Below are 61,075 nucleotides of genomic sequence, written 5' to 3' on the forward strand. Positions count from 1 at the left end.
TGTCTAATAGTATTTCAAACTGAATTATTTTTAATAAAAGAATAGCAGTATAGAAGAGTTTATGGGCTACAGCTCATATCAGACCGATCCCATATGGGTCAGACGGCCCATTTGGGTAGCTATGCATGAGATGGCAAAACCCAAGAAATAAACGCATGTCAAATTTTACCGTGAAAACTGAAAAGAAATAAAAGATGTTTGATATTTTAGTTAAAATAGCATCAGAATCGGTTCAGGATCCGTTTAATTTATTGTTTTTTTTAAACAAAGAATAAAAGGAAACAAAATCATGAACATTTAAAGATATAAATGATAACAGAAATAAGCTAGAAGTGGAGAGCACGAGGTGAGGGAATATATAATCCCTCTTCAAATATCACTTTTGCGTACTTTAAAACATTAGAGCAGCCAATGGAATAAAATATTTAATGGAAGCAATCGAAACACATGAAGACCTGATGGGCTCGAGGAGTGGGGGAGGCACGCGTACACGATTTTATTTTCCTTTTTTTTTAATTAAAAGAACAGAAATTGACGACTTGAGATTTTAAGCGAGATTAAACAGAAGATTGTTAATGTCACCCGGCTATAAAGTCTTTGGCGATTTTATTTTCCTTTTGAAGGGAAAATTATAAATTCTTCACACAAGACAAGAGCATGAATTCTAGCAGCACCCATACAATGAATGGCGCAAGTCAGTGTAACCCCCCCAAAAAAAAAATTTCAAGAGGAAACAAGAAGGACAATGTACGGCAGGCAATGCGGTCTATCTGACATCTCTACAAACACTTGGGCATCAAAATGAATCTCCAAGGTGAAGAATGTAACCAAAATTCTAAAACTGAAATAATGATTTTTTTTTTTTGATAAAAAGGCAAAATGTATTAATATAAAGAAACAAAAGTAAAGAGTGAATACAACCATGAATTAAACAGGACAGTTGTCGGTTAAAACATGAGGATTAATAATTAATAAGTTCATTTGAAAAACAATTTAAAGAAAACACTTTCTAAACCCATTATCATTAGGCCATTCACAGTAAATCTTGTCATTTGCGTATTTTGGTCGTTCTTGTATACATGTCATAGTCGCTATTTTCTTTATAAAGCGACTTTAAACTTTATAAACTTCTTCGGTGTTATCAAGTTGATCGCCCTTAGCTGCAAATTGGAATTGCACGCAACTCTAAGATATTTGTGGCCAAGTATTCTATAACACCCCAAATTTTCTTACTAATTACAAAAAGCAAAAATGAGAAAATTCATTTGAAATTATTTAGTGTCTGAATAAATTGGGAAAAATATAAAATATGAATTTTGAAGACTTAGAAATATTTTGGAAAAGTTTATTCCCCAAAAAGTAGCTTTAATAATTTTAAAGTTATTTTCAGAGCAACAATGGGTTAGTTTCTTAGAAAATTCTATGAAAAATACTTAGAGGTTTCTAACTAATCCAGAAATTTTAGGTCATTTATTTTAGGTGATAAAGAAGAGAGATAAAATCCTTGAATTGAGATGAGGATTAATTTCAAGAGTTAAAGGCTATTTTCTTAGAAAATTCAAGAAAAATATCCAGGAGTCGACTTTTGACCTGAAATTTTTAGAGAAATTACTTTATGGGTTAAAGAAGTTAATGGATAGTATAAATCCATATAAAATATTATGGATCAATTTCTAGGTTTATCTTATAATTTCAGAATTATAGAGAAAGGATGAAATTGAAAGAAGCATTAAGTGTAAGGGCAAAATGGACAGTTCGTTTTACTCCCACATCACACACGTGCTACCTCACCATTTAACATCAGATACCACTCTTCCTCCTCATTTTCACTCTACCACTCAAAAGAAAAGGGAGAGAAAGTCGACAGAGACTAAAGGATGTAAAGGAAACTAGAACTGAATGTCGATCCAGTTCGAGTCTTGCTAGTAAACACCGCCCTTAAGAGCTATTCTTCCACCATAGGTAAATGTGAATGCATCACTTCCCAAGATTCAATGAACCCTTCCTGCAACAAACAGGGTAACAGAATAGCAAAAATAAAAATATAACTCAGCAGGAGAGGAATGCAGAGAAGACAGACGCTCGTAAGCTCAAGAGTGGTGCAATGAACACGCTATCTTGAACCCCTTTATATAGACAGTAATGACCTAGAAATTTGAAAATTCTCAAGATCTACAATACTGATTAATTGATCAAGTAAATAAAAAAGGGGCATGATTTAAATTTTATAACAATGGCATATTTGAAAGTAAGCCCATCTTGAAAGAAAGAAAAAAATCATAAAAAAATAATAGAGATAAGAAAAATAATAATTGTAATAATCTTGTTAATGTAATTATAAGTTAGTTAATTTTTTTTATTATTTATTGTGGTCTAGTGATAAAGAAAAGCCGGGGGCTAGTTAGGAGTGGAGGTTGTTGAGCATGCAATTACTTCAAATTTTGGGTTTGCACGGGGAATTTTAATATTTTTTTTACAAATTAAATTACAAAGCTATCCTAAAAAACAAAATCTGAAGATTTAAGTTTAAAAGAGATTTTATTTTCCTGCCACTCCTTATTAGAGCATCGCGTGGGGGTGCATGGGGGTGAAAGATGAAAATGGAGATGAGAGCTCCTAGAAAAAATAACCTAAAATCCCTAACCCCCCCCCGTCTTGTGATTCTATCGCTCCTCCCACCATCCTCCCCTGCCCATGCGTTCACTGGCAGCTTGTGTGCTGTGGGTGTGCCAGTAATGTCAATGTCAGCTTTTCTTCCTCCAAGATCTATCATCCTATCATAAGCCAAGAAGTTTGGTAGACATGTTGTACACATCCTAAGGTTTAAAATGATAGGTAGAACATCTCAATTGGATGTATACACAAGGAGATATGAATTTCCAAAATTGAGGCACGGAATCTAAAAGTTCCCAATTTCACCAAATGAATAGTAACCCAAATAATTATGTTGAAATTTTAAATCCACGGGCTTGTGTCGTGATTTGCTTGAAACATAACACTTGCGAGTGCATACTCTGAGGGGTTAAAGGAAGGATGTTTCATTTTTCACATTATAAAGGCCATGCGCATGCCCAGTTCTTAACCAATGCTCTAGAGATTTCACCATAATCTCATGGGAGCGGCCCTACTTCATATCCACAGAGGTGATTTCATCAAGTGTACCTGCAATGAGCACACTATCCTATGGCATTATGAAATCATTAAGAGTTTTTCCTTAACCTCACTAAGAAATGCATTCTAGCACTTTCTCACATCATAAGAAGGAACTATGAACTTACAATAGTGCTAACAAAACTAACAGATGGATTGTTTTTTCCATTTGAACCTTCTTCACGGGGTCTCCAATCATAGATGTTGGGTTTCCATCATTGTTAATTTCATGTTGGTTCAAGTCCCATTCCCCTTGTTTCAATAATCTGTTTCTTCACCAAGAGTTTTGTAAACGAATCCTCTAGATTCACTTTTGATCTCACAAAATTGATTAAGACTACTCCATCTTTAAGCAGCTACCTTATGATATTATGCCTCAATTGTATGTGTCTACTTTTACCATTGAAGGTTTTTATTTTTCACTGTAGGTATTGCTACTTGGCTATCACAATGCAAAGACACTGATAGTGGTGGTTTTTCTCCTAATAGGATATTAGCAAAGTTTTTTAGCCACTCAGCCTCTATACCAACCAACTCTATAGCAATTATCTCAGAATTCCTCAAGGATCTAGTTAGAATATTTTGTTTGGCTAACCTCCGTGATATTGCACTATCGTTAAGAGTGAATATATAACCACTAGTGGATTTGGTCTCCTTTGAATTTGAGATCCAGTTAGCATCACCATATCCTTCTATACAGTAGGAAATCCACTATAGAGAATCCCATAACTTATAGTACCTTTCAAGTATCTCAATACTTTTACCAAGGCTACTCAGTGTTCTCTACTTGGATAGTGAGTCTACCTACTCAATCTGCACATAGCATATGTTGTGTCTAGCCTGATAAAGTTTGCTAAATGCAACGAACTCCAAAGGATTTGTACACATTTAGATTGAGCAACTAGTTCTCTTTTATTTTTAAATAAATTTACACTAGAATCATAAGTACTCAACAGATCATCATCACATCCAAATTTTCTAAGAATTTTCTCAACATAGTGCTCTTGAGATAGTAAAATGCCATTTTTATTTTTTGTTATTTATCACTCAAAATAACTTTTGCTTCACCTAGATCTTTCATATCAAAATTAGAAGCAAGGAAACGTTTAGTCTCAAACACAATATCGAGACAAGTACCAAAGATTAGCATGTCATCCACATACAAATAGATAATCACACAGTTATTATTCACAAGTTTGGTATAAATACACCTTTCTACTCAATAATAAAGAAACCACCATTAGTTAAGACTTGATCCAATTTTTCATGTCACTATTTAAGTGTTTATTTCAAACCATATAAAGATTTTATAAGTTTAGAAACTTTGTTTTTCTTGCCTAGGAACAATACACTCTTCAGGTTGTACGATGTAAATCTCTTCTTCTAAGTCACCATTTAGAAAAGCCATTTTAACATCCATTTGATGGATAAAGAGTTTATGAATCCAAGCTAAAGCGATGAGAATTCTTATAAAAGAAATTCTTGTCGATAGAGAACAAGTATCAAAATAATCAATGTTTTCTTTTTGTGTAAGACCTTTGGCTACCATCCTCGCTTTATACTTATGGATAGACCTATCAGGAAAATATTTTTTCTTAAAAACCCATTTGCAATCAATTGTTTTTGTTCCTGGAGGCAAGTCAACTAAAACCCAAGTTTTGTTTTGTTTTAAGAAATCAATTTCAGCTAGAATTGTTTTTTTCCAAAAGCATGTGTCTGGAGAAGAGGTTGCTTCATAAAAATTTCTAGGTTCATCTTGTACTAAAAACGTGTAGCAATCATCTCCAAAGGAGGTTTCTTTTATTTGCCTTTTACTTCTCCTTAAACTTTCTACTTCGTTTTTATTTGGATTTTGCTTAGAAGAATTTTCAACAAATTTGGGGATATACTCAACATTCAAAATAAAAATGTGTTCAAAAAATTCTGCATCTCTAATTTCAATAATAATGTTTTGACCCAAAACATCACTTTTTAAAACCATAAAACAATAAGTGGTATTTTGCTTAGCATACCCGATAAATTAACAATCAGCAGTTTTAGAACCTATTTTTCTCTTTTTAGGCCTAGGTAATAAAACTTTTGCAAGACATCCCCACACTTTTAAATAATTAAGACTAGGTACAAAACCTTTCCATAATTCATAAGGAGTTTTATTTGTTTTCCTATGGGGTATTCTATTTGGTAAGAAAAAAGCAGACAAAATGGCATTACCCCAGATGTTATTTGGTGCAGCAAAACTTACATGTAAAGCATTCATCATTTCTTTTAGTATTCTATTTTTTCTTTCCACAACTCCGCTAGATTCTAGCGAATACAAAGTTACTTCATGAATAATTCCTTCTTTGTCACAAAAGTCATTTAATTGTAAAAATTCTCCTCCTCTATCAGATCTAACTCATGTAATCTTTCTATCTAATTGGTTTTCTACTTCAGCTTTATATGAAAGGAATTTTTCAAAAGCCTCATCTTTATTTCTTAACAAATATAATTTTGTATGCCTTGAAAAATCATTGATAAAAGTTATGTAATATCTTTTACCCCTCTAATCTCGGTTTTTTTTTCAAATTACCTAGATTAGTGTGCATTAAGGATGACAACTCGATTCTCTTTGAGTAGGAAAATGTGACTTTTTAGTTTGTTTTGTTTCTGCACACACTTCACACTTATTAAGAACATTATTTTTAATCCCTGATATTAGGCCTAGATGATAAAGCCTTTTTATATGAGATTTACCTATATGTCCTAGTCTAGCATGCTACATATCAAAAGAATCAATATAAAACACAGGCGAGTAAGAAGAAGATGCACTATCATTCATTTCAGCTATGTTCATTACAAACAATCCTTGATTATAATAGCCCTTCTTGACAAGAACATTATTCTTTGTCATTACGATCTTATCATATTCGAATGACTCCTTAACTGTAGGTTTCCTTAACAAAGCTACAAAAACCAAATTAGCTCTAACATTAGGCACGTAAAGAACATTATTCAATACTAAGGGCTTTCTAGACGTGAGTTTCAGGACAACTTTTCCTTTAACCAGAACCATCATGGTTCAGGAATTAGCCATATAGATATGATCTTCTCCTTCTTCAAAGGAGGTGAACATGTCTTTATTCGCACTACTAAATGCTATCATCATGCTTGTTATGGAGATAAAGAGTGTTATCAATCCAAATATTAGCTATGAGGGCAGGGAATATGAAAGTCATACTCTGCATAACGTGATATGAGGATTGATAAGAAGATTAGTGGAAGCCAACAATGAGACCATTGTAATAGCATATGATATTACAAATATCATGAATGATCGTTTCCCCAGATAATTTGGAACTCCTGTATCTTCGTTAATGCCACCAGGTAAGCTAAATGCCGCAGTAAACAGACTAGTAGCAATAAGAGTTTAAACAAGCATGCATGAATCAGTTGTACCCTTCATCCAAGACTTAGCATCTTTTCGCAATACAGTGTGCTTCTTAGTTGAATAACTCACAAGGAGTTTTACCCTTTAAGTTTTTCCTCTTCATATATGATAGCAACACTATCTTCCTCTCCTTGTGTCATGTCAAAGGATTGTTCCTAAATTAATTCATGTAAATAATCTAGTTTATAGGATCATCTAAATCACTTCATAGTTACTAGCTTAAAAAAAGTACTCAAACCATAATAGTTCAAACTCCATTTGGAAAGCTACTCTAAAGACCAATTCAAGTCGGTTAACTGGTGCTAGCTTTACAGCCGAATGTAATATACTATTTCCACCATCTTTATCTTTATAAAACAATATGATATCCTTACTTCCACTCATATCATGGATGAGATTAAAGATTTTGGGATGACGATATAAAACAACAATATGATTATAGTTTGTCTTTTGTTGTCCAATTGCCACATTAAACAGGGCAAGACTTTATAAGCGCAGCTAAAAAGTTGAAGTTCCCAACTTTTGCTGCGTCAAATAGTAGTCTTGATGGTTTGTTTATGAGTTTCTTGACATTTTCCTTTGAGCCTGCATGCTTGAGAATTTCTTGCCACAAGAGATGAACAAGTTCAAAGACAATACTATGCTTTGTACCTGGAATACAATTTGATGAATTGAATGTGCCAAGTTAAAAGTTAGGCAATATACTATGTGTATATCAAGGGAGAGAAGAATATTGATAGATCTCATCTTAAGACCAATTTTTCATTCTTACAAACAAGTAGTTACAACACTAATTGATTTAATTACCTAAACTTGTGGGTTGAATTTGTTGTTCTAGTCTATAATTTCCCCAATCTAGTGTCTGAGCCATCTAATGTAAGCCTGTTGAGGGGAGTTTGAAAAAAGACTAGGATACATTCTGTTGAGACTAGGACCTTGATGCAAAACTTCCCTTGTTTGTTCATCCTTCAGAGAAAAATAACCAAAATGAAATTCAAAAAAGACATTATTATCATCACAAAATTGATAAACTGATAGCAAATTTTTTTGTAATAGAAGGAACATGAAGAAGATTAGTGAGAAAATAATAGCCAGAAGCAGTATTGGTTGTTCCGGAACCTTGGTGCTAAATGGTCATTGGACAGCCACTGCTGACTAGAACTAAATCATTCCCAAAATATGGCTCACTACTAAGATTCAGTTTGGAAAAGTCATTAGTCATGTGATGGGTGGCACCAATGTCAAGATACCAAAGGGAGTCATTGACAGAAGATAATTCAGAGTAATGGGCAGAAAGAGAAGGAGGTAGAGGTGCTGCAAGGCATGATTTTGGTGATCAAAACAGGTTAAGGCAGTATGACTGAATCTGTCACACAACTAGCAAGCCACTTCATCAGAGTCAAGTTGAAACTAGGAAGGTGAGTACCTCCCTCTTCTTCTAAAGGAGCATCAACCACGGCCATGGAAGAATCCATGAAAGGCTTGATTTCGGCCAGGGCCCAAGATACCATGTCCTAAGTTTGGAAAACCACATCCATAGTTGGAGAAGCGTCCACTTTGGCCTCCTCTAGAAAAGGTAGCAAAGGCTCTATGAACAGCATTTGTAGTGACCATAGTAGGAAGAGAAGCTAAGTTTTATTAAGAAAGATGTTCTTCAAACACAAGTAAATGGCTTAAAATAGCTTTAATGGAAAGGAAACTTCTTTGTGTGGAAAGGATAGTGACCACAGTGTCAAAATCTGAGCCCCAGCCAACTAAGAGGTAAGTGACAAAATCATCATCAGTAATGGGCTTCCTTGCTATGGCTAAGGAGTCAACTAACATGGTTGCCCTGCAATAATAATTAGTAATACTCTCACCATTTTTCTTTAGTGTGGTGATTTGTTGGTGGAGATAGACTAGTCTGGCTTGAGTTTGTTGGGAAAAGGAGGTCTCAAGTGCTATCCACAAGGTACGGGAGGTTCGGTGACAAATAAACTGAGGGATGATTTTTTTAGTGAGAGAGGTAAGAAGTATGGAGAGAACCAACTGATCTTGTTGGAACCACATAAGGTAGTCTTTGTTAGGAAGGCCAGAAGGGAGTTTTTGAGGGGTTGGAGGAATGGAACCATTGATGTATCAGAAACATAAAGCCACATATCAAGCTCAAATACAGCATAAAAAATATGAATTTTTTCATTTAGTATGTACTAAACACTTATTGGTATCCTACTGCACTTTTAATACTTAAGTGTATTTGATCATGCTTTATATGCAACATACACTTAACATAAACAATAGATTTGATACAAGTGAGGAATAACTTCTTCCACTCTCCTTCTTCAAAACTTTCATCAACAGCAGAAGAGTATAAATGTTCTGTCAAATCAAATCTTCCTTGTAACGCAGCAAAAACAATAGGAGTGAAACCTTTTTCAACTTCTTATTTTAGGTAAGTATGGATTCTTTTTTAGCATAAAGTCAACAATCTCCAGGTTTCCTGCAATAGTAGCAAAGGTGAAGGTAGTGTTTCCCATTTCATCTTGGAAATCCAAGTCTATGTTGTTCTAACTCATCATGTTCACAAGCTCCTTCACAAAGTGCAAATGGCTTGCTCTTGCTGCTACATGAAGTACTGCTCCCCATCCTACTATGGCAGCACCTAGAAGCATTCTCTTTTGATATAATATGGCCTTAGCTTCTTCCCAATTGCCTTCAGATGCAAACTTGTGAAAATGTACACAGAATTTGAAGTACGTCATTCTCTCCTCTGCTGAAACAAAAGTGTGATTTCATTGTGAAGTTCTAATATTAATATTTTAGGATGTGATTAATTTATGGGAAGCAGCTTAACAGCAAGAATACTATCAAACAAGAAGGTTAAAAATAGAAGATCGTATAGTTTGTTTCATAGCTTATTGCATATTATTTGGTTGCTTCTGCTTAGTGATTATTGAAGCTAGGTTTGCCATTCTCAAAGCTAAATACCCTGTTCTGGTTGGAAAAAGTCTTGATACAACTTAAGGAAGAGAGGAAGACCATTGCATGTGTTTGATTGGCTTTGGTCTACCCTCTTGAAGAATTATATTTTTTATTTTCTGCTAAAATGGCATTAGATGCTTCTAGAACATGGGAGTATGTTTTGATGCTTAATGCTTGAATATTAGAATACATGAAATATATGTGTGAAGTTGGGTTGCTTAAGGTTGAATGCAATGAAGTTCAAACATCTAAAGCTAGAGTTCGACTTAGATATGGCTACATATTAATGGCTAAAAATCTTATGCAGAACTTTCAATCTAAATCTATTATTTTTCCAGGGGAGGTTGCTTCGGCCACCTTGAGGCTAATGTGCAGGAGTGTTCAATGGTTAAAGATATATATATATATATATATATATATATGGGTATATGCTTGGTGTTGAATTTGGAGTAAGGGAAACTATATGTGTGTGTGTGTGTGTAAGATTAGGAAATCTGAAACTTCATTAAAATTGTTGATTGATGACCTTATAGATCAAGTGATTGTTCAAGTTATTTAGACTAAATTAGAGACCTGAAAATGAAGATTTTGGAAGATTAAATATGAATAGGTCTTATAGTTTGTTATGATTATTAAAGAATTTATTTTAGGTCCCAGGAAATTCTTGAAAGTTTTTATGATAGGGTTCTAGAGGATAAATTGAGGAATTGTGGTGGAATGAATTGTAAAGTGTATCTTAAATCTGGAAAATCATCGAGAGGTCCTGCTTTATGGAGCTAGAAGATTCAACTATTACTGATTTTGTGCTTGTGTAGGATTATGTTAAATAAATATATGGATTTGTACAAGTGGATAAGCTTGGAATTTCTAGATTTAACGAAGAAGTAAAGGAGAGAAATATATGTATATATATGCATTCCCAAAGGTTTTAAAAGGGAAATAAATGTGAGTTGAAGTAAGGAAGAAAACATTCCTAAAAGAATGGTTGAGATATAAAACATTGTTCAGGATAGCTAACAATGTAATAAAAAGAGTAGAGTTTATTAGTGGATCAAGAGAAGTTATATTTTGATAATAGAAGTTAAATGGCCTAAGCATTGACCCTTTATATATGAAACCATCTTATAGGATTCAATATTTGCCTAAACCCAGCATGAAGGCAACTAAAGAAGAAACCTGGAGAAGGTAAACCAAAAGAAGAGACTCCAGGTAATGACTCTTTCCCTCTCATATACTTATGTAATAGTTCTGCATGCCTATCTGTGCCTTAGTGCTTATATTCTTTAATGAATATATGGTGGATATGTTCTGTGACAAATAAATGTGAGCTCGTAGAGATATACTCAGGATTGAGTATGTGAAAGTTGCTTTGCATTGAGCTCGTAAAGCTGTACTCAGGGATGAGTATGTGAAAGTTGCTTTATATTGAGCTCGTAGAGCTATACTTAGATATGAGTATGTAGAATTTGCTTTGCATTGAGCTCGTAGAGTTGTACTCAATTATGAGTATGTGATGTTGATTGAATTGCCATGGCCCCAGGTATTGCAAAGCATAGGATGCATGAGCATCATTGATTATATCTGTTTGCAAAGTGTGGGATGAATAAGCATCGTTGATTATATTTGTTTGCAAAGCCTGGGTTGTATGAGCATTGTTAATTATATCTATTCACAAAGCTTATAATATTTGAGCATTGCTATTTATGCTTGGTTGCAAGTGCTGTTAATATAGCTTATTTTGTATGTGTTTATGATCTTTATATAATTGTATGATGAACTGCTATCACTATTGAGATTCCTAGAATCTCACCTCTTTCTTCCATGACATACAACGAAGCTAGGTGGCTTGAAGGGCAAAGGTGTGGTAATTAAAGGAAGTTAGAAAAGGTTGGGAGTAGGTGTGAATAAGACAGTTGGTCATCTATGTAGTCTTTTGTTGTTTATATTAAGAGTTCTTATTAAGCCATGTATGGCTATATATATGTATTTTGTGTATATCTACATTTCTATGTGATTACGTAAGGTAATTATGGGATGTAATTACCTTTGAAAAGAGGAAGTATTGGCTCCTATAATTGTCCGTTAAGTGCTATCTACTTTGATTGCTATATGTTAGTAGATAGATACTTCACTAATGCGGTAAGGTTTGATAATATTGGTTTAGCTGAAGTTAGCTTCATTGATGTTAAATTCAGGGATTAAATGGATGAATGAACCACTAAACATGACATTTTGCAAGTTATTTCAAAAGTTTAAAATTTTTCAAAAAAACCTATCCCTTATATAGGATCAAACCCCGTGTTTGGGAGAAGCTTTAATAAAGAGTTTAGTAAAAGTATTTTTATTTTCCAAGATCACATCTAGCCTAGTGGTTTGAAGTAAATTTCATAGCCCTCTAGTGTAGTTAAAGGAGGTGTTACATTTTATGGCATCAGAGTAGCGGTCTTGGTAGGGAATATAAAGTGTGTAGATCATTTGGATATATAGATGTATGTAGTTACTTAAGTTTTTGTGTTAGCAATGTTGTTGATAGGTGGTAAGGTTATGCAAATAACTTAAGTAACTACTATTGGTGTGATGACTTTTGCTATTGAATTAGTAGTGTGATATTTATGGTTTGTTGTTGATATTAATCTTCAGCTAGTTTCTTAATAGTGAAAAGAAAATTATGGTAAACCTATGTGGTGGGAGGATCCAAACTGGTGAAGCTCGATCTTCATCAGATCCCTTACAATAAGTCTTGGACAGACCGAATGAACAACAACAGACTATGCAAGAACTTAGAACTGAGTTAAGAGAAACTTGGGAACATCAAGACAGAGATAAAGAAGAAAGAGAAAAGAGAGAGGAAGAAAGGAATAATAATGAAATTCCAGTAAAAAGACCACAACAACTTGAGCAAAATAATATATAGAATTGACACATGATAAAATTGGGTTTAGAAATGAGATAAAATTATCTCATTCATCTCTTTCCTTGCTTAATCAGCTAGAGCTAGAAAATAGAGAGAGGGGACATGAGAGTGAGAGAGAAAGAGATAGAAGAAGAAGAGAAGAGGAAGAAGATCAGGCGGATTAATAAGTTTATATTTTAAACTCATCTCTACGACTAGTTTTTCCATTTAAAGCTTCCTATAGTCTCTAAACCTCTCTTGATATTATGTTTAGCAAAAGGAAAAGAACTTAGGGTTTCATGAATGGATTTTTTATTCTTGATATGTTATTGATGTTGTTTGTTGATTTGAGTTCTTATTAAGATTTTGTAACTTTTGGAAAGCAAGAACATAAGGGGAGATGCTGTCAAAATCTTCAAGAATAGAAATATTGACTTAAGGTTAAATCATAATTATGGAAGTGGTGTGTATCAAAAAAAATTATGGAAGTGGTTAGAGATAGAATTATGATAGAGTATGGATTGGAATATTGAAAAATCAATTTGTCCTTCCCCCTAAGCAGTTTTGGTTTGTACAGGGTAGCAAGAAGGAAATTGATTTTGTTAATATTTATGCTTCTAATGAGTTTAAAATGAAAAATTGTGTAGGGTTTAAGTGAGAAAGTGAGTTTGACAGCATTAGAAATCAAATAGAATTTTTTTGTAATAAGGCCCTTATGTTTCTGTTTTTATCAGTTGAGGGGGAAGAAATTTTACCTTGTTAAATTTGAGCTTAAAAATGAATTGCTCATGAAAATTTGAGTGGGGAAATGATGGCTCAAGATTTTTTATGCCAAACAAAAATAAAGTGAAAATTTGAGATGAAGAAGATAGGGATTAAATAGATTTTAAGTTGTCATGAGTTGGCAACATGATTAATGGCTCTAATAATTGTTATATGCATTCTGTGGCATGTATTTAGGCTTAAGGGATGTCATGGAAAAGGAATTAGAGGTTTAGTCATGGTTGAATTGGAGTACTAGGAAGTAGCTATTTCTTATCATGTTTTTGTATATTGATTGCTGCATGTCTATTTGTGTCATTATATTGCCGTTAAGCATGAGAACATGTAATCTTTTTCTTGCATGGATTATTAGTCATGGCCATGGATAGCTAATAGACATGAGGTAGTCTCTACCATTTTTTTTCTACTAGTTACTTCAGCTTGTCTATCAATATATTTGTGTATAGTTGACTTTATAGTATAGCTTGCAAAATATTGTTCTCCACAGCTTGTTTTGCATGCCTAGTGTGATCTTGCATTATTATTTGATAGAAATTCCTACTATGGGGATATTTTTGAATCTCACCCCATAATGACTAACAATGCTAGGTCATGAGTCGCCAAAGTAAGAGCTATTACAAGGAGCAAGGGTAAGTGGATGGAGTGATTGATTGTTATGGCATCATTTTGCTATAAGTTGTAAAATATATAACAATGTCAGTGAGTTGTCTAAATTCAATATGAGGCCTTGGCATGTATATTTGATTTGTAGGGATGAATTATAAGTGATTGTATGCCTAAATATGGCCTTGAGAGCATGACTGTAAGATGCATGATCATATGACTGTCTAGATTAAGCTCCTTACAGATCATGGTCAATGTTTGGCTGAATAATGTATAGTAAATAATCTCTAATGAACAGACATCTTAAGCTTTCCAAAACGTCCTAAATCAAAGCCAATGGATATATAAAACATGAGTTATGAATATTAAAATTGAAGGAATAATTTCTGTCTCCAAAACAAGGCAAGCTAGGAAATGCAATAAACTGTGTCAATATGGGCAGGATCAAACTAGACTGATATTTTTATCATGTAAAGGATTTGTAGATGTTTCATAAGAATTTTAAAAGACCCTCAAACGAGTTTTGTATAATTAATTATGAATTTTTAAATTTGGACCAAAAATTTGGAAGTACCAAATAAATAGTAACCCATGTAAAATGAAAACTTAATTCATGGGCCTCAATTAATGATTCGCATGAATCATAATGCTTCTGAATATGTAATAAAAGTGTTAAAATTATGGATGTGGCATAAGCGACTTATGCGGATTAAGGTGAAGTATGGCGTTTTGCTAATGCAAGCTCTATATGTTGGTATATTAATCGTAGACGGGATCTACATGGCTTTGGTGGAGAGTTGTTATTTTGGCAAAGCTTGTTGGCTTGGTAGCTTCAAGTGCATTCCAAGATTATCTACTTTAGCTATGGGACATGTTTCCTGCACAGCTCTTCGAGGGATGTGCCCTTTAGTTTGTTAGAGAAGTTTTCTTCCAAGTAACTGGCTTGGAGTTGCTTGGGTTTTGGTTTTTCCTCTATTTTTTTTTTGGGTGTTCCTTTGTGTTTGCTTTCAGATGATAATCTTGTTTCTGTTGGTTTTTCTTCAGGTTGCTTTATTTTCATTTTTTGGTTTTGATCCTAGTTTGCATGCTTTAGGACTCTTGATCTCATGCTATCTTCCTTGTTTAGCTAAAAAAAATGAGTGTTGACTTTTTGGACCAACAATCAATGAAATCAAGAGGGGTATAGGATGTTCAGGGAAATTAAGTTAGTTCAATATAGCAACTATGCTTTTTTTTTTTTTTTGCCAACATAGCTATACATGTTAATCACTTCACCAAACCAGTGATTGTTGTGGTTGATCATTACTCTATGTTTGTGGTAATGTTAAAGAGCCTTTCCTGTAAAGTTTCCATTTCCAAAAAATTTAACATTACAAAAAAAAAAAAAGACTTTCAATGACAACTTTTAGAAGCAATATTAAAAGTCGCTGCTGAAAGTGTAGTTTCGATGGTGACCTTTTAGAGTTGCCACTAGAGCTCAATTTTCAAAAGTGAAAAGCAACAGTTATTGTCACAACTTAAAGAAGCTTTGAGCGGCAACTCAACATGTTGCCACTAAAAGCATTCAGTGGCGACATTTTTTATCGCCGCTAAAGGTTACGTCGGCTGTTGAAAGTCTATTTTAACTTTTTACTATTATTTTAAGTTTTTTTATAAAAGAAATCATATTTACACAATAATTTTGTTCATTAATATGATTGTTATGATAAAATAAAATATTTTTTATACATTGTTGTGCTAGAATGAGAGAAAGAGTCAGAAAGATAATATGGTGTGTGTGACAATAAGAGAGAGGGAAGAAGGAAGGAATGAGTGTGTGTATGAAAGTGAGATATTATAATTATCTATATGTGAGAGAGTTAAATAATCATGATAAAATTTATAATGAAATTTTATTATTTTTTTACACTATTTTCATATTTCGTAATTATAAATATAAATATTAAAATAAATGATATAATAGCTTAAATAATTGGAAATAAAAAATATAACAAATAATATTGTATGAATTATATTTTTTATACAAAACGGATATTATAAATAAATATTTTAATCAAATGAGAAAATTAGATATAAATATTTAATAGTAGTATTACTATTTAACAATATTTAATATAATAGCTTTTAACGATGACTTTTTGTCACCGCTAAAGGCCACTTTTAGCTGCGACAAGCGACGACTTCTATTTTAATATTTTTACTATTTTATATATTTAATTTTACAATAATTATTACCAAATTCATTCCAACTTAATGGCAAGAAGAAGGGATGCAAAAGGAGATCAAGAGTTTGAACCATGTAAGGCCATATTTATGGTAATAATATCCAATTGGTGATGTGGCGCATCAGGATATGGACATGTGGTATAGACGAGGTGATGAGTGACGTGGTAACACCTGGAAGGCAACAGGCGGGGACGTGGCAACAGTCGATGACCAACCATTGATGATATGACTACGACCAGTGATAGTCCTATTTTCTCCAGGGACACTTTTATGGCAAGTTTTGTCTCACTGAAAGGGTCTTTAGTCACTGCCAAGGGTCTTTCAATGGTGACTTTTGTTGCTACTGAAACTATACTTTCGGCGGCGACTCTTTTTGTCACTGCTGATAAGTTCTAGCAACAGTTGCTATGGCAATACTTGGCTGTTACCACTGAAAAGTTTTTCAGCTGCGATTTTTTGACTTTTAATGGCGGCTTGTCAATTTTTTTGTAGTGTACGAAGTAATAATTATATGAGATTTTGAAAAATTAATTGTTTATTTCTTCAGACTTAAAATCTATATAATTTGACTAATAAATGTTGGTTTTAGCAGAAAGAGTTTGACCTTGTGAATGCAAAAAAGCGTTTGGAAGAAATACGCCAATTGGACCTGTCAATACTCTAATCTAACCCAGCCAAATTGCGATGTGAAAAAAATCTATATAATCTAATAAAAATGAATTATGTTTTGTTTTTTTTTTTACCAGATTCAAGTGAATTAGGTCTTTTGTAATTTCAATAGTAATCATCCATACCTGTAAAAAGTTACGAGGTCTTCTGAACTCAGCTTATCTAACCCTCCGTAACTGGGGGCGACAAAGTCCTTTAGGAGGATTTGTTGGATCTCCATCTGATGCCTCCATATATCTGGAAAATCATTCACATTAATTAACACTACTTCACTATATTACATAAAATCAGCATGTGAGTTTCCCATCAATTTTTTTTTTAAAATAAGCATCTATTACTTCTCATCAAAAGTGTGATAATAACATATGCATATATACTTAAATAATTAAAAAAATCCCCTAAAAATCCCTCCCTTTTTAATCTTTAAGCGGTATTTTTTGAAAAAAAAAAAGGTGTTACGAATTAATTCTCAACATATTAATTACAAAAAAAATAAACTTAACCATCTATTTTACTTTATGAATTAATTGAAGAGACATTATATTTAGTAAAAGTGGTAGAAGATTATTTCAGTCAATATGGATGATGATAATGAATTGTTAATAATTAATTGTTAATTATCACGAAATATGAGTATTGTTACATTTTTTACCAACAATAAATGAAAGCAAGGAATTTGGGTGTTTGTTTGGCAAAATTAAGCACGTTCAAAGAAGCCTTTGGCCCCACTAATTAATGGCTTCGCCAAACCAAAGATTTCTGTGGTTGAATCTTTATTCCATCTTTATGGCTGAAAAAGTCAGAGCCCTTACCTCCGAAGTTTTCATTTTCAAAAATTTACAAACGAATATAATATAGGAAATTATAGAAACTTTTTTTTTTTTTTAACAAACGAAATTATAGAAACTTAATCGTTAAGACTAAACTACAAAAATAACATTTATCACGTAAAATGAAGTTTTTTTATTTTCCGTCAGACTTAAAAATCTGTGTAATTTGACAAAAATGAACTAAAGTCCTCGGTGATTTCAATAATAATCCTCCATACCTGGAATTTCGATTGCAACAGCAAATTTTCTCTCGCAGCACTTGCCTAGAACCAGTTTGTAGAATCGAATTAGTTTTCTGGGAAATGGTAATGTAAAAAATTACAATTCTTGAATGGTACGCACAGAAACATAAATGAGATTTGAAAGATCTGAGTCATATTTGAACATGACTCCGACATGAAATCATAAAGTTAGCCCAGAAGGAAGAAAAAGTAGAATGAAATGAAAACATGTAAGAGAAAAAAAGATGAAGATGAAGTACCTGTAAGTGAATAGAGAAAGAAGAGAGTTATTTTACCTTATGGAATGGCTCATATGTTCTTTGCTTTTAGAGTGATATTGCTTGTAGTGTGATGTAAGAGAATATATATACAGCGATTTGAGAAAATCTACGGGGTTTGTTCTTCTTAGTCAGTCTAAACTATTAAGTCAATTCCAATAATTAAAGTTACATGGCCCATGAAGACCACAAACGATGGTTTCTGTCAATTCCAATATGTTCTTTTACAAAAAAGTTCATCTGGCCTCATGTTATATAAATAGACAATCCAACAATTGCTTAACTATGCCAAAACAATGCATGGTTTTTCATGAAACCACTTTTTCTTTGGATTAGCTTTATCGAATTAATTTTACAACGTATAGGATAATTATTAAGATGAGTTTTCTTTCAGCTTACATAGAAGTGTTTTTGAGAAATTAATCTAAACACCCTAGTATACTTTTTGAGTAAAAACCATGGTTTTATCAATATATACATGTTAATTATTAATACATATTTTTTATTAATTTGCATATGAAAAAAGTAATTCTGATAACAACCATCTAAACATTCTCTTAGTTGAGAGGAGGGGAGTTGTCCTAATAGTTTGTGACCTTTTTTTTTTTTGGCTCATTCGTTGTTGCATATTTTTTCTTAAAATGCATTTAGGGGGAAGCACTATGTATGGTTGAAGGGCGTGGTGCCTTGTTTGAAATTCATAATCCAAGCGTTTCTTTAAGTTCGTGTAAACTATGGTGGTTTAGAAGCGATGTGGTGAACCTTTTTACTTTTGGAGTTGTGCTTCTTGGCCCCTAGGTTCTAGAAGTGTTAACACAATGATGCGGACAGATATATAGCTACACAGATATGGCTGCAATATGATGAGTAGATTTTATATATTTAAATTGATATAATTTTGATATTGTAGTTATTATTGTTATATCACTATTTTTATATGGATTTTTATATCCAAATCTATTCCCTTATCACAAGTTACGCCAAATATTATTAATTAAACGGTCAAATGTGTCCAAGATTAACTGTGAAACTAAGTTCTTAAATTGCGAATTTGATTGAATATTAATTTCTTAAGTGCACTTACCTCATTAAGATACATGATATTACATTGTTTGTTTAACAATATTTACATGCATATATCTATTGATATTTTCGAATCTCCAAATACGAGTTATCATTACTATTCTATTTAATTATCTTTTATATTTTCCCCCGTTTTTATTATCTTTTAAGGAAGCATTAGCAACACGGCAGGAAGGATTGAGGGGCTCGCAGAGAGTTTAAGGACAAATTATTCGGGCTGCCTATAGTTAGAAAGCCAAGTGAGAGTCATTGTTAGAATTATATGAGAGAGACGTGGCTGAAAAGCAGATCATTTTAGGTCCACCACTGTGCCCACTCAGTCAATTAAAAGTCACCGACACTGCAATAGGAAGGTCCGAGACATAATAAATCCCTCCCCTACTCATTGCAAGACAACTTTTAAAAAAGTTGTCTTTATTATAAATCATATATACTACTCTGTTCTTATTTATAAATCACTTATTAAAAAAAACATTACTTCTAAATATAAGTCATTTCTAATCATTAATGAGCTTTTTTTTTAAATTTTACCCCTATTGATTTTATAAATGTAAAGATAGGTAAAGCAAATAAGAGAGAAAAAATATAAAACATATTTTTAATGCCCTTTCTTTAATAATGACAAATATGAAAAAGCATCAATTTAATGTATTTTTTAGTTTGAAAGCTTGAGGTTCAAGTGACTTATAAATAAAAGCGAAGTGATATATAATTAAATTTTTCGAAGATTATCTCATTAGTTGCAATTTGTATGTCATTGAATGTACTCAATTTACTGCATTAAATTTAGATATATTTGAATTTTTTTATTTTTAAACAAAGTTAACGATGTAATAAATGAGAAGGGACTAGCTAGCTGGATTCAAGAAATAAGTGTCATCATCCACACAACTCTCCCTCTTCCAAGCTCTCTTTTATAACATTTTTCCCCACGCATGTGACAACAGACAACGTTGCCTAACTCCATGACAAGGAAATGACGAAAAATGAAGCAACAATTATTTAACCCTGTGACAACGTTGAATAGTGGAGCGTGAAGCCAATCTGTATTTCCGTACCATTTATAGCAGTAGGGTATCCTGAGCCTGAAATTTAGCCAGGGAAGATGACACGTGATGAGGACTCTCTAAAAGGCAGTGTTAAAAAAAAAATAAAATCAAACCGACTGATTCGACTAGAAAAAAAAAGACCAAACCAGCCAGTTCAACTAGAAACCAATGAACCTGCCAGTGATCTTGTCTAGTTGGAGTATTGAACCAGCTAGAAATTGAACTGGTGATCAATGAACTAGTTCGAATAATTATGTTGTTATTGGTCCTATTTTTTTTATCAAGTTTTTAATATCCAGTCACTATAGATTTGTATGAATTTTAGTAATGATTAATTATTAATTTTAGGTATTAAGGAATCATTAGCAATCAAAATTCTTAATGTTGTTTACTTTGTTATTGTTACAATAAAATTATTATTGTATTTCTTAGTATTTTGTTATTAGTGATTATTAATGTCGTTAAATTTTGTTATTTTTAATTAAATTATATTATTTTAATATGACCAATTTGATTTTGATTTGAACCCAATCTGACCCACTAATTATTAAACCACTACCTTAACTAGTTTAGTTTTCGGTTGGATTTTTTTGTTCCTTGGTAAAAATAAATTGCAACAAAGGATGTCATATTTGAAAACAAAATAACGCTAGCTAAATTCGCTTATAGAACTGGCGGGAATTTTTGGCTTCTTGATTGACCTCCACATTGTGTTCAGGAGATGAATATTGATAAAGAATAGGGGTTATTGCTTTCTGTTGTACTTCTTTGGCTTCTAACGAAGTTTCAGTGTTTAATTTAAAAAACAAAGCAAGGTTCAACCATAAATGCAACATCTGTAAATGGAAATGAGCTCAAGCCATCATCATCATTAAGTTCGCTCGTTTGCCTTTCGTGTGTGAAGACAAGATGAGAGAATGGAAGAAGATAAATAAGAAGGGGTCGAAAACAAACTTATCGATTGAATCCAAAAATCTCATTTTGCTTCACAAAATGAATGAATTAATGTCTCAAATTGACCAAATATATCATACCTACCTGTTAAGCTAGGTGGTATAGTTATTATATTTAGTGTTGGGCTAAAATACGTCCTCAAAGTTCTCCAAAGTTTGAATCAGTAACTTATTAATTACTTTCATAATCTTTAAATTAAGGAATGTAACGTAATTGTCAAATCCCATGTTAGTTTTCAAATGACATTATGTATATAATAAGAAAATATACAGGAATTTTGAAAAGGCACAGGAGTTGAAAGTGAAAACATGAAATGTTTGGATCCTTCATTTAGATTTTTGAAGGTTGCAAAGGTCGTACACAACTGACTCAAAGTTGACAGAAGTTTTATGTGTATTTTAACCTTAGTTTTATTAGTTTGTTCGGTAAAGGTTGAGGTTAGTAAGAGAGTGAGAGTATTGGAATAATACTAGCTTCAGTCCTTAATATAAGATCAAGTTGAGTAATTTGAAAAAAAATTAAAAAAATTACTAAATTACTTAATTATAGCATATAGTAATAATCTTTCTAAAATAATTATGGGTGGATCGCTAGAGTATATATTGTAATCATCCTTACCTTACTGTGTCCACTCAGTTAGTTAAAACATTATCAGTCAAAGCCGGAAGTTTCCAGGAAAGGTCCTCGAGTGTAATTCCAATTGGGAAAGGGAAAGCAGATAGTTAGATTCATGGGTCATTACCCTCAAGGGTCTTGGTCTTCCACTATCAAAAGGTGCCCAGGGTATCAATGAAACTTTTATTCCTCCTCTCCTATATGCTCCAAAGCTTTCATTCATAAACTGTCCCCACACGTACGCTGCCCTAAAAACACGGAAAATAAAGTAACAAAAACTTGTTTCGACGTGAAAAAGACGAGTAAATACCGTGCCATTCAAATATACACAACCCATGACCAGAATCCCAAGATAAAACTCCCATCTCTGCTCGTCGTAGACAGCCACCACTGCCGGCAGTCGGAACTCCGATCATGGCCACCGGACTCCACTCCAGTGCCAGCGGCCGGAGAATTTTTCACAAAGGTAAATCAATATACTGATGTTTAACACTGACATGAAATGACCAGCTAAAAAAAGCAAAAGTTTGTTGTATATGTCTCCAGTTTTCTACTTCTCAATCATTAAAACATAGTCATTTACCTCTTTAAGGGGGAATTTTCTTTTCTGTGGGGGAAGAAAGTTATCATGACCGTTTTGTTGTTCATATGCTATGAAATTGTTGCCTTTACTGAATCATTTGAAACGCTAGTTGGAGTTTGGCAGATCCTTGTAAGAACCTTTTTCATCTCTAAATAAATGGCACAAGTAATATTATGAATTGGTTAAAGGAATGCTTATGGGCGTACGTAATTCCGAATGTGTTTGTTGGTATATTCAAGTCCCATAGGGATTAGCAAGTTGAGGTGATTATATACATAGAAAACCACAACATGAAATATTAGGAGAAATCATAACAAAAACATGTTATATTCCCTTTTAATATAGAACAATATCACCGCTCATTTAATTTTGTTATTTTCTAAGTCCTTTATGTTGTCAAATTTTTATATTATCACCCTAATTGTGTTGGCAGGATTTAGATTAGTTGCGCATAATTTTAAATACTTACCCAAACATATGTTAACATCAAATTTTCGTCCGTACATTAGTACATTGGTTTTCTTTCTTCTTTTTTGGGGGAGTCAAACCATTAAAAACATTGAGAGAAGAGGAAACAAAGATGCACCACAACGGTAATTTTACTTTGAAATCAATTAGTTAACAAAACATGGAAGAGTTAATTAACATCAAATTAGTAAGACTCTTGAAGAAACTTTTAGTACATTCAGAACCTTAAAATATTTTCTTAATAGTACTCAATATCCAAAGTTTAGGGTGCTCATTGCTAGTGAGAAAATATTTTCAAAGTAAAATTGCATAAAGAATTACTTTAAAATACTAAATGATATTGAAAATGCACTTTAAGGTTCTTGCATGTACCAAAAATTAGTTTAGGAAGCTGAAGTTACTTAAAAATACTTCAAGGTGTTAAATGCAATTTAATTCTAAATCATATGTATCAAATCCTACCGTTATTTATCAGCCATTGACTTTCTAAAAATTATCGCATGTGATTGATATCCTATGAATCACTTATAAATTACCAAATGAGAGACCAAAATATTTATTAAAAATTGAAGTAAAGATACAGAGATACAACAGTAACTCATAATTGGTCTCCATTTTTCAGTAAAGCATATGCCTGCTTGGCCGAAATAAAGACCTTAAATAATATGTTGAGTAAATAATATCATAAAAAAGTTGAAATTGCAAAAACAAAAACATGACTATTGGAAAAAATGAAATGACAGAAATGAAGCTAGGAACCCACTTTATGCCATGGTCATATGTCACGAAGAAGGCACTACTGAATGCTATCATCATGCTTGTTATAGATATGAAGAGAGTTACCAATCCAAATATCACCTTTGAGGGAAGAGACTTGTGAAAGTCATATTCTGCATAACGTGAGATAAGGATAGACAAGAAGACTAGTATGGAGGCTGAAGATGAGATCAATGCAATAGCATCTGATATTGCAAATATCATAAATGATGGTTTCCATAAATAATTTGGGATTCCAGAACTATCATTGATGCCACCAGGTATGCTAAATGCAGCTGAAAACACTCCGGTAGCAATAAGAGTTGAAACAACCATACAATAGTTAGATGTTCTCTTCATCCATGACTCAGCATTTTTTCTCAATGATGCGTGCTCCTTGGTGAACAACTCCTGAGGAGTTTCACCATTTGAGTTTTTCATATTCACATATGATGGTAACACTATCTTCCTTACCTCCTATCATGTCAAAAGATTGTTAAAAAAAATTAATTCATAGATATATTCTAGCCATATAAAGCATGTCATGTTATGTAAGCAAGACAAGTACCTCAAACCATAATAGTTCAAACTTCATTTGAAAAGCTGCCCCAGAGACCAATTCAAGTCGATCAGCTGGTGCTAACTTTGCAGCCAAATGTAATATATTGTTTCCATCATCTTTGTCTACATATGACAATATGATATCCTTATTTGCGCTTATATCACGGATGAGATTGAAGATGTTAGGATGACGATGTGAAACAGCAATGTGAATTATGCTTCGCTTTTGGCTGTCCAACTCCCATACCAAATCAGGGTAGGATCTCAGAAGCTCAGCTAAGAAATCGAAGTTTCCAACTTTTGTAGCATCAAATAATAGTCGGGATGGCTCATTTATGATCTTTCTTATATCTTGCTCTGAGTTTACAAGCTTGAGAATTCCTAGCCAGAGGGAATGAACAAGTTGAAGAGCAACACCGTTTTTCATCCCTAGGATACATGATGATTTGACTAAGTTAATGTTAAGCAATATGTTGGGGCAGTCTGTGATTTTAGCCATAAGGTACGAACTAAATGTAATGATTATTAGAAAAACAAATTGATACATATAGCAAGTGTAAAGACTAATTTTCTAGTCTTCGTCACAAGTAATTACAGTGGCTAATTATTACCTGAACTTATTAGTTTATTCTGATGTCCTAGACTATGATGACCCGAATCTGTTGTCTTCTGAGCCATGATATGCAAACCCGTCAAACCTCGTTCATTTGTTGCTAATGCAAGGTCTGGCTTATCTCTCAACATTTTCAACGCTAAATCTAAGAAATTTCAGAATGTAGTCAAGAAACGCATACATAGATACCAAAAATAGATGCTGTCACACAAAGTAATAAGCAATATAGAGCTATATATATATATATATATCAAGCTAAGAAACTTTGCAGAACAGGTTTTGTATTATATATTTAGTATGCATCAAATATGAACTTACCATAAATACCAGTGTCGATGCAAGTGAGGAATAACTTATTCCACTCTGCTTCATCGAAGGTTTCGATAGTGTTAGGATATAAATACCATGCCACATCAGCTCTTCCTTGCTGTGCAGCAAAAAGAAGAGGGGTGAAACCATTTCCACCTCTAATTTTTGGCAACAAGGGGTTCTTTTCCCACATTAACTTAACAATATCCAAGCTTCCTGCTGCTGCAGCAAAGCAGAAGGCAGTGTTTCCCCTAGAGTCTTGTAAATCCAAGTCATTCTCGTCCATCAAGTTCACAAGCTCCTTCGCAAAGTGAAAATGGCCAGCTCCTGCTGCTACATGAAGTGCTGTTGGATACCCTTTTGCTATAGCAGCATTCACTAGCATTCTGTTATGATCTAACAGCATGGGCTTGGCTTTCTCCCAATTGCCTTCTAATGCATATTTGTAAAGAGGTACGCATAAGTTTATGTAGTTGAATCTGGCCTCCCCTGAAACAAAGTTGAAATGTTTCGGTTTTTTGGGTGATCAGCTCTAACTTGAGTGAGGTAGAAGAGTAATTAATCTTTCATAGATTTCTAACCCTCATGGCGTATCTGATCTGTTGGAATAACAAGTTTTTTATTAAACTAAAAGTTTGGATGATGAGTTAAGTTTTGAGAGTTCACCAAGAACATAACAAGCCTCACTGTTCAAAAAGTAATGACAAATTACTTACCACCAAGATCCTAATTTTAGATATAAGACTTGAAACCAAGAGGTCATGCGATATGAGCCAACAAGTATTAATAAATATACAAGTCTGTATTTGATATTGGAACAACGTTTGTTCACAATTAGGGGGAGAAAGTAATTTTCAAAAAGAAAAAAAAACACCAACAATGGGAAAAATAGTAAAGAAATTACTTCATTTTGTCCTAATTAAGTCTTGCAATTTTGAAGAAAGAAGCCCATATTCATCAGTGACCAGCCACCTAACTATATATGGAATTACATGCATTTATGTTTTATTAGGTGAGAGGATTCCATCATTTCCTCACCACAATTGAATCAAAATTTGGAAAAATTAACAGGAACCACAAATAAGTGAACACATCAGTTTTTTTTTTAAAAAATTTACTTGTATCCTCCAAAAGATGAAGGGAAGGCCTCCTAAAATTAGCTGAATCAACCCTCTGTATAAATTGGATGTGATTAGGCCCTTCAGGAGTATCCATTGGATGTTCATTTGGCGCATCCATTTATCTGCAAAACCATACACATTAACACTCCCCCAGCTTTCTATGCATTTGCATTGATTTCTGCATTTTCTGGTTTAGTTTTTCTACCAACAATTGTGGGTCACGAGGCTGGCACATTCATATCGAATCCAAGAAGAATTGTACTGTTCATTATTTATAAATATTTCGTGATCATAACTTTGCATATTCTCTATATATTTTGTACAAAGCTCGAGATAAGTTATACTGTTTTGTTTATGGCTTATCAACTTCTAAAGATATATGACATCGATATATAATAAAAATATAAAGAAACAAAGCACTTTCGCACTCTATAGATATTTTACATATTTCTCATGAATGATGATTGTCATGGAAGAGACTATTCTCAAGATTATGATTAACTAAATGCTTATGTTTCCATTGATATAAAATGTGCTTATATTAAAACTTATGATAATTAGTATGAGAAATAATGTTATCTTTTAAAATTCTAAATGAGTTAATAAAGGAAACGGGACACAATTGCATTCACAGTTCGTAGACACTATGGTACGGATGTTGGGATGAATTATTCAATTATTGATGATGAAAAATTAATTAATTGTGTTGACGTTGAAATTAAGCAGTTTCAAGGAAGCAGCTTTGGTCCCACTGATACCTTCCGCAACCATTCGTTTTTATGGTTGAGCATTATTCTATCTTATTGGTGGAGACATCTCATCCTCCAAAATACTAATTTCATCTGCAAATGCTCTTTATCAAATTGTTCCATGAATATATATATATATATATATATATATTTGTTATATTCCAAACATAAGAGTTAAATAATTAATTTTTAATTTTCTTAAAATATCTCCTTTAATCCTTTTTTCCCAACAAAATATCACCTTTCATCATTTGCATTAGAAACAATCTCTGTTGATGAAACTTCCTTTAGAGATAGACTATGGGGAAAAATTATAAATTTGACGGACAAAGTAAATTAAAGTCTTATATTTAAAATTAAAGTAAATATTTCCACTAACTTATACATTTAGGAGTACAGGAAGTATTACATATAAACTTAAAAATTCTAAATAATTTAACCATCAAGTATTAATAAATCATGTATTTCTTTGAATTAAAAAAAATCTGCATAATCTGGCAAAAAATTATACCTGGTTGTCGATGGAAAGAGGAAATCTTCCTCTTATGGCACTTGCCTATGAAAAACCAGCTTCTTTAATCAAACAGTTAGTTTCCTGGGGGGAAAAATTGAATATCAACGAATCTTGGATTGTATGCATAGAAAATAAGATTTCAATGATTTGAATCATATTTGAACAGAGGAGTTGGCGCCATCCTTAATGAAATTATAAGGGTAAACCAGAAAGAATAGTAGAATCAATGAAATAATGAAAACATTAACTGAGGAATACGCAGACGCACCAATCACAGAAGAAGAAGAAGATGAAGCAACATCTGTAAATGAAGGATATAGAGAAAGAAGACGGTTAAAAAGAGGTCTTATTTTACCTTATGGAATCGCTTTATTTGTTCTTTTCTTGTAGAGTGAGATAAAATTACTGTAAGGTTGCTTCTGCAAAACAAGCCTGGGGATTCTGTGGGGTTGAAAGCCATTACTGAACCAAGAAATACAGTGATGTGAGAGAACTTGCGAGGGAAGTTCTTCTTCGTCAACGTGGGATCCGGATGGATCCGGATCTTCTCAGGGGCCATTTTCTCCTTTTCCCTCAGAAGCTTAATATCCTACCCGTCCAGTTGATCTGACGGCCTGCATAAAGATATCTCATGAAGCTGTTTAGAATCGCATCTGAACCATCCATCTTCATATAATCTGGTCGTTCATTTAATTGCATATTCTGCAAGATCCCTTTAGGGTTCAGAGGGCCATTTTCCGTCGAAGTTCCACCCCCAGGCAATGCAGACAGGAAGCTCCGCCGTCCCGCACCCATCGTTGGAAAATATGAGAGAATCTCCATAGCTTTGCCGAAAGTAGTTTATTCAGATGCCTACATTACATCTCTTCCTCCATATCTTTCCCCTTCTTTTCCATCTCTCTCTTCCTCATTCTTGATGGTTTGAATGCCCAAGTAAGCAGAGGTTCTTTCCAGAAAATTAGCAATGTTATTGCATTTAAATTAGAATCTTTTGTATGCTACTGTTCAAATCTAAGATGACCTGTGCTGCTATAGGCGTATAAGCTAAGCAATTGTGCTAAGATTCTTTAAAGCATCATGTTTGTTCTAATTTTCACATTGAGTTTCTTTTTGGTTTGCATCGTATGATAATTTCATGGAACTATTATATTCTTCATTTATTTCCCCCCATGATAAGCCATGCTGGCTTTGTATTGGAGAACTTATATTCCAAACGAAGTTTGCAAAATTTCAATGATGTCGATGGGTTGAAATTATTTGACTGGATTAGCATTATTTCATTGCTTTACTCTGTTTCCGTGGATATTTCTATATTTATTGAATCAAGTTATTTGGCACTTTATTGGATATCTTCTACTCCCTCCGTTCCTTATTATAAGAGACGAATAACCGAAGTACGTTGATAAAAAAAACAGTTAGAATTAGTTAAGAACAATCAATGTGTAAAAAATATATTTTTTTTCCAGAAATACCCTCATTAATAAGGAGAGATAGCATGAGAGAGAACAATTAAATTATTAAAAGAAAGAGAAGTGGGAAGGAGAGAGAGTGTGTGAGTTGGAGATAATAAATATAAGTAAAATAAGAAATCAATACAAAAAAGTAGAGATAACTTTTAAGTGTCTCTTATATATAGGAACATGCTATAAGTATCAAATGTCTCTTATAATAAGGAACGGAGGGAGTATCTCTCTTTCATAATTGTTTTGGAAAATAGAGAGAAGATGTGCAGTGCTCAATTAAAAGCATGATAGCAGAGTAAATTAGTCAAGGATTGTTTAATTTCTTCCTCTATAAATATGGAATGAGATTTATCTTGCTAATAAATAGCATTGTACAGCCTGATTTAACAAAAAAGGTTCAGCTTATGATAACTCATAGGAGTTTAAATCTATTTGAGAACAATAAGATGCCTGTAAAGTAACAAATAAAGAGACTATATATATATTTTTCAAACTCTTTGCCTGCAACAGCATTACATGAAACATTGCTCGAGAGCAAACTACATATACACAAGACAGTTTTGTTGTATGAAATATATTGCATTACAACTTTTTTATGACCACATACTAACATCTACATTGCTCTTCTTTAATTTCTTCCTTCTTGTTTGGTGAAGGTGCATCTTCAATAACAACTTCAACAATGTCTAATCAATTCCTAGCAGGTGAAGGTCCAGAAGGTCCATCTTCTATAGCCTCAACAATATTTAGTCAACATGAGAGATAATATAGCTACCGCCTGCAATAAAAATTCAAATTCCAGCACTTCAGTCATTCAATCCACCGACTTGTATTTTGTATGACATGACAGCAACTTGTATTTTCTTTCATAGGACAACAAATTCTGTTTTGTCCCTTATGACAGCTAGTTCAACATGTGTCAAGTTCTATTTCATTAAATACGGAAGAGAAAGTTATGTTTTGTTCAATTGGTCATTTCCAAAGGTAGCTTTTGCAGCAAACTTGGTCTCCTAACTTGTTTAGGAGATGTGTAAATCATTATTATTTGGAATCAGTCTATCTATACCTAATGTAACTTTGTCCAGTGACAATCTCACAAAAGCTCTCATGGCGGAACACTCTATGGTCTAAAAAAAGATTTACTCTGCAACTCTTAAAAGAACTTAAAAAAGCAGTAAGCAATAAAAACTTCAGACTCACTCCTCTCCAACATCTCTGAGTATGTTGGTTAACTGGCTTGCAATTCCTAGTCTCTTCGATCATATCTTTAAATGGCTGCATGAACTAGAACAGAAGGTATTGAAGGTGCACAAAATTTGTGGAAGCCAAAGTTGTGGATGGATGATTATTGTTATCTGTAGATTACACTCACTGCCAATATATTGACTTTAACTGATTGTACATAGAAAACTGGAGAAAATCATGATACGCCAACTAACAACTCAACTAGAAGGTCAGAATAACATCTCATTTGATTTTGTTGAAAAACAGAGAAATCATGTCTGCAGGAGTATAGAGATACAAACAAAACCAGAAGATCTCCTTTCACCAAAATTATTAAAAAAAAATGGATAATTCACCAACATAATTGTTCCATCTAAACTAAAAGTGACAACTTCCCTGATCTTAAGATCGAGACAAACTTCCGAACGTAATAGTTGCAACAAAAAGAAAAATGCAGATTTCCAGAAGTTTGCAAGCTATTCCCAAACAAAACTTGTTAAAGATACATTCCGACTAAAGGTGCATATTAAAATAATCAGTCGGAAATTAAAAAAAATTGTAAATCAGAGGGATGAAAAAATTTACTGTCTTCAGGCCCGTGGAGATGCATATAAAACTCCCACATGCCATCATTAATCATCTCCACCCTGTAATCGCTCATCCTCCTGATTTAATTAATCCACCCAAAAAAATTCGAATAAGAACTTCAAATTAATTAAATGGAAGGGGAAAAGGAAGAACAAGAAAAAGCATAGTTCAAAAAGGGATGGAGGAATAGTTGCGGCAAAGATATGGAGGAAGAGTTGTAATGAAGATACCTGACCAAATAAGCTACTCTCAACAAATTCTCTCATAGTGCCCGACCGTGGGTGACGACAGAGCTCCTGTTTGCACCGCCGATGGACATGGAACTTCACAAGAAACTGGAGTGTATTCGTGAAAGAAAGCTACAGGGATTTGGCGGAATATGAAATTGAATGTGCGGCCAGGATCATAACAAGACGAATGGCTTAGATGTGATTTTGAATGCTTTATGACGTGTCTCTTGGTGAGCATTCGGATGAAGTGGACGGTCAAGAATTGGAGATTCTGAGAGATGAGGAGAAAATGGCCGCTGAGAGGATCTGTTCCCCACTCCTAAGAAGAGTGGATCCCCACTGGCGTGCCGTCTAAAATTAATATTCAATTGGAAAAAATATATATATATTTTATATTAAGATGAAATAAATTAATACTCCCCTTATGGAATTAATTAAAACCTCGTGAATGAAAACAGCGGGAGGAGAGAGACTATACGACCAGATAATGATTCAGAAGCTGGAACTTACTTTTGAGACTCTCTCTAACTTATCAACATGACCGGGAAGAATGAAGAAGAAGAGGATAGGATAGTAAATTTACGTGTGGATCCTGTGTGTGGGCAAGCACAAGCAACCACTCCTCTGTCTCTCTGGTAATTCAACCTCGAACGAGCTCGCTATCTAATTCCCGCCTGATTCTAAACACAAACACACAGATTCATCAAACTTCAAAACATTACCATCACTCTAGAATCTCTCTCTCTCTCTCTCTGTGAAACGTACAAACTAGCCAACGCATCAGAGAGAAATTGCAAGGAGTCAACACTGAAAGCAAGTTCAGAAAAACTGCAGGGTTTTCGATCATTCACTTCTTCTCATTGGACTGAGTTAAAATAATAACAGTAACAAGAGAGAAACAAGAAGCTTGGTTATTTCCAGAGAGAGAGATGGTAAGAAGACGATATGAAAGAGAGAGAGAGAGAGAGAGATTGGAATAAATTACCTGAAAGTAGAGCAGTGGTGATGGATCTGAAGGCCGTCTGGTTCAACTCTAACAATCAAAGAAGGTGGAAGGAAGCAAATAAAAGAATCAATTACCAAAGAGACTGCAGAAACCAGCCCATCAACTCTGTAAAGTCCTGCCACTATGTGTTAAGTTATTAGAGTACGGCCACGGTCATTTGGCTTTATTGCTTATTTCCCTCTAATAACAACTTTTATGAAGAACAATATTAAATGTCTCTTCTTTTTATTATTAAACCACACAGCATGCATCCTGATCCGTCTTACTTCTAACTAATTGGAGTTCAATCTAATTCGGATTGATGGAGTGTTTGGGATGCCCAAAATCACCTTTAAAAAAAAAATATTTTCATAGAAATCCAATCGAACTCCTCTCATATTTTCATTTTGTATATTATAAAATTATTTTTAAAATCATGATATAATTTCCATCTAACTATTTTTTAGTTGAATAATATCATTTGGGTAACAAAACTCCCTCTTCAAATATTTATCCTAATATATTGGTGGCTATTAACACACAAGAGATAGCTTTTTGGGTATAAAAAAAAAATAACACTACCTCTAGTTCTGTTTATAAGATCTCATTCGTAGTCGATAAATGAGGTTATAATTAAGATCAAAAATAGTACAATTTACAATATAAAACAAATCTTATATTAGGAAGGAAGAACTAATAAAAACTAAATCCTTCCACCAAACGTAGAAGAGATGGAAGTGAGATGCCGCGAAACTTTGTACTCGTGTTAGTACTTGTGTTAATGAATGGACTTCAGTTTTCATGCAAAAAAAAAAAAAAATGCAGCGAAGCTTCAGAAAAAAGCATGGGAAACGACAAATGTGGCAGGGGCTGCTTTCGCTCTCCTCAGTCGACCTTCGTGGAAAAGGATACCATCAGCGTCCTCTTCCCTCACCGTCCAAATCCCAGCCGTGGAAATTAATCGAACAGATCATATTGTGCCACGTGATGATGCTATTGAAAATTAGAAATAAATCTTCATCATAGCATAAAATTTTAGGAAAATTGGGATAAATCCTCATTAAAAATTTAATTGACAAATGAGAGACTTTGTATAACTTAACTTTTATTGTGTGCAACTTCATTTCTTTATGTGTCATTTATCTTTCCATAGCTTGTGTGCAATGATTTTTCTTTGTACCATGTGTAACTCAATTTTTCTTTATACAAGTGAAAAACCTTTATGTGCAAGTTATCTTTCCTATATTCAAATTGATTCCTTATATTCAAATAATGTTCTGTGCAAATTATCTTTTTTTTTGTATAATTTACTTTCCTTTGTGTGTAACTAATCTTCCCTTATACAATCAATCATTCTAAATCCTATTTGCCAGCTTTGAACTAAGATTATTCTAGCATGAAATATCCAGTTTTTCTAATCTGCTTCATTTTAACTAGAGGATTTATGAGAAGTCCAAACTCCAGACTCACCGAGATGACCATAAAAGATGAAAAAGCTTAATCACAAAATATTTATATATAATTTTTTGGATTTACTTCAGTTCAATTTAATAGAGGTCGAGTTAGACAGGACATAAAGAGTTGCAAAACCATATCAAGTATTTTATTTTTATTTTTAGTTTTTAATTAAAATACCTGATAGCAGAACTTTGCCTCTCTGTATGGCTCTATTTGACTCAATTTATATTAGCTGGACTCCTAATAAGCGTTACAGTTCAAATAAGGAGATTCAAAAAATTAGGTGTTTCACTTTGAAATTTTTTTTAAAAAAAATAGTTCAATGCTACTAAAAAATTTTATAGTATCAGTTAGACTTATATTTAATTTTTAATAGGAGGATGATGTGGTATATTATGAGCTCTCAAATTAATCTGATGGGTTATATTAGGATGCTCAGAGAAGCTGAGGGATACCGCCACTGAGAGTGCGGAACTTTGTTCTTTGGGAAAATTTCATTTCAGGACTACTGTAGCCAATTAGTATCAGTAAACCCCCAACAGATTCTGAAATATTACTGCAGGACCAAGGGACCAAGCTGAAATTAAATTTAAGAATGAAATTACAATAATACCCTTCACTTTTATTTTTTAAAAAAAATAAATATTAATGGTTACTGTAGTTCTGGCCACCACCAAAGGTAGGAGGTCGGAGGTCGGGCCACTAGCGCTTAGGTGGCCGCTGCTGAAAGTTGGACCTCCGATGGCTGCTATTGTAGCTCTGATGATTGAAAGTTTTTTTTCCCCCAATAAAACAAAATGGCTAAAGGAGAGCTTGAACCAATAACCCCTTAGCACACTAAAAACAAGATAACCAACAAGCCAAGCAAATCATTTAATTATATGGTGCAAATAAAAATATATATAACAAAACAAACGCAAGTGTCCAGTGAATAAGTGAAATTCGAAAATTTACAAGTAAAATTCAGAAATTTACAACAAAAATTTAACAATTTACAAATAACATAATAGAATTCATAACTCCAAATACAAGTCTTTAAGTGTAAATGAGCAACTAAAATTTGAAGATTTATAACAAAAGTTTATATATTTACAAGTGAAATTCGACAACTTTAAATCCATAAACTTTTGTTGTAAATCTTTAAATTTCACTTGCTCATTTGCACTTAAACACTTGTATTTGGGATTGTGAATTCCATTATGTTATTTGTCAATTGCTAAATTTTTGTTATAAATTATTGAATTTTACTTGTAAATTGTTGAATTTCACTTGATCACTTACTCTCAAACACTTACATTTTTTATTGTGAATTCTCGTATTTCTTGTGAATAGCCAAATTTGGGTTGTAAATCCATAAAATTTTGTTATAAATCTTCAAATTTCACTTACTCATTTGCATTTAAACACTTGTATTTAGAGTTGTGAATTCCATTATGTTATTTGTAAATTGCCGAATTTCACTTGTTCACTTATATTCAAACTCATATTTTGGGTTGTGAATTCTCTTGTATTTTTTGTGAATACCCAATTTCGAACTGTAAATCCATAAACTTTTCTTATAAATCTTTAAATTTCACTTGCTCATTTGCATTTAAACATTTGCATTTGGAATTGTGAATTCCATTATGTTATTTGTAAAGTGTCAAATTTTTATTGTAAATTACTGAATTTCACTTATAAATTGTCGAATTTCACTTGTTCACTTACTCTCAAATACTTACATTTTAGGTTGTGAATTCTCGTATTTCTTGTGAATAGCCAAATTTGGGTTGTAAATCCATAAAATTTTGTTATAAATCTTCAAATTTCACTTACTCATTTGCATTTAAACACTTGTATTTAGAGTTGTGAATTCCATTATGTTATTTGTAAATTGCCGAATTTCACTTGTTCACTTATATTCAAACTCATATTTTGAGTTGTGAATTCTCTTGTATTTTTTGTGAATACCCAATTTCGAACTGTAAATCCATAAACTTTTCTTGTAAATCTTTAAATTTCACTTGCTCATTTGCATTTAAACATTTGCATTTGGAATTGTGAATTCCATTATGTTATTTGTAAAGTGTCAAATTTTTATTGTAAATTACTGAATTTCACTTATAAATTGTCGAATTTCACTTGTTCACTTACTCTCAAATACTTACATTTTAGGTTGTGAATTCTCGTGTTTCTTGTGAATACCCAAATTTGGGTTGTAAATCCATAAAATTTTGTTGTAAATCTTCAAATTTCATTTACTCATTTGCATTTAAACACTTGTATCTAGAGTTGTGAATTTCATTATATTATTTGTAAATTGCCAAATTTCACTTGTAAATTATTGAATTTCACTTGTAAATTGTCGAATTTCACTTGTTTACTTACATTCAAACTCACATTTTAGATTGTGAATTCTCTTGTGTTTCTTCTGAATATCCAAATTTGGATTGTAAATCCATAAAATTTTGTTGTAAATCTTCAAATTTCACTTGCTTATTTACACTTAAACACTTACATTTGGTGTTATGAATTCCATTATGTTATTTGTAAATTGTGAAATTTTTGTTGTTAATTGTCGAATTTCACTTGTAAATTGTTGAATTTCACAGTTCATTTATACTTAGATACTTGCGTTTGTTTTGTTATATATATATTTTCATTTGCACCACATAATTAAATGGCTTGCTTGACTTGGTGGTTACCTCACTTTTGGTTTACTAAGGGATCATAGGTTCAAACCCTCCTTTAACCACTTTGTTTTAAAAAAAAATTATGGCCACTGGAGCTACAGTAGCAGCCATCGGAGCTCCAACCTCCAGCGGCAACCACTTGAGCACCGATGGCCAAACCTCCGACCTCCGGTGGCCAGAACTCCTGTGCGACCATTAATATTTATTTTTTTTTAAAAAATAAAAGTGAGGGATGTTATTGTAATTTCACTCTTAAATTTAATTTCAATTTGGTTTCTTAGTCCTATAGTGATATTTCAGAATTTTTTAGGGGTTGAGTAATATTAATTGGCTACAGTGGTCTTTAAATGAAAATTTCCCTTGTTCTTTTTTCGGACTTGTTCTTTTGGAGGATGTGATATTTCAACCGCGTTCATCCGATGACCATCCCAAAGCTTATCATTAAAAATTAGCCATGACAAAGTATTATATTATAGACATACAATTAAGCATCTTTATTTTTTTTTTCTTTTAGTTTTTTTAATAAGTTGATATATAGGATAAATGAGATCTCCAGAGTTATACGATTATATCATAAGAGGCGGGGGGAAAAGACAGAGACAAAATTGCAATAATTTCATAACTGCATGATTTTAGGATGTCTTTGAGGTGTCTATTTTAAGTTTTGACTATAAAAAAAAATTAAAGAAGAAAAGAAGGACTGTGTATTGAGACGTCATCCCAACCTCGTCCCATCTCACCATTTTAAATATTAATATTTTACTTATGAGTCATTTTTAATATGATTTATTGTCTCTCCCTATGTCTAAAAATTTAATAATTTTTCAATTTTACCTTGTTAAATATACATATTTTAAATAGGATACCAAAATCTTAGAAACACCCACCAACATTTGATGGGGTATAGAAGAAGAAATTTGTGAAAAAAAATAATGATGTGTCTTATAATTATTACAAAAAATCCTTCTATCTCTATCTTATAAATAAGATCAAGAGATTATATACATATATTAATTGCTTATAGATTTTATTCGCTCAATAATAATATTAACTTTTTCCATGAACACCGATTATGTGAATATATCAAACTTTGAATAAATTTAATAACTTATTGGAGCGGGGTTGGTTGAGTGTGTTATTAAAAAAATAATGCATTTTCTCAAGTAGTATAATTTAAAAAACTAAAAACATCGACTCATCTGGAAGATAGATTGTTTAAAGTCTATGTGGTAGTCAACGGGAATATAAGTGAGATGGTAATGTTTTTTGTCAATTAGGAGAATAATTATGTGCGTGTGAAACGATTGGACCAAAAATCAAGACAATTTGCTCCTGCCTTTGAATCTTGAAAATAAAAAGTAATATACTCTTTTCTCCCTCAATACAAGACTCAAATATATTTTGTCCCTTAAGTTCATATTTTTTCTTAAACTCTTTTATTAATTGGACCTATTGAGTTTTCATAAGTGAGTAATTTGTATTAAAAAAAGGAACCTCTTACAATTATGAGATAAATTAAATTAAAATAAAAATAATAGGATGATAATATGTACTGAAAAGCCTATATGTATTATTCTCTCGTTATCCTTATTGGATACACTACGTACGACTCTCTCCGTGATACTTTTTTCACTTATTTTTCATTATGTCGTAAATATAAATTATCAAATCTTCAACAAATGGTTTAGATTTTATTTTTTTTAACGTAGTTTAATGAAAAGTAACGGTGATCAAACTCATTTTCCACCTTAAACAAAAATAACATAAATGATATGTGAACTTGCTAACTTAATTCAATGTATTTAGTTAACTAACAGTTAATGTTAACTTGAATTGAAAAGTTTTAGAATGATATTGAACCCACAAAACTTTCAAATGCCTAATATTTTTTAGTGACAATTTTTGAAACAAATTTCTACTGTAGCCCTTAATTGTAAACACTTTTGTGAATAAAATGTGCCCTCTACTTCCGTTCTGAGTTCATAAAATTGCAATTCGAAATCATTGATGTTGCGTTGGTCAAACTTGCCGGCGAGCACATGTTAATTAAAAATAAAAACCCACCAAAAAGAGAGTAACATTTTTCACAAAAAATAAAAACAGTGTATTGTGGTCCGCATTCCCCAATGATACCTTTGTCAGCAATTTTTTTTTCCGCCGGCCCCAATGACCAACGTAAGGTCACTTTTTGAGATATGCTCCTAATTCAATGAGTTTAACTAATTTAATCAAGGGAAAATCACAAAAAAAAGACCTTTGAATTACCATGATCATGAAAAAACACACTTAAATAAGCTTAATTACTTGGGAAGATCTGATCTTAAATTAAAATTACGAAATCTTAGAGAAAAGACCAAAATGTCCTTTTTCTCATATCCTCTTCCTTTCCAAAATGTATCCCTGTATGCTTCCACCACTTCTTATGTTTCTCATTTTGGTGTTGTGGCTAAGGATACACCACTACCTGCCATCGTCTCCTCTTCTCCCTCTAACCATATCCATCACAAAAGGACACAGGAGCACCGACGGCACATCGCAGAGGTTTCGATTCTAGTGGTGATATGAACATCGACGAGTTGGCAAGGAAAGAAAGCTAGAAAGGAGCACAAAAGAAATGTTTCTTCAAGATGGGAGATTGATGTGGAGAGGATAACTAATAGAGAGGTATTATTTTTTCTCCACATTCTGATTCATCCTTTCTCTGTTTCTTCTTCACCCTTCTTTCATCCACTTTTTTATGGTATTAGCTATAAGTAATTAATTGGTTTCTTTGCTATTTCTATTCCTATATTGTGTGGGTTTTGGATTTAATAATCTTACCATGGCATATCAATTCAATATCTAGGGGACTCGTGACTTTGTCAAAGAACAAATAACAATAAGAAAGAAACCCTTTTCAATAATAAAGGAAGTTTTTTAGAGGCATGGCGCCACAACTTTGGATCTTACATGTTGATTCAATACTAGTACTAGTGTTTAAGCATTTAATACAAGGACAACAATACAAACAATCTTTTTTACTATAGGCATTTCTTCGACCAAACTCAAGAAACCTTTCAACTCTATTCTCATATTCTTTGCTAATTCTCTTAGCTTTCGTCCAACTACGATCCGTTGTTCTACAAAGTCAACACACATAGTTATATTATCAAGCTCAATTCTAACTGCTTAATTCAAATATTCAAATAAATAAAATAATTAAGTGTTAGTCAACAAATTAAGATTGACAACACTTAATTACAAATTAAAAGGAATGTCTTTTTTATTTTATAAAAATTTTGACAGAATTTCTCCTTAAATATAACGAATCTCAAATTATTTAAACAATGGACAAATTAATCAATTAATAAACCAACAATATAATAAACAAATACAAGATAAATTTGAACAACTATGACTAACAAAACAAAAGTAACAATTTCAAACCAATTCAGTGAATAAAGATTTTTAAAGCTAAAACTTCTGAATTCAAAACGGGAATATAAATGATATTTATTTGTCATGAAATTTTAAACAATACTTTATCATCAATCAAGTTCATAACCAAAAAAATATTGGCCAAAATACTTATAAATTATTTATTGGTAAATTCTCAAAGTTTATTACGAAAATTTGAAAAAAAAATCAAAATAAAATATAAAAAAAATAAAAGAATTACAAACTTAAGAACTAATTAATTTCGAAGATTTAAACATGTTCCTAATACTGTATATAGGAAGTCATTGTAGTTTTCTAATTTCAAATATCACTAGCCAACTCTCCAAACATAAAAGATACTCTCTTAAAGTTAAAACTTCTAAATCCAAAATAGGAACACAAATAATATTTATTTACCTTGAAATTTAAACAATACTTTATCATCAATCAAGTTCATAACCAAAAAAATATTGGCCAAAATACTTATAAATTATTTATTGGTAAATTCTCAAAGTTTATTACGAAAATTTGAAAAAAAAAATCAAAATAAAATATAAAAAAAATAAAAGAATTACAAACTTAAGAACTAATTAATTTCGAAGATTTAAACATGTTCCTAATACTGTATATAGGAAGTCATTGTAGTTTTCTAATTTCAAATATCACTAGCCAACTCTCCAAACATAAAAGATACTCTCTTAAAGTTAAAACTTCTAAATCCAAAATAGGAACACAAATAATATTTATTTACCTTGAAATTTAAACAATACTTTATCATCAATCAAAGTTCATAACCACAAACAAATTTGGCCAAAACACTTAATAAATTATTTATTGGTAAATTCTCAAAGAATTTTATAAAAATTTGACAAAATTCGAAATAAAATATCAAAAAATTATAAAAAAGTTACAAACTTAAAAACTAATCAACTTTGAACATTTAAACATGTTTCTAATGCCGTAGATAGGAAATAATTGTAGTTTTCTAACTCCAAATTGTTAGTGGCAGTTTTAGCCAAGAGGGGGTGAATTGGATTATAAAAATTGTAACTTTTAAAAATAAATAACAGAACAAAGAAAAGGAAATAAGTTTAGAAGGATGTTACCAAAGAAGAGCAGAAGAGGAATGTGAAATGTTATAATTATGTGTATGTGAGAGAATTAAATAATAATGATAAAATTTTTAATGAAATTTTATTATTTTTATATTCTATTTGTGTATTTCATAATTATAAATATAAATTTTAAAATAAATAATATAATAGCTTAAATAATTAGAAATAAAAAATAACAAATAATATTGGATGAATTATTATTATTTTATACAAAATGGATATTATAAATAAATATTTTAATCAAATAGAAAATTAAATATAAATATTTAATAATAGTATTATTATTTAACAATATTTAATATAACGGTCGCCAAAGAACACTTGGAGTGGTAATATTTTTAGTCATCGCTAAAAGTCTATTTCGACTTTTTATTATTATTTGAAGTTTTTTATAAAAAGAATATCATATGTAGACCATAATTTTGTTCATTAATATGATTTGTTATGACAAAATAAAGTATTTTTACATGTTATTGTGTTAGAGAGGGAGAAAGATAGGGTTAGAGAGATAATGTGGTGTGTGTGAGAGTAGCAAAGAGGGAAGGAGGAAGGAATGAGTGTGTGTATGGAAGTAAGATATTATCATTTTGTGTGTGAGAGAGAGTTAAATAATCATGATAAAATTTATAATGAAATTTTATTATTTTTATATACTCTTTTCATATTTCATAATTATAAATATAAATATTAAAATAAATAATATAATAGCTTAAATAATTGGGGATAAAAAAAATATAACAACTAATATTGTATGAATTATTTTTTTTATACAAAATGGATGTTATAAATAAATATTTTAATCAAATAAGAAAATTAAATATAAATATTTAATAATAGTATTATTATTTAACAATATTTAACATAATAGCCTTTAACGTTGACTTTTTGTCGCCGTTGAAAGACATTTTTAGCAGCAATATAGGGTAGTTTTAGCGACGACTTCTATTTCACTATTTTATTACTATTATATATATAATTGATTTTACAATAATTATCACTAAATTTATTATTCTAGCTTAAAGGCAAGGAGAAGGGGCGCAAAAAAAGAAGATCAGGAGTTCAAACCATGAAAGGGTCATATTTATGGTGATAATATTTAGTTGGTGATGTAGCGGTCAAGGTCTAGACATGTGGCATAGACGAGGTGGCAAATGATGTGGTGACACTTGGTGGGTGACTGGCGGCGACGGGGCAGCTTCTGTGAGTTAATTTTTTTGTAGTGTTGAAAGGACTATAATTATATGAAATTTGGAAAACTTAATCATTTATTTCTTTAGACTTAAAATCTCCATAATTTGACTAACAAATGTTGGTTTTAGCGGAAAGAGTTTGACCTTGTGAATGCAAAAAAGCGTTTGGAAGAAACACCCCAATTGGACCTATCCACACTCCAATCTGAGCTAGCCAAATTGCGATGTGGAAAAAATATATATAATTTAACAATAATGAATTACGTTTTTTTTTTTACCAGATTCAAGTGAATTAAGTCTTTTCTAATTTCAATAGTAATCCTCCATACCTGTAAAAAGTTATGAGGTCTTCTGAACTCAGCTGATCTAACCCTCCGTAATTGGGGGCGACTAAGCCCTCTAGGAGGATTTCTTGGATCTCCATCTGACGCATCCATTTAACTGGAAAATCATTTGCATTAATTAACACTACTTCACTACATATACTCAACATCAGCATGTGAATTTCATTTTTTTTTAAAAATAAGCATCTATTACTTCTCATCAAAAGTGTGATAATACATATGCATATATACTTAAACAATAAAAAAATTCCTTAAAAATCCCTCCTTTTTAATCATTAATCGGAATTTTTGGGGGAAAAAAGGTGTTATGAATTAATTCTCAACATATTAATTACAAAAAAAAGAAGAACTTAACCACCTTTTTTACTTTACGAATTAATTGAAGAGACATTATATTTACTAAAAGTGGTAGAAGATTATTTCGGTCAGCTACATATATATGGATGATGATAATGAATTATTAATAATTAATTGTTAATTATCACGAAATACGAGTAGTGTTACATTTTTACCAACAATAAATGAAAGCAAGGAATATTGGGTGTTTGTTTGGTGAAATTAAGCAAGTTCAAGGAAGCATGGCCCCACTAATTAATGGCTTCGCCAAACCAAAGATTTCTGTGGTTGAATCTTTATTGGGAAAATGACAGATAAAGAAGCTCCAAAATGTGAAATGCCAATTTGGGAAGCTAAGAAAATATAATTACCCATAGGGAAGTCCTTCCCAAATTGGAATTTTGAAATTCAGTGAAATGACAAAAATGCCCTTTATTCTTTTTTTTTTTAAAAAAAAACCCAACCCCTCACTGGTGGCCGGCGACCGCCTCTGGCCACCGGCGCCGGCCACAGGTGTGGTGGCTGCCGGTGAACGATTTTTGTGACAAGATTTTTTTTTTTTGAAATGGGATAATATTGGTTCAAAGTGACAAGGGTGGGATTTGATTCCACAACCCCTTGGCCACTTGAACCAACAAAAAAGAAGATGGCCATTGGGCTATCAAAGATTTCTTAACCTTATAATACAAGCAAAAATATATGTTAACTCTTTTACTGTGACTCCAGCTCGTGACAACAATTTATCTGAGGATGACAAGTCTTAAATGAGAAATAACAAGTCTAAATTTGATATTAACAAAGCAACTTTTCCTTATACATAACAAATAGCAGTATGTGCATTAATTAAAAATGATTATAATTTATTTAAAAATGACACGTTTTTACTATAAAATGACAAGTCTAAAATTGATATTAACAAGGCAACTTTTCCTTATACATAACAAGAAATAGCATTTACGTTAATTAAAAATGACTATAATTTATTTGAAAATAACACGTCTTTACTGGAAAATGATAAGTCTAAACTTGATATTAACAAGGCAACTTTTTCTTATACATAACAAGAAATACCGAATAAATTGTTGTTATTTTTCAACAAAGACGTGTCATTTTTAAATAAATTATGATCATTTTTAATTAATGCACATGCTGCTATTTGTTATGTATAAGGAAAAGTTGCTTTGTTAATATCAAATTTAGACTTGTTATTTCTCAATTAAGACTTGTCATCCTCAGATAAATTGTTGTCACGAGCTAGAATCACAGTAAAAGAGTTAACTTATATTTTTGTTTGCATCATAAGGTTAAGAAATCTTTAATGGCCTAATGGCCATTTTTTTGTTGGTCCAAGTGGCCAAGGGGTTGTGGGATCAAATCCCACCCCCGCCACTTTGAACCAATATTATCCTATTCCAAAAAAAAAAAAATCTTGTCACAAAAATCCTTAACCGGCAGCCACCACACCGGTGGCTAGCGCCGATGGCCAGAGGCAGCCGCCGGAGGCCAGTCACCAGCGGTGGTCGCCGGCCACCGGCCACCGGTGAGGGGCTGGGTTTTTTTTAAAAAAAAAAAAAGAACAAAGGGCATTTTTGTCATTTCACTGAATTTCAAAATTCCAACTTGGGAAGGACTTCCCTATGGGTAATTAGATTTCCTTAGCTTCCCAAATTGGCATTTCACATTTTGGAGCTTCTTTATCTGTCATTTTCCCATCTTTATTCTATCTTTATGGCTGAAAAAGTGAGAGGCCTTAATTACCTCCAAAGTTTTCATTTTCAAAAATTTACGAAGGAATATAATATAGGAAATTATAGAAACCTAATCGTTAAGACTAAACTACAAAAATAACATTTATTACGTAAAATAAATTTTTTTTAAAATTTTCTTCGGAATTAAAAATCTGTATAATTTGACAAAAATGAACTAAGTCCTCGGTGATTTCAATAATAATCCTCTATACCTGGAATTTCGATTGCAACAGGAAATTTTCCTCTCGTAGCACTTGCCTAGGACGAGTTTGTAGAATCGAGTTAGTTTTCTGGGAAATGATAATGTCAAAATTACAATTCTTGAATGATATGCGCAGAAACTCAAATGAGATTTGAATGATCTGAGTCATATTCGAACATGACTCCGACATGAAATCATAAAGTTAGCCCAGAAGGAAGAAAAAGTAGAACGAAATGAAAACATGCAAGAGAAAGAAGATGAAGAAGATGAAGTACCTGTAAGTGAATAGAGAAAGAAGACAGTTATTTTACCTTATGGAATGGCTTATATGTTCTTTGCTTTTAGAGTGATATTGCTTGCAGCGTGATGTAAGAGAATATATATCCAGCGATTTGAGAAAATCTACGGGCTTTCTAAACTATTAAGTCAATTCCAATAATTAAATTAAATGGCACATGGAGACCACAGGCAATGGTTTCTGTCGTCTTCTTTATATGATGGGCCCCATTCACTTAGCCTTTTAATTTTTTTCTTTCAAAAAGAAATAAATATAAAAGTAATCAGACATATTTTAACCTAATTGAACAACTTGAATTGCACTTTGTGAGTGTCGTCTTCTATCCTACTCACATTAATTTCTCTGTATATTTCATATAACAGAACTTGATTGCATCGAGATGTGAAGGTGATGATGTCGCTAAGTCATGTAAGCTCATCAATTCTACACGGAGATGCGATGAGAATAAGGCAGTGAATTTTTAAATTTCTCTTGAAGTCTTTCACTATTGTTTACAAACAAGTGCATCTGGCCTCATGTTATATAAATAGACAATCCAAACACCTCGTAAAATCCAGCAATTGATTAACTATGCCAAAACCATGGTTTTTCATGAAACCACTTTTTCTTTGGATTAGCTTTATCGAATTAATTTTACCGCGTATATATAGGATAATTATGTAAGATGAAGTTTTTTTTTTTCAACTTACGTGGAAGTGTTTTTGAGAAATTAATCTAAACACCCTAGTATACTTTTTGGGTGGAAAACCATGGTTTTATCAATATATATACATATTAATTATTAATTAATAATATAAATAACAAATTTGTCTTACATATGTGTATCTATATTATTTATATATTTTTTATTAATTTACATATGAAAAAATAATTCTGATAAGAACCAGCTAAACATTCTCTTAATTGAGAGAGGGAGGGAGGGAGTTCTCCTAATACTTTGTGACCTCTTTTTTTTTTTTGTTCATTCATTATTGCATTTTTTTGTCCTTAAAATGCATTTAGGGGAAAGCACTATATATGGTTGAAGGCCGTGGTGCCTTGTTTGAGATTCATAACCCAAGCCTTTTCTTTAAGTTTGTGTAAACTATGGTGGTTTAGACGCGATGTGGTGAACCTTTTTACTTTTGGAGTTGTGCTTCTTGGCCCCTAGGTTCTAGAAGTGTTAACACAATGATGCGGACAGATATATAGCTACACAGATATGGCTGCAATATGATGAGTAGATTTTATATATTTAAATTGATATAATTTTGATATTGTAGTTATTATTGTTATATCACTATTTTTATATGGATTTTTATATCCAAATCTATTCCCTTATCACAAGTTACGCCAAATATTATTAATTAAAGGGTCAAATGTGTCCAAGGTTAACTGTGAAACTAAGTTCTTAAATTGCCAATTTGATTGAATATTAATTTCTCAAGTGCAGTTACCTCATTAAGATACATGATATTACATTGTTTGTCTAATAGCATTTATACATATATACAGCTATTGATATTTTCTAATCTCCAAGTACGAGTTATCATTACCGTTCTATTTAATTACCTTTTATATTTTCCCTCGTTTTAATTATTTTTTAGTGGAAGCATTAGCAACACAACAGGAAGGATTAAAGGGCTCGCAGAGAGTTAAAAGATCAAATTATTGTGACTGCCTTATGAAAAAGTAATAAGAATGAAAAATAAAAAGGTCATCTTATTCAAAACCCCAATTATGAAATCCCTTCTCTCCCACTTCACATCTCGGAACGCAAGATTCTTAGAGAGAGAGAGATATTGTTAGAAAGCTAAGTGAGAGTAATTGTTAGGATTATATGTGAGAGACGTGGGTGGAAAGTAGATCATTTTAAGTCCACCACTGTGTCCACTCAGTTAGTTAGAAGTCACCGGCGCTGCAATGGGAAAGGCCAACACTTAATAAATCCTCCTATACTCATTAGGAGACACCTTTAACAAAGTTGTCTTTATTATAAATCACTAAGTAATATATGCTACTCCATTTCTATTTATAAATTACTTGTTAAAAAAAGATCGCTTCTAAATATAAGTTATTTGTAATAATTAATTGGTTTTTTTTAATTTTATAAGGACAAATATGAAAAAGCATCAATTTAATGTATTTTTTGATTTGTGAGCTCAAAGTTCAAGTGACTTATAAATGGGAACAAAGTAATATATAATTACATTTTTCGAAGATTATCTCATTAGTTGCAATTTGTATGTTATTGAATGTACTCAATTTACTGTATTAAATTTGGATATATTTGAATTTTGTTTTTTGAAACAAAATTAACGATTTAATAAATGAGAAGGGAGTGGCTAGCTAGATTCAAGAAATAAGTGTCATCATCCACACAACTCACCCTCTTCCCCTCTTTTATAACATATGTTCCCACCCATGTGACAACTGACAACGTTGCCTAACCCTAAGACAAGGAAATGACGAAAAATAAAGCAACAATTATTTAACCCTATGACTATGTTAAATAGTGGAGGGTAAAGCCAATCTATATTTCCGTACCATTTGTAGCAGTGGTGGGGTATCCTGAACCTGAAATTTAACGAGGGAAGATGACACGTGATGCGGACTCTCTAAAAGGCAGTGTTAAAAAAAAAAAAAATCAAGCCGACTGTTTCAACTAGAAAAAAGAAAAGGACTAAACAGACCAGTTCAACTAGAAAATAGTAAACAGTCTAGTGATCTATTTGGTTGGAGTACTGAACCAGCTTGAAATTGAACTAATAATCGATGAACTGGTTTGAATGATTATGTCGTTATTGATCCTACACTACAAAAAAACAGTTGATTAGCGACGGAATTTGCAATGGAAAAAAATTCCGTCGCTAATATTAGTTACAGAATTTCTGTTCGTCACTAATCCATTAGAAAATCCGTCAATAAATATTTAGTGACGGAATTTTTTCCGTCAGAAATTTCCGTCACTAATTCCATCAGTAATATTAGCGAATCAAAAATTCCGTCACTAATCCGTTGAAAAAATTAGTAATGGAATTTCGGTCACAATTCCATCAGAAATTAGCGACAGAATTTGTTTCCGTCACAAATTTTAAGAAAATAAATTACATAGGATATGTATACAAGTAGGAGAATACTGTTTATCATAATCTATTTAAATCATTTGATTTTTTATATAGAATAATTTATTATATTTTATTATAGTAGTTATTTTTTGATTAACAAGATTTTTTGACTAATTGTAAATGATTTTCTTCAAATATATAAAACACATATACATAATATAATATAATGTAATATAATACATATATAATTAAATTGTATACCTTATCAATGTTAATTAAAAAATAAATTTAAAGAATATTTATAAAAAAATTATTTATGATTTAAAATTCAAAATTAGTGTGGTTAGAAATTAAAATTATATTAAAAATATTTTTTAAAAAATAAAAAATTATAAAAAATAGTAAAACAAATATTTAAAATTTATTTTTTCATTAAAATAGTTATGATTAAAATTAGGGAAAACCATATTGAAGGTACCTATACTTTCTCTCAATTTTCAATTTGGTACCTATGTGTTTTTTTTTCTTAGCTAAATCTTTAATTTTGCTCTATTAACATCATTAATCCTTATGTAGAGACTAAAAATATCAATAGAACAAAGTTATAAGAGCTAATGTTGCTAAAAAGATAAAATTAAATGTTTAATTAAAGGGAAAAAAACACATAGGTACCAAATTAAAAATTGAGAGAAAGTATAGGTACCTCCAATATGGTTTTCCCTTAAAATTATCATATAATATATTTTTAGTTTTTAATAATATATATGTATATATAGTTGTTTGTGTAAAATAATATCATATATATATATATTTGATTTTATATAATAAGTCAACAGGTTCATTGCAGCTCAACTGATAAAGCCGCACGTGCGCACAGAAGAGGTCGTGGATTCAAGCCATGAAGAAGTCACTTTGAGGGAGGGAATTATGTGATGGCGACACGTGGCACACACGTGACAGGCAGAGGTGAGGTGGTAGCACATGTGGCAGTACAGGAGCACATGTGGCAGTACAGGTGAGGTGGCAGTGACACGTGGAGGTGGTCTGCAGTGATGATGTGGCAGGTGCCATGAATGTGGCATTTTATTTTATTTTTAAAAAAATTGGGTTAGCGATAGATTAGTGACGGATTGCGATGAAAATTTCTGTTAAGAATTAGCGACGAATTACCGACAAAAAATTTCTGTTGGTAATTAGCAACGAAAATTCCGTCGCTAAATAAAAAATTCCGCCGCTAAATTCCGCCTCTAAAAGCATGTTTTTTTGTAGTGCTATTTTTTTATCCAATTTTTAATATCTCAATTACTGTAGATTTAAACGGCTTTTAATGATGATTAATTATTAATTTTAGTTATGGAGGAATCGTAAAAATCAAAATTCTTAATGTTATTTACTTTATTATATTACAATCAAATTATTATTATATTTCCTTATATTTTGTTATTAGTGATTATTAATGTTGTTAGATTTTTTATTTTTAATTAAATTATGTTATTTTAATATGATCAATTTAATCCTAATTTGAACCTAGCCTGACCCACTAATTATTGGATTGCTACCTTAACTAGTTTAGTTTTTGGTTGGATTTTTTGTTCCTTGCTAAAAATAAATTGCAACAGAGGATGTCATATTTGAAAACAAAATGACGCTAGCTAAATTCGCTTATAGGATTGACGGGAATTTTTGGCTTCTTGATTGACCTCCACATTTTGTTCAGGAGACGGATATTGATAAAGAATAGGGGTTATTGCTTTCTGTTGTACTTCTTTGGCTTTTAACGAAGTTTCAGTGTTTAATTGAAAAAACAAAACAAGGTTCAAACCCTAAATGCAACATCTGTAAATGGAAATGAGCTCAAGCCAATCATCATCATTAAGCTCGTTCCTTTGCCTTTCGTGTGTGAAGAAAAAATGAGAGAATGGGAGAAGATAAATAAGAAGGGGTCGAAAACAAACTTATCGATTGAATCCAAAAATCTCATTTTGTGAATGAATTAATGTCTCAAATTGACCAAATATATCATACCTACCTGTTAAGCTAGTTGGTATGGTTATTATATTTAGTGTTAGGCTAAAATACGCACTCAAAGTTCTCCAAAGTTTGAATCAGGAGCTTATTAATTACTTTCCTAATCTTTAAATTAAGGAATGTAACGTAATTGTCAAATCCCATGTGTTAGTTTTCAAATGATATTATATATATAATAAAAAAACTATACAAGAATTTTGAAAAGGCAGAGGAGTTGAAAGTGAAAACATGAAATATTTGGATCCTTCATTTAGATTTTTGAATTGGAAAGGTCATACACAACTGACTTAAAGTTTACAAAAATTTTGTATATTTTAACCTCAGTTTTATTAGTTTGTTAGGTAAAGGTTGAGTTTAGTAAGAGAGTGAGAGTATTAGAATAATACTACCTTCAATTCTTAATATAAAATCAAGTTGATCAATTTAAAAAATTTAAACAAGTTACTGAATTACTTAATTATAACATATAATATATGATGTTTCTAAAATACTTATATGTCGATCATTAGATTATATATTATAATCATACTTATCTTACTGTGTCCACTCAGTTAGAAAATTATCAGTCAAAGCCGGAAGTTTCCAGGAAAGGTGCTCGAAAGTGTAATTCCAATTGGGAAAGGGCAAGCAGATAGTTAGATTCATGGGTCATTACCCTCAAGAGTCTTGGTCTTCCACTATCAAAAGGTGCCCAGGGTATCAATGAAACCTTTATTCCTCCTTCCCTCCTATATGCGCCAAAGCTTTCATTCATAAACTGTCCCCACACGTACGCTGCCCTAAAAACACGGAAAATAGAGTAACAAAATTTTGTTGCCACGTGAGAAAGACAAGTAAATACCATACCCTTCAAATATACACAACCCATGACCAGAATCCCAAGATAAAACTTCCATCTCTGCCGGTCGTAGACAGCCACCACTGCCAGCAGTCGGAACTCCGATCATGGCCACCAGACTCCACTCCAGCGCCAGCGGCCGGAGAGTTTTTGACAAAGGTGAGTCAATATACTGATGTTTAACACCGACATGAAATCACCAGAAAAGCAGCAAAATGTGTTGTATATGTCTCCTGCTTTCCATTTCTCAATCATTAAAACCTAGTCCATTTACCTCTTAAGGGGGAATTTTCTTTTCTCGGGGAAAGAAAATTATCATGACCGTTTTGTTGTTCATGTGCTATGAAATTGTTGCCTTTATTCAATGATTTGAGTGGCCAGTTGGAGTTTGGCAGATCCTCTTAAGAACCTTTTTCATCTCTGAATAAATTGCATAAGTAATATTTTGAATCGTTTAAAGGAATGCTAATGGGCGTACGTAATTCCGAATATGTTCCTTGGTATATTCAAGTCCTATAGGGATTAGCAAGTTGAGGTGATTATATACATAGAAAACCACAACATGAAATATTAGGAGAAATCATAACAAAAACATGTTATATTCCCTTTTAATATAGAACTATCACCGCTCATTTAATTTTGTTATTTTCTAAGTCCTTTATTTAGTCAAATTTTTATATTATCACCTTAATTGTGTTGGCAGGATTTAGATGAGTAGCGTATAATTTTAACTACTTACCCAATCATATGTTAATATCAAATTTTCGTGCGTACATTAGTACATTGATTTTCTTTCTTTTTCTTTTTTGGGGGAGTCAAACCATTAAAAACATTGAGAGAAAGGAAAAGAAGAGGAAAAAACAAAGATGCGCCACAACGGTAATTTTATTTTGAAATCAATTAGTTAACAAAACATAGTAGAGTTAATTAACATCAAATTAGTAAGACTCTTGAAGAAATTTTAAGTACATTGAGAACTTTAAAATATTTTTTGATAGTACTCAATATCCCAAGTTTATGGTGCTCATTGTCACTAAAAAATATTTTCAAAGTAGAATTACATGAAAAATTACTTTAAAATACTAAATGACACTGAAAAAGTACTTTAAGATACTTGCATGTACCAAAAATTAGTTTAGAAAGCTGAAGTTACTTAAAAATACTTCAAGGTGTTAAATGCAGTTTAATCCTAAATCATATATATCAAATCCTACCATTATTTATCAGGCATTGACTTTCTATAAATTATCGCATGGTGATTGATATCCTCTGAATTACTTATAAATTGCCAAATGAGAGGCCAAAATATTTATTGAAAATTGAAGAAAAGATACAGAGATACGACAATAATTTATAATTGGCCTTTATTTTTTTAGTAAAGCATATGCTTGCTTGGTCGAAATAAAGACCTTAAATAATATGTTGAGTAAATAATATCATAAAAAAGTTGAAATTGCAGAAACAAAAATATGACCATTGGAAAAAATGAAATCACAGAAATGAAGTTGGGAACCCACTTTGTGCCATAGTCATATGTCACGAAGAAGGCACTACTGAATGCTATCATCATGCTTGTTATCGATATGAAGAGTGTTACCAATCCAAATATCACCTTCGAGGGAAGAGACTTGTGAAAGTCATATTCCGCATATCGTGAGATAAGGATAGACAAGAAGACCAGTGTGGAGGCTGAAGATGAGATCAATGCAATAGCATCTGATATTGCGAATATCACAAATGATCGTTTTTGTATATAATTTGGGATTCCAGAGCTATCATTGATGCCACCTGGTATGCTAAATGCAGCTGAAAACACTCCGGTGGCAATAAGAGTTGAAACAACCATACAATAGTTGGCTGTTCTCTTCATCCATGACTCGGCATTTTTTCTCAATGATGCGTGCTCCTTGGTGAACAACTCCTGAGGAGTTTCACCATTTGAGTTTTTCATATTCACATATGATGGTAACACTATCTTCCTTACCTCCTACCATGTCAAAAGATTGTTAAAAAAATTAATTCATGTATATATTCTAGCCATGGGATCATGTAAAGCATATCATGTTATTAAGACAGACACGCACCTCAAACCATAATAGTTCAAACTTCATTTGAAAAGCTGCCCCAGAGACCAATTCAAGTCGATCAGCTGGTGCTAACTTTGCAGCCAAATGTAATATATTGTTTCCATCATCCTTGTCCACATATGACAATATGATATCCTTATTTGCACTTATATCACGGATAAGATTGAAGATGTTAGGATGACGATGTGAAACAGCAATGTGAATTATGCTTCGCTTTTGGCTGTCCAACTCCCATACCAAATCAGGGTAAGATCTTAGAAGCTCGGCTAAGAAATCGAAGTTTCCAACTTTTGTAGCGTCAAATAATAGTCGTGATGGCTCATTTATGATCTTTCTTATATCTTGCTCTGAGTTTACAAGATTGAGAATTCCTAGCCAAAGGGAATGAACAAGTTGAAGAGCAACACCGTTCTTCATCCCTAGGTTACATGTGGATGATTTGAATAAGTTAATTCAAGCAATATGTTGGGGCAGTCTGTGGTTTTACCCATAATGTACACATTAAATATAATGATTAGAAAAACACATTGATACGTATAGTAAGTGTTAGGACTAATTTTCTAGTTTCCTAATTAGCAAGTAATTACGGTGGCTAATTATTACCTGAACTTATTAGTTGATTCCGATGTCCTAGACTATGATGAGCTGAATCTGTTGTCTTCTGAGCCATGATATGCAAACCTGTCAAGCCTTCTTCATTTGTCGCTAATGCAAGTTCTGGCTTATCTCTCAACATTTTCAACGCTAAATCTTAGAAATTTCAAAATGTAGTCAAGAAACGCATACATAGATGTAAAAATAGATGCTGTCATGCAATTTAATAAGAAATATAGAGCTATATATATATATATATCAAGCTAATAAGAAAATTTGCAGAACAGGTTTTGTTTTGTACATTTAGTATTCATCAAATATGAACTTACCATAAATACCCGTGTCGATGCAAGTGAGGAATAACCTTTTCCACTCTGCTTCATCGAAGGTATCAATAGTCTTTGAATATAGATACCATACCACGTCAGCTCTTCCTTGTTGTGCAGCAAAAAGAAGTGGGGTGAAACCATTTCCACCTCTAATTTTTGGCAAGAAAGAGTTCTTTTCCCACATTAACTTAACAATATCCAAGCTTCCAGCTGCTGCAGCAAAGCAGAAGGCAGTGTTTCCCCTAGAGTCTTGTAAATCCAAGTCACTCTCATCCATCAAGTTCACAAGCCCCTTCACAAAGTGAAAATGGCCAGCTCCTGCTGCTACATGAAGTGCTGTTGGATATCCTTTTGCTATAGCAGCATTCATTAGCATTCTGTTATGATCTAACAGCATGGGCTTGGCTTTCTCCCAATTGCCTTCCAATGCATATTTGTATAGAGGCACACATAAGTTTATGTAGCTGAATCTGGCCTCCCCTGAAACAAAGTTGAAATGTTTTGGTTTTTTGGGTGATCAACTTTAACATGAATGAGGTAGAAGAGTAATTGATCTTGCATAGATTTCTGGCCCTTATGGCATATATGTTGGAATAATAAGTTTTTGTTCCTTTTTTTTTTTTTTGGTTAAACTAAAAGTTTGGATGATGAGCTAATTTTGAGAGTTCACCAACAGAACAAATCAAGCCTCACTGTTCAAAAAGTATTTACAAATCATTACCTGCCATCAAGATCCAAATTTTAGAAATGAAACTTATGAACCCCAACGATGTCAGGTCATATGGGCCAACAATTATTAATAAATATATCAACGTATATTGATATTGGAACAGAAGAAAATCATTTTCAGAAGGAAAAACCCCAAGAAAGAATGGGGAAAATAGCAAAGATAATTGCTTCATCTTGTCCCAATCACGTCTTGTAATTTTGAAGAATGAAGCCCATATTCATCAGTGACCAGCCACCTAACCATATATGGAATTGCATCCATTTATACTTTATTAGGTAAGAGGATTCCATCATTTTCCTCACCAAAATTGAATCAAAATTTTGTAAAACAAAAAAGAACCAAAAATAAAGTGAACATATCAGTTTTTCTGGTAGAGAATGTATCAGAGAGATTGGACAGAGTAGTAAAACATACTTGTGTCCTCCAAAAGATGGAGGGAAGGTCTCCTAAAGTTAGCTGAATCAATCCGCTGTATAAATTGGATGTGATTAGACCCTTCAGGAGTATCCATCATATGTGCATTTGGTGCATCCATTTATCTGCAAAACCACACACATTAAAACTCCAGCAGTTTTCCTATGCATTTGTATTGATTTCTGCATTTTCTGGTTTATTAATTTTTCTAATAACAAGTATGGGTCACATGAGTCTAGTACATTCATATGAAATCCTAGTCAAATTGTACTATTCATGACTTATAAATATTTCATAATGATAACTTTCACATATACTCCCCATATACATCTATATATGTGTATATATTTGTACAAAGCTTGAAATAAGCTATACTGTTTATGGCTTATCAACTTCTAAAGATATGTGATAGTAATATATAATAAAAATGTAAAGAAACAAAGAACTTTATACTGTTTATTATCATGGAAGAGACTATTCTCAAGATTATGATTAACTAAATATTTTTCAATTGATATAAAATAATAAAAAATGCTTATATTAAAATTTAGGATAATTGTTATGAGAAATAATGTGTTTTTTCGATACTCTAAAGAGGGTAAAGTAAACGGGACAAAATATAGCACTCACAGTCCCCAGCAGACGCTATGATGAGGACGCGGGGAAGAATTATTCAATTATTGATGATGACAAATTAAATAATTGTGTTGACGTTGAAATTAAGCAATTTCAGGGAAGCAGCTTTGGTCCCCCTGACACCTTCCCTGCCAATAGTTTTTGTGGTTGAGCATTATTCTATTTTCCTCCAAAATATTAATTCATCTGCAAATGCTCGGTATCAAATTGTTCCTTAATGTGTAAAAAAAATTGTTCCATAAATATATATATATATATATCCGTTTATATTCTAAATATAAGAGTTAAATAATTATTTTTTAAAAAATCAATTTACAAAATAAAAAATAGTTATATTTATTAAAAAATGCTGTTAATTTTCTTAAAATACGTTCTTTATTTTTTTTTAACAAGATGTCTCATTTAATCATTTGTATTGATGAAACTTCCTTTATAGATAGCTTGAAAAAAAATTATAAATTTCAAGGACAAAGTAAATTGAAGAAGTCTTGTATTCAAAACTTTGTAAATGTTTCAACTAACTCATACCTTTGGGATTAGAGGAAGTATTACACAATAAATTTAAAAATTCAAATAATTTAACCATAAAGTATTAATAAGTCATGTATTTCTTTGAATTAAAAAAATCTGCATAATCTAGCAAAAAAATCATACCTAGTTATCGATTCAAAGAGGAAATCTTCCTCTTATGGCCCCTGCCTATGAAAAACCAGCTTCTATAATCAAACGGTTAGTTTTCTGGGGCAAAAAAGATGATAGAATGTCAACGAATCTTGGATTGCATGCATAGAAAATAAGATTTCAATGATTTGAATCCGATTTAAAGAGGAGCTCGCACCATCCTTCATGAAGTAATCATAAAGGTAAACCAGAAAGAAGAAATAGTAGAACCAAAGAAATAATGAAAACATTAACTGAGGAATACATGCAGTATCTGTAAATGAAGGGACAGAGAAAGAAGACAGCTAAAATGAGGTCTTATTTTACCTTATGGAATCGTTTTATATGTTCTTTGCTTGGAGAGTGAGTTTGCTTGATCCTTTTGGAGTGAGATAAACTCACTTTAAGGTTGCTTCTGCAAAACAAGCCTGAGGATGTGTAACGTATATGAAAATCTAACTCAGCAAAGGATATATATATCTATGAAAAGCAAGCTCGATTACAGTGCAATACGGAAGAGAATGACAGAAATGGTAATCTCCGTCACAAAGGACTGCCAGAAAGAGGATCACAGAATCACAGGAAGAACGAGGGAATATTACAGAGAGAGAGAGAGAGTTCATAACAACCAACAACTCCTCCTTTATGACCTCATCGATATTTATCTTTGCCTTCTCCTTGTGCCTTTCATGCCGTGTTCTCTGGATCTTCCTCAACTTGCCCACCACATGCTCCTGCCTTGGGCCCCCCATTGGGTCACTTTCACGGCCCATTTGTCTTGGGATCATGACATTACTCCCCCCATTAGAACAGACCTTGTCCTCAAGGTCGAGGTGCCGGTACAATATCATGAGTACCTCATCATCTTCCCAAGTGGCATGTGGACAACCATCCCACCAAATTAAGTACTGTTGTAGCCATTGCCCCCTAATGGTGTATGAAGCATGATTGTTCAATTGCCGCTAGTTGCCCGATGGGATCTTCATGGACAGATAATAATGGCAAGGGCATCCAAGTTATTGAATATTTTAGCCCCCCCTTTAAAACCTTCAGATGCAAAATGTTCCAAAAGGATAGCATATAGCCATTTAATCAAATATGGTGGAGATACAGTAGCAACGAGGAAACTTGAAACGAAACGAAACCAAAGTGTCTTGGCGATGATTGTGTCCAAGGCAATTACATCAATCACAGGCTCTACATCATTTAAATACCAAGCTCTTTAGAGCATTTCCAGGATCAAACACCAATATCAAAGAAGAAAAAGTAATGGGAGATTGATTCCATGACAGTGGGTTCATTTCCAAAATTGAAATGCTCAAATGAAGTGAGCCAACAAGTGCAAAGAGAACAACAATACCCTTTTCCCTATGACAAGAACCACCATTGAAATAAAGGGCACCGTAGTTGAAGCTAGAAAGTGTCAAGCTGTAATTGATCCTTGCTCGTAAGACCCAGTCAAAAAAATCTAGAATCTTTGTCATTTGTACCAGGTTCAAATGCATATGAACATTGTGATCCTTATAGTTGTGGCAAATATAGTACGAGCTAGTAATAGTGGATCCAGCGTCAAATATTAATTGAATAAACCAACCAATGAAAAACTGGAGCTGCTCAATAAGTAATTCACTCAAATTAATTCCACACCATGAGAACTTTTCTCGGACAGTAAACCAAAACCGAAATGCTTGTAATCTACAATTCACAAAAAGAAAAATAGGAATACCCGGATCAAATGTCACCCAACTAACCAAACCAGGATTATTCCCATGATAGTAGTCTGAATTGCACCCCATAATGAGCATAACATCAAAGACAGTAAGATCTGTTAGAACCCATTGAAGCTTATATGCCATACTGTGAATGGAAGAGTATTGATAGAATAAAATAGTTAGAATGCAGTCCGATGTAGATACTGATCTCATATCCCATTTAGAAAAATTTCCCAAGGGAAGTTCCAAATGCAGGACAAAATCATACTTGTCTCTCTCACTGTCCCCAAGATTATAATTCTCATTAGCATTCATTGGAATATTCTCAAACATAGCAATCAAGCCAATAGCTTCGATAAGATGCTTTACCCATTCGTTCTTGCAGCCACGAATCTCTGTATCAACATTAGGATTGTCTCTATCTAACTCTGCTCTTAAAAACTCATACGGATTCTCTGTTTCAGCATCCTCTAACATGTATTTAACTGTCATACTAATAGAATCATGTGGATTCATTATTTTGTCAGCCAAGCTTTTATAAAATTCATGCTCCATAAGTAAAATATTCAGTGCAAATCCATATACGGACAGCAGCTCGACCTCAGATGATATGAGATCAATAACAAGAACTTTCTTCTCTAGCATTTCCCATGTCCTCAATCTGTTAGAAACAGCAGCAACCAAGTCCACTGTGAAACCCCAGGTACTTTCTCCTTTTCCACCATTAGCATGATATATGCAAGTGGCTTTACAACAGAGTGTAGCAAAACACCCAAGAATCAAGTTATGATTTCTATTCAAATTCAGTTCAGCTATAGTGTCATTTGAAAGGTGGGTAATAACAGTAACCACGGTGGCCACAGAAGGTTTTATACTGGACTGTTTCCTCCCCAAAGCCACACCACCAATATCAAACGGAGCAACATCTATAAAATAGGTTAGGTTTAACATATTTGTAGCCTTCTCGAACCTTGCATACAGTCCATATTTATAGGATTTATATAGCTGAAGAGCTTCAAATAGATGCACACTTGATGCACAAAATTCACCGAAGCCAAGTCTAGGATTTAATGGATTATATATGGTAAGAAGACCAGAAAAGTGTTGCATGGCAGCTACAATCGTAGCAACTATACTGGCTAAGCAATGAAAGAAATCATTAATAAAATGCAAACACCCTTTACCATCTCCTGGGTCAAACACGGAAATGAAGAACGGAAACATTGGCAGAAAACCAGCAAATGGGATAGGCATCTTAATGCGACAGGTGGACAAACACGTGGGGTGCATCTTAAATGACGCATGAACTGTGTCCCTATTGTGGACCATCAACTGCCAGCTTGGAACAACCGTTCTAGAATGGTAAAACAGAGCAAAACCAAGCATGAAGGAAGAGTGTGGCAATGATGGCTCTATCACAGAGTCTGAACGCACATCGTCAGCCTTATCAAGGAAAAGCTTATATGAAAGCCAAGCCCTCAGTTGCGCCAATGACAATGAATAAGAGTGGCTCAACAACCCACCAAAAAGAAGCTCGTCCTCTGACATTTGAATCACGGTAGAACATGAATAACCCATTGCCACCTCATCCATTGTAAGGGTCAGTTTGACCTCGTCTTTGTTTGGGTCATCAGCATCATCATCTATTGCCATCTCATCCTTAAGCATTTCATCCTCATTTTCAATATCCACCATCTTGGTTGGGGTTGATATTAAATGTGGAACAAAATCCTCATGGAGAAGATGCGACCTATGAAGTTCCTTGGGCTTGATTGTTTCTGTCGCAAATACAGATCGCCCTTGAGTCTCTTGGTCGATGTCCTTCGCTGAGGTTGTTGTCCATGAGTGGTCGGCGAAGCTCGTCAGCCTGGGAAATGGAGATAAGCCATCCATAGCTCCTGCCATCGTTTCCATCTGTTGTATAAGAGTGCAAAGAGAAGCTTCTAAGCTGTCTAAACGGCCGTTAAAAACTTGTTGCATCTGAGCAGAAAATTGTTCGATCGAGCCTTCAAGCTCATCAAGCTCGGCATCATTAAAATCATCTGCCATTGGGGTAGGTTCTCGCAACGAAAGCACCAATGTAACGTATATGAAAATCTAACTCAGCAAAGGATATATATATCTATGAAAAGCAAGCTCGATTACAGTGCAATACGGAAGAGAATGACAGAAATGGTAATCTCAGTCACAAAGGACTGCCAGAAAGGGGATCACAGAATCACAGGAAGAACGAGGGAATATTACAGAGAGAGAGAGAGTTCATAACAACCAACAACCCCTCCTTTATGACCTCATCGATATTTATCTTTGCCTTCTCCTTGTGCCTTTCATGCCGTGTTCTCTGGATCTTCCTCAACTTGCCCACCACATGCTTCTGCCTTGGGCCCCCCATTGGGTCACTTTCACGGCCCATTTGTCTTGGGATCATGACAGGATGCTGCGGGGGTGAAAGCCATTACTGAACTAAGTAAGAAATACACCGATGTGAGAGAGAAATGGCGACGGTGGTTCTTCTTCGTCAATGTGAAGTGTCAAGTCAAGTCAAACAATTATACCATTAAATAACGTACAGATTTAGAGACCGATAACATTATGTTTCCAATCCTCATCGATGGTCGATCTAAATAATATGAATTGAAGTTATCAAATTTCTCGTCCTTGCTGATAGTAATAAAGAATCGACTCCTACTTATTCTATCTACTATACTAGCTAAAAACCAGACATTACTTATTACTCTCTGGCCCTTAATATAAGACTAAATTAATTAATTTTAGTAGAATAAGGATATTAGTTAAATTAGTTAATAGTTAATATGATATATTTTTTGTAAAAACATTCTAATCTTTTCCCTTAATTCTCTCCCTCCTTCTCCTACTTGATTATTGTTTAGGGAATATCAATAGGGTTAATTTGAAAAAAAAAATGATAAACATGTAAAGTAAGTCTAACATATAGAACTAATATCAAATTATTGATTAAATCATATATTAAGGATTGGATGAGTATCATGATTAGAAAGCTAAATTAACAACTCATCAAAAAAAAACAAGGGGGGGAAAAAATGATACAGGCCGGGTTTTAGGCTCAACTTTATCCAGTTGAATGGGATGGTGTTCTAAAAAAAAAAGAAAAGGAGTTGCACAAATTTAATATAGAGAGTTTATGGGCCAAAGCTCATATCAGAACGATCCCATACGCGTCAGACAGCCCGTTTTGATGGCTCTGCATGAGATAGCCCAACCCAAAAAATAAACAAATGTCCAATTTTACAGTGAAAAGAAATGAAAGGGACGTCCGAGATTTAGTTAAAATA

At 32.6% G+C, this 61,075-nt stretch overlaps 2 protein-coding genes and 1 long non-coding RNA gene across 3 annotated transcripts; all 3 read right to left on the reverse strand.

Moving 5' to 3' along the window:
- Positions 1 to 23,411: 23,411 nt before the first annotated feature.
- LOC114742655 (ankyrin repeat-containing protein ITN1-like) lies at positions 23,412 to 24,537 on the reverse strand. The gene is made up of 2 exons (XM_028930870.1): positions 24,118 to 24,537; positions 23,412 to 24,026 (listed from the first exon to the last, which is right to left on the reverse strand). Exons 1-2 carry the CDS (start codon positions 24,535 to 24,537, stop codon positions 23,412 to 23,414), a joined length of 1,035 nt encoding a protein of 344 aa, XP_028786703.1.
- A 4,800-nt stretch (positions 24,538 to 29,337) lies between these two features.
- Positions 29,338 to 31,015, reverse strand: LOC114742647 (uncharacterized). Its single transcript, XR_003739895.1, has 4 exons — positions 30,922 to 31,015; positions 30,689 to 30,750; positions 30,080 to 30,154; positions 29,338 to 29,657 (listed from the first exon to the last, which is right to left on the reverse strand). It is a non-coding gene; the product is annotated as an uncharacterized LOC114742647 (long non-coding RNA).
- Positions 31,016 to 51,971: 20,956 nt separating this feature from the next.
- On the reverse strand, positions 51,972 to 60,119 carry LOC114742646 (ankyrin repeat-containing protein ITN1-like). The gene is made up of 8 exons (XM_028930863.1): positions 59,907 to 60,119; positions 56,377 to 56,477; positions 56,044 to 56,127; positions 54,754 to 54,878; positions 53,610 to 54,089; positions 53,290 to 53,436; positions 52,684 to 53,105; positions 51,972 to 52,586 (listed from the first exon to the last, which is right to left on the reverse strand). Exons 4-8 carry the CDS (start codon positions 54,872 to 54,874, stop codon positions 51,972 to 51,974), a joined length of 1,785 nt encoding a protein of 594 aa, XP_028786696.1. The 5' UTR covers positions 54,875 to 54,878; positions 56,044 to 56,127; positions 56,377 to 56,477; positions 59,907 to 60,119.
- Positions 60,120 to 61,075: the final 956 nt, after the last annotated feature.

This window comes from Neltuma alba, unplaced genomic scaffold (genome assembly GCF_004799145.2).
Source record: "Neltuma alba isolate B1F8T4 unplaced genomic scaffold, ASM479914v2 tig00003845_pilon, whole genome shotgun sequence".
Taxonomy (NCBI): domain Eukaryota; kingdom Viridiplantae; phylum Streptophyta; class Magnoliopsida; order Fabales; family Fabaceae; genus Neltuma; species Neltuma alba.

What these genes read in the sequence shown, in the direction of transcription:
- LOC114742655 (XM_028930870.1), bottom strand. Translation starts at nt 24,537, where the DNA reads ATGAAAAACGGTGTTGCTCTTCAACTTGTTCATTCCCTCTGGCTAGGA. An exon ending in TTGAACTATTATGGTTTGAG is followed by an intron (nt 24,027 to 24,117) that starts GTACTTGTCTTG and finishes TTGACATGATAG; the next exon opens with GAGGTAAGGAAGATAGTGTT.
- LOC114742646 (XM_028930863.1), bottom strand. Translation starts at nt 54,874, where the DNA reads ATGGATGCACCAAATGCACATATGATGGATACTCCTGAAGGGTCTAAT. An exon ending in CCATCTTTTGGAGGACACAA is followed by an intron (nt 54,090 to 54,753) that starts GTATGTTTTACT and finishes ACTTTGTTTCAG; the next exon opens with GGGAGGCCAGATTCAGCTAC. An exon ending in CATCGACACGGGTATTTATG is followed by an intron (nt 53,437 to 53,609) that starts GTAAGTTCATAT and finishes GAAATTTCTAAG; the next exon opens with ATTTAGCGTTGAAAATGTTG.